General features: G+C 40.0%; 3 protein-coding genes across 3 annotated transcripts; 1 reads left to right on the top strand and 2 right to left on the bottom strand.

Annotated features, from left to right (window-relative positions):
- Positions 1 to 23,426: 23,426 nt before the first annotated feature.
- LOC110946414 (DNA (cytosine-5)-methyltransferase 3C-like) lies at positions 23,427 to 47,181 on the top strand. The gene is made up of 24 exons (XM_051949549.1): positions 23,427 to 23,510; positions 25,291 to 25,430; positions 26,017 to 26,162; positions 28,815 to 28,980; positions 31,589 to 31,648; positions 31,921 to 31,976; positions 32,347 to 32,490; positions 33,205 to 33,270; positions 33,422 to 33,571; positions 33,670 to 33,777; positions 36,420 to 36,549; positions 36,818 to 36,934; positions 37,048 to 37,092; positions 37,187 to 37,266; positions 37,419 to 37,531; positions 39,087 to 39,270; positions 40,658 to 40,742; positions 40,946 to 41,091; positions 41,534 to 41,624; positions 42,007 to 42,155; positions 42,244 to 42,329; positions 42,437 to 42,506; positions 42,682 to 42,800; positions 43,917 to 47,181. Exons 1-24 carry the CDS (start codon positions 23,458 to 23,460, stop codon positions 44,056 to 44,058), a joined length of 2,646 nt encoding a protein of 881 aa, XP_051805509.1. The 5' UTR covers positions 23,427 to 23,457; the 3' UTR covers positions 44,059 to 47,181.
- Positions 47,182 to 48,039: 858 nt separating this feature from the next.
- Positions 48,040 to 49,316, bottom strand: LOC110946437 (uncharacterized). Its single transcript, XM_022187976.2, has 2 exons — positions 49,123 to 49,316; positions 48,040 to 48,436 (listed from the first exon to the last, which is right to left on the bottom strand). The coding sequence occupies exons 1-2, from the start codon at positions 49,251 to 49,253 to the stop codon at positions 48,109 to 48,111; spliced, it is 459 nt and encodes a 152-aa protein (XP_022043668.1). The 5' UTR covers positions 49,254 to 49,316; the 3' UTR covers positions 48,040 to 48,108.
- Positions 49,317 to 52,705: 3,389 nt separating this feature from the next.
- Positions 52,706 to 71,368, bottom strand: LOC110946424 (uncharacterized). Its single transcript, XM_022187966.2, has 9 exons — positions 70,484 to 71,368; positions 65,896 to 66,120; positions 65,082 to 65,240; positions 59,260 to 59,328; positions 57,981 to 59,156; positions 57,766 to 57,876; positions 56,560 to 56,609; positions 55,303 to 56,485; positions 52,706 to 53,136 (listed from the first exon to the last, which is right to left on the bottom strand). The coding sequence occupies exons 1-9, from the start codon at positions 71,117 to 71,119 to the stop codon at positions 52,993 to 52,995; spliced, it is 3,753 nt and encodes a 1,250-aa protein (XP_022043658.1). The 5' UTR covers positions 71,120 to 71,368; the 3' UTR covers positions 52,706 to 52,992.
- Positions 71,369 to 71,770: the final 402 nt, after the last annotated feature.

Here is a 71,770-nt window from a genome sequence, read left to right as displayed (position 1 = left end):
CATTTTTAAATGGGATGTTCATCAATCTGTACAACTAGCAACATGTGTAAATTTGTCTGTACTAAAAGTAAGGTCAATGATACTTATCCAGTATACTTTTTGTAAAATTCCGTCAGTATCTCCTCACAGTCTGTCTGTTTTGTACACTGAAAAAAAAACAAAAATCTGGCGTCCGTGCACAGCCCTGGCTCTGTAAATGGGAAACAAAGTGGCTCAGACTGATTCATACAACACTATTCCAGCCTCGTCCATGTTCATGCTCGTACGCAGGATTGAGAGAAAGGGAGGGGGATGGGAGATGGGAGGAAAAGGGGGAGAGAGAGCAAGGGGGACAGTAAGTCTGGCTCATGTTAACCATCTAAATATCAACAATCATTCTCCAGAACTGCATACTCCATCTTTAAAGTAAAACCTGAGCTGTTAAAGTTAACCAGTGCTGCATCAGTGCTGTAAAGACCCAAACGGTGTTAATTATTAACCCAGTGATTTCACAATGTTGGCTTTGTCTCATCTGAAGGACGTTTAGAGGCCCAAAGGGTTGAAAGTACTCAGTATTTCACACATTTCAGGGCTTCTTTGGGCTGAGGAGGCAAAATATAAACACACACTGGAGATAAACAAGAAATAAACAATTGCAATCGATCTTTTTCTAATGACCTCTCAGATTTATCTTGAGACCATTTGCAGGAACCACTGAGCTGCACATTTCAATTTTGCTCAGACACAAATGCATCTGTAATAATAATAATAAATACTCAGTGGGTCCATTTGAGTACTAATGAGTACCTCTGATGCTTTAAGTACATCTTACTGGCAGTCTTTGTGTGCTTACATGTAAGATTTTGACTGTATATGTGTACCGGTTTGTGACTGATATTAAAAGATGTAAATATGTCTTCCAGCACTGCAGAAATCACACATATTTAACAGGACGCAGGGCTCAGATTGCCCTCACAGCCTCCTCTGAGCAGAGATCATCTCTCAGCGCCACCATCCATGCTCTTCAGCTGTCGGACCTGTGGGCAGGGTCACGCCTCCTCACTCCTAATGAGGCAAAACTGCTGTAATTATGCTCACAATCCCCCACTGAGTGCTTTCCGTTCACCATGAGGTGGACTACTCCTGTCCTGGAGGGCCACAGCAAGGGCTGTCTCGCAATGAGATACCCCACATTGGAAGATAAAGCCCCTCTCTTGAACACACAAGGAGGAAGACAGCATTTCCATTCCCATCAGTTTACTCCCTGAGCTGAACCTCAATAGCAGCTGGATCAACTGGATCGTTTTATCGACCTCCCTGTCCGCACACAGTGTCATCTCTATTAAATTAGTCTAATTGCAAATGCCTCGAGCATGATCTAGTCTGAACCAGTGTTTCAGATCCTTCACTTAAAGGGAAATTCTACTCAGTGTATACATGAATATACAACTCAGCTTGTCAAAATAGTGATATAAATTGGCTCTGGAGGTAGATTTCTGAATAGTTAAGGGAGCTGTGAGGAAGGAGAAGCTGATTTAGGGGGCTCTGCTTCATGAAGTAAAACTGCTGCTTAGTTTTCCTATAAAAAAAAAACACACTCACAATTGAATCGTGGTACTCTCCCAGTTGAATCATCTGGCCAACATATCAACAACTAAATCTTTGACAAAAAGTTAAAGGTGCAAAAAAAAACCCCATCAAACTGTAGCATTAACCACAACTCCCAGGATGCATTTCTACAAGAAACATTCACAAATAAATCTGGGTTGATTTTGAATGACTTGCAATGGCTGCTACATCCTGGATTCTTGAATATGTTGCTAATCTGATTCTCACCTCTGGCAGGCTTCCCCATGGCAACAGAGGCTTATGGGTAATGAAGTATTTAGTGCTGTCCATCATGATGGAATGACAGACAAAAGATGAGCAGAAAGGAAACTGAAACAGTTGGAAGATGTTGGGTCCTGAGCTTCCCACAGTGTTTTGGAGCATAAACCACATTAAACCATTTTGACAGAGGTTTAGTAAGACAGCTTAATTGAAAAAGACATAATTTGCCGTACCCAACTGGTGATGCAACTTCTGACACGGGCTTCTGCATTAAAGTGGTAGTTTGGTGGGTCCTTTGGTTGAGAACTACGACGGTGGTTCACCTCTTATTGGGGCCCAATATCATTGTAACTTCTGCTAAATATCTAATTTGCTCCAGAGCTTAAGATAAGTTCAAGATAAGAGATCAGTGCATTTAAAACATCGCCCACTGATCAATCAATCAGTTCTCTTGGAAAATACTATCCGCCGCTCATGAAGATCTCCCGGAGGTCAATGCTCAGAGAGTCAGAGGTTTTTTTGAGATGAAAGCATAAAAACCATTTCACTGTTCTATATGTCCTTGTAGAGTGAAAATAAACTGATTAGAGCGTTATAGCCTACTTATTGACCTTTCAAGTTTCAGTAAGTCTACTTATTGAGTTGAAAGCCAAATTTGCCAGCTGTAGCTTTTTAACACATATTATATTTGAAGCTCTTAGTTTATTCCTGCTAGAAAAATGCAGTTTTAATCCTGTCCCTGTCTGTGATTGGTCGTCAGGTCTGACCTCTTAGCCTGACTGCAGTCATTAGGTTTAGTAAAGCCAGATACTGAAAAGATAAGCTGAGTATGCTAACTTGCATTGTATTATAGCCTCTGGGGCAAATTATAACACTATTACACTACAAATTTAGATTTAGGATTGTGCAAACATTATAATCTGTGTTTTGATCTTATAGAAATAGGAAATAGTGCTCACTATTTACCAGCACATTTCCTGCACACCTTTTAACTTCAGCTAGGTTCTACATGATACTTTGCAAAGTGTTTCTCATTAATGCATCTCCTAACAGAGCTCACCTGCCTTAAGGAGCAGCTTAGGGTTCAGAGTGTATTTTTTAATGGTACAGTGACGTCGTTGAACATCGCTTTTTGTTGATTTTTCATTAAGTGTTTACATCTAATACATTTTGCTATGGATCTATAAATGGCTGCAGTGTTAGTGGGTTTTTCTATTGGATGATACCAGTGGCCATCTGAAGAGGTCGGAGTTAATGAGAGTTTAATGCATTACAATCAGATACACAGAGGCTGCTGTTGCTGCTCAGCAAAAAAGTTACATATTGTTACTGCAACCCTTTGATGCACAGTGTGGGTCAGGAGATACCCATTTTCTATTGGATGTGGGCCACTTTTGACCAATCTTGCGCATCAAATGGTTAACACTCACCAGCCCAAAAAAAGAGTACAATTTCTGTCTCTGTATTTTTAACAGCATCATTCCATTCTTGGAAAATTATAAAATCTTTGAAAGAACCAAAATGCTAAAAACGGTGTAAAGTATTTAAGATATTAGGACTTTAGCTACAACAGCTCTTTACCTTGTAGTATGAATGTCTCCAGTGTTGGGTCACACTCAAAAAAAATAGGATATTTTTACTTTAGGTTTTTATGAAGTATTTTTCGCACAGTTTTTTTTTTTAACTTTGCATTACCCTACAATATCACCTGAGATGCACTGGCATGTAATTGTAATTTAACAATACACATTATACCTTACATATTCCCACTTATCAGCACAAATCTCTATCCTATAGGAGCACATACATAATATCTGTCTTTTATGCTCTTTAGTGAAGTATTACCACAAAATAAAAACAACTGTAACCGATAAGTAACTGTACGATAAGTGAATTTAGGAACAGAAATGCGTGGCATTACAGTGTTACAGTTAATTCTAATGTGATTGCAGCAGTGTGGCGCTTTACAGTAAGAGCTCAACAAACAGAAAACGTTCATGGTTTTAGTGTTTTTAGTGAAAAAACAGGACGTTGAAACATCATAAACACGTCTTTACAGATGATCAGCTGCAGGTGTTTGCCCAGATGTGACAATGGATGTATAAAAAGGGCAAGAAGTTCCACTGAGGATGTGCATGTAGAGGCCTCAGACTTCTCTGCCATCTAAATACTGATATAAATACTCAAGTTAAGTAGATCAAAGCTGTCCTTCGCTACTATATGTGAGTACATGTACTTCCACCACTGGTTGTATCTCTGAGTGTTACACTCAAGGTTTTCTCCTCAGGGCTGTTTACACTGCTAACAGGAATTTTCACGTAGCGTAAACAAACAAAATCTGTCTTCGATGAGGGTGCAACAACCTAAACAGAGCTTAAGGGAGGACGTACGGGGGGAGGCCTGGCAGTAAACAGAGGCAGGGAGACAGACAGCGGCGCAGAGCTGTGAGTGTTACACTGAATAAGAGGATGAGAGGCAGACGCACTGAGGGGGAGTGATGGTGAATCAGCCTCAGTTAGGGTGACAAGTTTACCCTGCTCAGCCCGGTGTTGATCTGCCAGCCTGATTAAGTCTGAGTGACAATTTGACGACTACTGCCGCCTGATGGAGGAGCTGGAAAGTGCAGCTCCTTTGTGTCACCCATCCTGAAGTGGAAATGTCCTGCCCAAGTCCCCATGATCAATAATAAACAGATTTTACCTGCATCCTGTACTGACACAGCCTCACATGTATGAGTGATTCTATTCAGATTGAATGGTCAGTTCTGCTAACTGTGTACAATGAAAGAGAGTGGGTTTTATTTTGAGTCATTTTTGGTTCTTTTAGGGCTGAAAACGGCATTTTAATGGCGCAACCAAAATATCTTTATCCACAAATCTCATTCATTTTCAATAGGAATCTGTCTATGGGATTATCAGAGTTAAAGAGACGCTATGTTTTAAAAATACTCATGGTTTTCTACTCACATCTAGTTAAATGTGATTTGTATAGCATCTAAATGTAATTCAAAAAGCCTTGTAGATGCGTGACAAACCAATAATAAACCTAAAAAAACAATCTGAGACAAATGCACATGAAAAATGATGAAGCTATAATAACAAAACTAATAAAATTAAAAGGTTTAAGAAAAAATTAACTCATATAATTTGTTACTAGTTGCTATATGGTCCATATTTCTGCCTTGAGACACTGGCCGTTAGTGAGAATGTCCCATGTAAGACATTTCCCAAGTTATCTCTGAGGTTCAGATATACAATAATATAATGACACAAAGCTGATTTTTTCTTTCTGAATATGATCATTTACGGAGGAATTAATCTCTCTAGATTTAGATTTAGGAAGAAAAAAAAAAGCTAATTTCATTGTGACCATTAAACTGTACTAATCATTCAACTGTATCTTTGAGCAGAGTCTCTTATTCTGTGATGGCGATGAGGCATGAATGAGCACATTAAGATTTAAATTAACTGGCCAAATCAAACATAAGCTTCATGCGGAGCAGGGTATTAGCTGTGGAAGAATATTTTCTAAGACTTATTATTATACACAGTGCCCTCTAAGTATTTTTAGCGAAATTTCAATCTACTGTTATATACTTTTTTAAATGTATCTAGGCGGTGTAAATACAGCACCCTCCATAATTATTGGCACCCCTGGTTAAGATGTGTTCATTAGCTTCTAATAGATTCAGTTTTTTTCTAAATAATATAGGACCACAATGAAAAAAAGAGGAAAATCCAACCTTTAATTGAAGTGCATTTATTCAGTAGGGAAAAAAATCACACATTAAGAAATAATTCTTTTACATCAAATCATGTGTGCCACCATTACTAGCACCACTGATGGCCAATACTTTGTAGAACCCCTTTTTGCCAACAAAACAGTACCTAAGCTTCCCCTATAATACATTTTTCTACAATTTTCAATGTGAGAGTATGCTTCTGCAATAAAAATTGAATTTATTTTAAGGCTTTCAACACATCTTAACCAGGGGTGCCAATAATTATGGAGGGTGCTGTATATACCAATCTATTTGTGCAGTTAGCCCATTAATAGTGTGAATTAAAAACATCATGGTGTTTTGCTCTTAGATTTAATGATACCACGCTGTTGAATGGTGATGCATGTTTTGGTGATACATTTTTAGATATTACAGGCCAATAGAGGAAGCTCCTACAACACTCTGTGGCCAGACAAATATGCCAGGGTGTTGGTTTCTTTTTTTGCTCTTTTTTCGGTTTTTGGATCAACTCTTTCTCCTCGTACACTGCTGTGGCGTTTGCTGTGTGATGAGATGAAGCTGTGTGAAGCTGAGAGGGAGCATGCTGGCTGTATATTCAGCGTCTATTATATCAACTACCTCTTTGTCTGTTCAGTCAGCCACCACACGGAGCAGCCAGAAGTTGTGTTACCAGTCCTGCCAACGGAGGGGAGGCTGCGGCGCGACGCGAACACACACTGACAGCACTATGGGACCATGAGGTGGGGAGGCGGGGGAGCTGTGGGTCAGGGCCCGGGGTGGCTGCAGGCCATTGGGACAGCGCAGCCGAGAGGCAGCCAGGAGACGACAGAATGGGCACAGTCGCCATGGAAACGCAAGCGGCCCAGGCAGAGCATGGCAACTGGTAACTAAGTAACAGGAAACGGTGGACCATGGAGGCCGATGAGTCTGGTTCATCATGGGGGGAGGATGAGGGGAACAATGACAGGGGAGATGAGGGTCTGAGGTCTGGCTCACCCCTCGGCCCTCTCCTCCAAACTGTGAGCTCCTGTGTGAGCTGGAGAGGCGGCCTCCCCCCTCCAGTCTCCATAATTTTCTCTGTAAATCCATGAGGGGGTGTGGACGAGCTACAGGGAGAGGAGAAACAAGCTGCAGCCATTAAACTCAGCTTGTGTGTGTGTGTGTGATGATATTAAAGCGGCTATAATCGATATTTTTAGCCGATAATAACAGTGAATTAAATGACAGTGGGAAAGAGGTTGCAAGTCTCAGGTCATTGTTTAACTCTCCGCCCCTCAACTTTACTCCTTTGGTTCACTTTGACCTCTTATAGCATCATTTTCGCGCAGCTGTTTCAAGAACAACAACAAAAAAAGCAGTAAAAGTACATAACCTGCTGTATCTGCAACATACACCGCATTTAACTGTTGGAGTTGGTAGAGACCAAAAACGGAGCTAAAAAAAGAGCTCGATAGGACTTAAATTCTTCAGAATAATGGAAACATGACTGCTCATTGCAAAAAATTTAAAATAAACAATTGCTGTAAAAAGACAAAAGCAAAAAACCTTTTAATTGTATTTTTTAACAGTTTACTTGTATTTCGTAGATTTTCCATGTTTTGTTAAATTGCAGATAGGAACTAATAAAAAAAGCATATTAATTTACAAGAAGACTATTAAAAAAATAATAACAGGCCAAAATCATAAAATACTGTCCACATCATTGTATTTTTTCAAAATAGTATTTTGTTGTTATACAGCATTATATTAAAATCATAGTTCTGACTCTATTAAAGTCAGCACCAGATATAATTATTTTGCAGATATTTAACATTATATGAATTACAAAAAAATTATATTAAAGATTAAAAAATTGTAAATAATTGAAGTGTAATTTTACAAATTTTATCTTTTTGTTAAATTACAGGTAGCAGCAACTAAAATCACAAAGACTTATTAATTTACATGGTAACTGTAAAAAATGTGACCAAATTTCCAAACATAAAAAAATCTTTGTTTCATAAAAAGTATACTGCTTTGACTATTTATTTAGCAAAAAACAGCATTGTTCTGCAGATATTTTCTGATATTTGAAATAAAAAATATGTACATTAAGGACCAAAATATAGCAAATAATTATTAATTTGTGAACTTACAGATTTTTTTAGAGTAGTAACTTCTTCTCTTACATTGAGTGGATGTAAAATATCTGATTTTACTGCCTTTAAATCAGCTTAAAAAAACATTATTTTATGTGTATTTGCCATTATTTTTCCAGCTTTTGAACAATGTATTATTCCACCCTTTTTAATGTTTTTTTTATTTACTTTTTTGGCATCCTTACTACCAGATGTTCACTGTTTATCTAAAGGATTTGTTTATAGTGTAGATACTGCTATACTCCTCTGAAAAGATTTAAAATGGGCATGACGCACGACTCTAAAAATGTGTTGGAAATACAAGGAGACAAATGGCACATTTCTACGTGCCATATGGATGTGCTCTGTGGTTTTACCCTTTTGGAAGGAGGTGCTGGTAAAGTTTGGATAGTGAATAAACCCCTACCAGACTGTCTGGAGACAAACATTTTTTACCACAAAGTGTCACTAAGCACGGCTTAGATTTATATCTACAGGCTTGAATATTGTAGCAGGACTTATTTTCAAAAAAGAAAGAACACAAGGACACCTGAACTGGTGTCGCATTATTTCCAATAATATTAAAACTAAAACAATGGGAGAGGGTCAGGATAAGATGTAGTAGCAGTGGTACAGAGGTAGATGCTTTGGGTGCTCTACTTGACTGTCAGGGTTGCTTTGTTTTTTAAAAATTTGTTTGGGTTGTTCTCTTTTTTGAATTGTTTGGTCTTGTTTTTCGACAAGTGGATTTGTAAGATTAAGACATTCAAGACTCATGTATATACATAGAATGGCAGATTGAAAGCTTTGGTCCTGGCAATCTTGTGGGTGTCACTAATGATATGTATTACTTCAGGGTAAATGCGGACTGAATACCCTCACTCCCCATTACAATGGCACTCCCTGGTGGAAGTGGTTTCCCCAGCAGGACAATGGACCCTGCCACACCTTAAAAACTGCTTAGGAACACCTCAGACAAAGTGACAAAAGAGTTGATCCTGCTTGCAAACTTCAAAGATCCTGATCGTATCGATTTTCAACGAGATGCATCGCAACAAGCCCCATTCACAAAAGTCACAACCTGCAACCCAAAGAACCCAAAATAATCTACTGTCAGCGTTCAACACCACAGGACACCCCAGGAGGTCTAATGTTTAGTCCCCAACAGGTCAGAGGTGCTTTGGGTGGAATTAGGGGAATCTGGACAATATTAGTGGTTTTAACGTTGCTGCTAATCAATAAATACAATTGTTGTGGCTCCTTGATTCAGCCAATTCCCACAAAACACAGCTGGTAAAAACTATTTATATTTCATGCACTGAAAGTAGGCAATATTTTCTACTTATGTACAATCTGTGCAGTCTAGATAATCTGTGAAATAATAGTACTCTATCAGTATTTTTAGTCATAAATAACGTACAACATGTGTAATAATGTTATATTTTTGGTTTATTTTCATTTATTATATTTCCTTCTTTAAATATTTGCACTATCTTTGCTGCTGTAACATTGTCTTTTTTTGCCTTGACAACAGCAAATTGTCTTTGTTGGTCAGATTTCACCCACAAAGCAGCTTTCAGTTAGCCTAGCCACGCTAGACAACCCACGGCAACGAATTTAATTCTCTGCCAGGGTGGGTCTAGTTACCGTCCATAAGGCTCGAGGCTGAATTCTCCTAAAACTGGCCGGACGAATCACCATGAAGTGTAGAGTCAGAAGGTGGGCATAACTAAGTGACGACAGAGGCGCGACGATTCTGACAGAAACAACCGGCGCACAATAAACAGTTATCTTTCGACTCGGCTTTGGCCACAGCCCTTGAAGATTTGAAGCTAAAATTCAACTTGAAAGATAAACAAAGGACAGCACTGAAGTGTTTCATTGAGAAGAAAGACGTATTTGGACTCATGCCGACGGGATATGGCAAATCCTTAATATACCAGTTGGCTCCGCTGGTTGGGAAGCTCATATGGGGAAGCTAATGGGACTTAGCCACAATCCGCCGGCGGTCTAGGAACTACGTCAGCCTATTCGTTGCGCTGATTGGTTGTATACCTACCCAACTGCTGCAGAGTGATTTGAAAGACAACCTTTTAGCCCGCCTCCCTCCCAGTCGAGCGTTCCTAGACCCTTGTGTCTTAAGAGCTGGGTCTAGCGCGGCTAGGCTAGCTTTCAGTAGGACCTTTTCTTTACTAGGAAATACTTAAGTAAGGTCAACTACCAACAGTGAGCATCCTTACAAATACAATTATAGCATAAAAAAAAGCAAACTTGTGTTTGGAAGGGTAGTTCAGTAGCTGAAGAAGTGCACTGATCAAACAGACATACTCTGTGACAAACTAAAAGTCCAGCATTTCAAATGTATTTTCAATATAGCCATCAATGTATTGTTAAAATGCTAACGGTAAAACAATTTATCATGTCAAGTAGCACACTTCAGAATTATATATTCATGCATTTGTGTAATTTTATCGTTGCAGTTAAACAGAGTGATGCTAATTTTAATAACAATGCTGGGAATCTTGTAAATTTTCTTTTGTGGTAGTCAATATTTGTTGTGTACTTATTTGAATTCCCATTTTGCGACAGCAGTTTCTGGTCTGACTGATCCACAACCTCAATCAAAAAAGCAAATATAAGCACATATTAAAATGTTACTGTTGTCATTTTAGACACAATAAACCGAGAAATACTGAAAAAGTTTAGAAAAAAATGGAAAAGAATCTTTTTGGTAGGGCTGCACAGTGGAGTAGTGGTTAGCACTTTCGCCTTGCAGCATCCCGGTTTGAATCCCGGGGTAGGCCTGGGATCTTTCTGCATGGAGTTTGCATGTTCTCCCTGTGCCCGCGACCCTAGTGAGGATAAAGCGGTGTATAGAGAATGGATGGACTGATGGATCCTTTTGGTAATGGGAATCATTAAACTGTAATACATCACAAAAATCTCATTGATAATATTTTTAATTATTAACTTGAAGCTGCAAAGCAACTACCTAAAATTGTCAAATAACGAAATAGTACACATTTGTCTCTAGATTGTGGTGAAGTACAGACTAGCAGAAAAAGTAAATACTCAAGTAGAATACCACTAAATTGTGTTTAACAACAGTGCTTATTTTCCATTCTGTAATGTTGTGATGTGTCCGCTGCTCTAAAGATGAGGCCTGTCCTCACCTCGTCACAAAGACAAAGCTACAGTCTACATCCAGGATGTAGAGCTTCCTGTAGTGTAATAAACCCTCTGCTCCTTAGAGAAATGCCTCAAATGATAAACTCATGCAATCTGGAAGCATAATTTGCAAATGTTACCAGCTGCCAGTGGTGGAAGATGCACTAACAGAGTGTAAAAACTGTCTTAAAATCCCTGCATGTAAAATTAAAAGTGTTAGGCCTCAAGTATCAAAAGGAAAAATAATCTTCTGCAGAAAAAGTTCCCTGTGAATGAAATATTATCCATCCATCCATTATCTATATACCACTTAACCCTCATTACGGTCCCAGGACGGCTGGAGCCTATCCCAGCTGACTGAGGGTGAAGGCAAGGGACACCCTGGACAGGTCACCAGTCTATCACAGAGACAAACAATCAAATTCAAATTCACACCTACGGACTATTTAGAATTACCAGTTAAACTCAGCATGCTTTTGCACTGTGGGAGGAAATCAGAGAACCTGGAGAAAACCCATGCTTAGGGGATGAGTTGAGGGGGAAGAAGAAAAGAGGAAAAAACACAACACTTTTGACCAACAACTGGTTATTGACATCACACAAATTAAACTGTCTGAAATTGTGAGGGAAGAAAATGTTTCTTTGATACTGAAATGTGACTAAAGAGGCAGCAGAAAGAGGTTTTTTTAGGGATTTCAAGCCAATAAAGGCTGGGAGCCACTGTTTTAATCTCAAAAATATGTTGTGTGTAAGCTTGTCACGTTTTAAAATGTAAAATCTTAACGTGGAAAGTAGCAAGTCATTAAATCTATCAAAACACAAAGTAGAGTTCAAAGTAAAAAGGAAGATGAAACGAAAATAATCAAATAAATTACCTTAAATCTTGTTTTCCACCTCAGTGTGCCGAACTACTAAGAGGTCTTACAGTTGACTCCCTCTCTGCACAGAACATCCTTTAAAACCACATCAAGCTACTTTCTCACCTTGATTTAGTCATTAAATAAATGAGATTGAACATGTTAACTAGTGACCTTTGTATTTGCTGGTTAACTGATTTAGGTACATATTGAACAGACCCAAAATAAGTGGAAAAATGCCAAATTATTCCTTTCAGTCTCTGAAAATGTGTGTTATCCTGACAAATATTATATAAAGATGCATTTTTTTACTATTCAGAATCTTTTTTATTTAGCTATGAGAGTTGCAACCTGGAGTAACACGTATGAGCAAAATAGAGCTTTAGTTATTTCTATTATTTGGGCAATCCAATTTTTTAATTACATCTTATATTGTTTCCAGCTGGTCTTGTTTTAGTTAACGAACTGGTCTTAAGTCTTAATTTCTTTTTTATAGCTTTATTAATTCTCATTCATCCAAGTGTGCAGGTTCTTTTGATTCAGTTGTGATATAATAACTACTATTTTGTAGTCATGTGTCGGTGTAGTACATCTGACATGAGCTTGTTCTAACCAGCTTAAAGATGTAATTAACTGTAACTGTGGCCCATGCTTTGATTTGTTGTAATAACTACCCTGAAGAGGTTTATATCCAGCTTTATTTTTGAATGATTTTTAATTTTAATGCATTTTTATACAAAATGGTAGAGCAAAGCACTTTGCTCTATGTGCCACAGTCAGGTTTTAAGTATAAGTGCTCCTCTTGCTCAATCACACGTCGGTCATTTGGAAAATCGTGGCTACAACAGCAAAATATGGTATCGACCATCAAACGACCTGTCCTTAGGCTTCTTTCACTGCAGTCATAGTGTCATTTTCTGTTACGGTAAGGAACGGCTTTCAGCTAGAAATCTCTGAAATACACTGCTCTCAGCATCTGAGAGGCAGACACAAAAAAAAACTCATCTGCATTTCTACCAAATCTGATGCAACAGAACGGAAGCACATCCAGGAGGCCTGCAGTGGTGGAAAGTAACCACGTTTACTTGGAAACATTGTGCTTTCTACTAGATTACATTTATTTTTAAGCTTAAGCTACTTTCAAGATGAAGATTTTACATAATGGATAATAAAGGTGGTGGAGGACCTTCAAGCCTCACAGCTGGAAGGTTCTGGGTTCCATACCCAGCCTTGGGGTCTTTCTGTGTGGAGTTTGTATGTTCCCCCTGTGCCTGTGTTGGTTTTCACCTGGTGCTCTGGCTTCCCCCCACAGTCCAAAGACATGCGTATGTTGATTGGTGATTATAAATTCCGTATGGGTCGGGTTCACATTTCAGATGTCTGTGAGTTGTTAACAGCTCCACCAAATAGGGATTTTTCCCTCTAAACTTCTCTCATGCTCTCAGAAAAACAATGGCACTAAATGGTTCTGCAGAAAGCTCTCTGGTTCTTCAACACGTTAAGAAGCTTTTCATTACTCCATCAAGGAATGCAGCTTTGTTATGTGACGATCTGCTTACATTTGTCTGTTTGTCATTCAAACAATATATTGGTATATCATCTTTAACATCTGAACTACATTTTGCTGCGAAGACTCATTTACTTTACCTCAAATAGGATTTTTCAAGCTGGGCTTCTACTTCCTTTGACTATTTTTCATTGCTGTGTTAATACTTCAAAATTGAGTAAAGGATCTGAATATGTTTTTTTTCTCTATCAGCCTTTTCATTGGACTTGTCATGATTTGCAGGCTTCAAAGATTGTCTGTTTTATTAAATAAAGCCTGTTACAGTGAAAAGGTTTAATGGGAAAAGGGTTAATGGGATTTTCGGATGTTAAGCAAAAAACACCTGCCCTGTTTTTTTTAATTGTACACTGACAGATAGTTAAACAGTTGGATTTAAATGACAAAAACAACGCAGATGAAGGAATTTCAGCAGTCATACTGTGAAGATTTGCTAAGACTCCTGCTGTTTTGTGACTAAAACAACAATACTGACAGAGAGAATGAACTATTTCATGCTATCAACGGTTACTGCAATAACAACAACTTGATATCAACACATTTGAGTTTGAGGATAGAAATATCTTAACTTAATCAATGGTAGAAAGAGTTGAGCTGAAATGTAGGAGGAATCAGTGGTCAGAAAACAAGAAGAAAAGTCTGAAGAGGGGAAGAAAACAGAGACAAAGGTCAGTGGGAGCATTTAGGGGATGAAGCTTAGAGGACAGAACCTGACAGATCCAATCAGATGTGTCACACGGTCGCGGCAAAGTGGATTTGCGGATGTAGGGGGCCACTATAAGCATGTCACAGCCGATCAGGAGGGTCCAATAAGAGCTGTGGAGTGTTTGGGCAGCAGGCAGTGTTTGTATCCCTTCACAAAGATAACATCACAACTGTTGAGGCTGAGCAGTATTGGCACGATGGAGTCCACAAACACAGACTGACACATGTGGGAGCGACCAACACTAGTAGCTATGTAGAGACTTGTGAATGTTCAGATCAGGTAGGAGTTACGCTTCGGTTGGCTTTCTGACAACTTGCACTTGTTTATGACTCAGCTCGCAGACTCTGAAGCCACTTAAATCGTTAGCGCCTGTCGGGTTTAGTAAGCAGATGTTGTGTCAAAGATAAAGCTTTAGTTATGAGCAGTGGTTAAGGTCACCGGGGTCGCACACGCAATCTGCCTTTGTGTGGCGTCGCAGGTTTCCTCTGGGCCCCTCACAGCCTCTAAGCCTGCACACAAGTGTTTGAGTCGTTTCAGGGAAGAGACTGGGCTAGAAAAAAACACCTTTCACTTCCATGTAACTGCCTCATGTAAACACACAGTAACTGATTTTTCAGCCACTTGAGGTCAGCAGAAACAAGTTGCAGACAGAATATTGACTTTAAGTTTTGAAGCTGATGATGAGTTAGAACACTGTCAGCAAACTGTTGTTTATTTTCATATTCAGCACATAAATCCTTCTGTTGGAGTCACAATTCTGTCCAGCTGGCAAATGCAACGCCAATATTCACTCTCATTTTCATCACTTTTGGTTTCTACCAACTCCTGAGAAAAATATCAAGCTGTGTAGCTGCAAGACGCTCCACTATGTTCACCAGTACAGGTTCAATAACATCAGTGCCACAGACACATTGTAAAAAAGGCTGTACATACAATCTCTAAGCTATAGTTTTGATTGGGTGGAAGCAAAAATGCCAAATCTCACTCTGGCCTGGAGATGAGGACAACAAGAAGGGTTTGCATTGGAGCCTAACTGAAGCCTAGAGAATGGCTTCATGTTGGATGTCATCTTTTCCAGTTGGAGCCAGAACCTTCCCAAAAGTTATTTCTGGTTATCACCAGAGGTGTCACCCAAAGCAGCAATAAATCTGGTCTTGATTGAGCAACTCAGGGAAGAATAAATTCAGTGAAGCACTTGATCCTTTTCTGTGATTGGATGACATTAAAATCTGTTAATACCATCAGCCTTCTGTTTACATGTAGTATAATCGGACATACGCCATGTTATCTATTACATGCGGTCAATCAAAATATATGCGAGAACTATATAAAAGACTACAGTTAAAAGTTAAAACACACTGACAATCATTAAAACTGCTGCTGACCACAGGTTGTATATACAGCACCTATGGCTTCATCTGAAAGGCCACCTCAACGTCTCTAACAGCCAAACTTCTTCATTTGATTTTCAGTCCTAAGGCTCAGAGCTTTATGTGTTTTGTTTCCTGATTGTCTTCCTGATTCTCAGACCACATGCTATTCTTCCTTCTCTGCAGACATCATGAGATTCACAAAGATCTGTCTTCACACTTTGATCTCACATCAAGTCAAGTCACAATTACTTATTTAACACAAGACACATCGCCCAGTGTTTTTGTAAGATTAACATTACAATTTTATCCAATTTAAATAAAAGGGTTAAAACTTGACAATATTTTACATAATACATGATTATGTGATTAACTGTGTTGTAATTTTCATCCATTTTTCACCAGGTGCAGCAGCAATATCTCTCACACTGAGGGCCAAAATAACTACAATCATCAATCTAAACTATGACTGAGCAATCTAATCATTGAATCCCAACAACCCGAGGTCTTACAGTATTATTCAGATGAGCTACAATTGCTGATGATGAAATTATACACAGAAAATATATTTGTTTAAACCAATTAGCCCAAATATACGCTCTGGTCATTCATCGCATGTGAACAAGGGGTTTCTAGACTTTGTTAGGAGTCATTTGGGCTTTCAACCAGAACAATTTATACTGCTTTTCTCTCCTTTTGTGAGCACAACTATTATAGAGACTCCTGCATTCCTTTGCCTGACCTATTAACCCAACACATGATGACACTACAAAGAAATCTCTACATGATCAATGTTTTAACTCTTACATGAACACATACATACAGTATACTCACACATTGTCAACTAGCAAAACATCATGGAGACATTAGTGAACATCTAATGCATTCTTTCTCTTCACTGTGACGACCCTTGCCTTTGGGAGGATGGGCTGCTGAAAAGGGGACTGGACAAACAAAGTCTGCCCTGACCTCTGTGACCCCACTGTGAGCCACCACTCACTGTGGATGGCGTCACAAAGGCCTGAAGGCGTCTCCATAAGAAGACCTTCAGGGACAATTTGTAGTATTCGGAATTAAAACAGTATTTCACATTGTAAGAGCATTTTCACATGAAGTGCTGAACTCAGTATCAGTCCATAAATACTGTGCCCCAAGGAGTGAGTGCCATCAGCGTTCAGCGTCTGTCTCTAACCTTTCATGTACATTTATTCCAACATAAATTCATGCACACACATTAACCCCTAGACCTACTCTCAGTACAATTACATTTGAGAAATGCACTAAATCATTTCAGTCCAAACCACAGAAATGCTACTCCGACCACTGCTAGTGATATAACACTATATTTTACCAAAGCTATTAAGCTCTTCTGTATTATTTAAAATTTCTACCTGAAAAAAAAACATCCTCAAATTCAATCAGTGGCAACTCCATAATTATAAGGCCAAAGAGAACAACTTTGGACTCTCTGAATAAGAGACACTTTGGAGAATTTTGAACCACAGTAAGTCTTCGTATCATGTCTCCAGGTCAGAGTGAGATTTGAAACAGCCAAAATGGACATTTTTACCTCTTCCTAATCAAATCTGTAAATTAGAGCGTAAATAACAGCCTTACAACAATGAGTCAGTGACACTGATGTTACTGAATTTGTTCCAAAAATTCTCAACTGCAGCTCTACCACATTTGACGAAACTGAAATGAAGCACATCATCCATTTTAATCATAGTGGCACTGAGTGGCTGCTTCACTGAATGTGCAGCGGGTCAACAACCTTTGAAAAACGATGGCGAGTTGCAGTGCTTTAACCCTCTAAGGTGGAAAAGGTTAATTATACTGTATGTTGTCACTCATTTAAAAGGGAACATCTCACTTCACCAGACAGAAAAAGGCTTCACCTACTTTTTCATGACAGCAGCTCATCTCACTGTTTATGCTGTAAACACTAAAAGCCATGAGAATATTCTTATAACATGCCATTTCCAAATTGAATCAGAATGGCAAAAAACATGACTGAGCCGATGACACACTTCAGATAAATGCAACTTCAGCTTGGGGTCTTACAGAACCCTGCTGTGGTTAAATATAACTCTGTGCTTTATTGTTAATTGAGCATTTGTTTGTTCATTTATGTCAAATAAAAGTTATGAATAGTTTGTACATAAGAGGGAGCTAATGGACCTTGAACATGGATCATGCCGTGGGTAACACTGTAAATTTATATTTCTGTACCTGTAAGTGACGTTTCGGGAAACAAAAACATACAACTGTTCATTTAATTTCTGTGCAACTGAAGGCATGCAAAGTTTCCTTAATTGGTGAAACAAGCACAATGCTTCGTGGTAATTTCCACATTTTGTCAATTTCGTCAAATGCTCAGATATCCATTTCATAGCTAAGGAATGAATTTCCACTTTCATACTTTTGTAAATAAAGGTGTTTAAATAGGGTGAGAAGCAATGGAAAAATATCTGTATTTTTGTTTATTTTGTATTAACTGTAAGGATTTTACAAATAGAGCACAGGGCTTAATAGGAAATTACTCAAAAAAATATTAAAACTGTTCTAAATTTCCTTTACTATGAAAATGAATTAGAACTCTAACAATCCACATTCACTAATGTATAGATTAATTGTCCATTTGACTACATTACACAACAATCATTGCAGTAAACACAAATCTAACAATAAAGCATGAAAAATAGCAAAATACACAACAGTTAGGTTGTGTGTTAACAGTCAAGTTGAAATGTTGGCTTCTGCTTTTTGATAAGGCACCATTTAGAAGTATCTATATGCTAAAATCAACTAACTTTTCAATGGTTTATGCATAAGTTACTAATACAATACGGCTCATTTAAAAGTATTGCAGTAGAACAACTTTTTGATTGCCAGATTATGAAAAATCCTTCTTCCGCACAACGCTCTGCTGTTAAGCAATCTCTTTGAACAGATCTGCAGTTCTGATGGACTGGAGAACCCACGATTCATTAATATGCTCATCAGTATGCACAAGACCCTTTACTAATGTCATTGAACATTTAACTGCAAACCTGACAACTGAAGACAGAGAGAGAGGGATTACTTAATAATGCTTTGCCATGATGTATTATCACTGAACTGAAGCCATAATTACTCCGCCAAAGAGGCGGAGCCTCGGCAGAGTTACGCGACGATTGGGGTTGGTTTGTCAGTTTGTCTGTCTGTCTGTCTGTTAGAAACATTATTCAAAAACACACAGATTTAAATGACATTTTCAGGGAAGGTCAGAAACGGCACAAGGACCAAGTGATTAGATTTCGGCAGTGATGTGGCTTATAGTCTGGATCCACAGATTTGTTAAAGATTTCTGTATCACTGCAAGACAGCGGTAGGGTGTCACTGTAACTATGACTAACAGTGAGCACTACGTCAGCTGCCTGCTGACGATCATATGATTGCGATCCTACTAAAAATCCACCGTTCCGGACTTATCCCTCCGAAATGATATAAGGAACAATTGATTAAATTGTGGGGGTGTTTCTGAGTCCCATCAATTCCCGTTGCCCGCTACATATTTAGGTCATGTGATTCGGTATACGTACATAACGTACACATGCATAACACCCACCTGTGCTCAGCCCAAGGTCATGTTGTTTGTGGTACCTCTATATTTAATGGCCAAATCCTATAGTGCTGTGATTCCACAAATTTTTTCAAGATTTAAGCCGTCGGAAATGATACAACAACTGAGCAGCCTTGGTGGAGTACTGCGCTCCCTGAGTGCTTTTCTTCTTTTATATAGACTCTGCACAATAATGCACAGAATGACAACTTCTAAGTTGACATTACAAAATATACAAACTACTGTTGTAATATATTAGGCTTGTATACTGTATATTAACAGATATGTCTGAAAAAAATAGTAGCATGCTTGCAGTTGTAAATATTAATATAACATAATGGCAGAGAAGAAGAAGTGGCAATATGTCAGTTAGCAACTGATGTCCAACTCTTTCATTTTTTAAAGATTGTAGTTTTGTACTGATGGAGTTTGTAGTGTTTTAAAATAAAATCAAGCAATAGTCACTCTGTCCTTTTAATATAAGAAATCTCCACATCATAGCCAGTCTAATCAATACATAGAGAGGCTTTTTATGGATGAGTGGCTTAAGGTTTGCATTAAAGGAAAAACAAACAAGACAGTCCAGCCTATTCACCCACATGTAAAGGTATCATTTCATGCTAATAGCTAGAAATTATTTCAATGCAATTTTTCTGTTCCACCAACATATATACTATTCTTTTGATTCTTTTGATACTAGTAGAATAATCTGGTATGTGTTGGACATATTTTCCTGGTTTTAGAAACCTGGATAAGGTACTTTATCCTGGTTATGGTACAGGAAACACATTGCCTAGTGTCTGTTAGCACATAAATTAACAAGATGTAGAAAAAAAACAGGAACAACCAAGTTTGTATACAGCTGGTCATATCACGACATCTACGATGTCTATGACAGTTAACTTACTATCTTTGGGTTGTGAACAAAAAAATATATGTCCACAGTGGGAGCATCATATTGTCATATATCAATATGATGCTCAAGCTGAGATTTTGTTGAAATTGTTTTGCTTGTTGATTATGCTATTTTTTATATAAATCTGTGGTTTGTCTCTTCTTGTGTGAATGATTCACTTGTATTCTCACTATCCCATAAATGAGCACAGTGGAGTTTTTCATGGCAGACATTTTGGCCTGACGTTTAAAAGGGACCACCAACATTTCATAGAAATTAGCCCCTTACGCCTTGCCTATGCTTTTGTTCCTTTAGAAGCCAAAATCCATGCTAGAAATCAGCTTTATATGAGTCATACTGACTGATACTTACATCAGCTGTTTTTTCTTTGGGCAGCTACACGGTGTGGTGAGTCTCGGTCATGGGAAGCTCCGCCATGATGTCGCCTCCTGGGCCGTTGCCTTCGTCGTCCTTCCACCTGCTGAAGCGCTATTAAACAATACAACACAGGCCATAAGAAGCAGAGCTGATAAGCCAAGTATTACATATGTTTGATGCAACACAGTAGCTATTACTACTTAAGAAAACTGCGGCGAAACGGGGCTAGCCACTTACTGACCTTTGCTTCAGATAGATTAACAGCTAGCTAGTATAGCAGGAACAGACAGGTGTTCTACCTTTGCGAAAACGCCTTTATCAAAATGACGTAAAATTTTGGCTTTTCGAGAAAGTTTTTATGTCACCCTTTATCACTTCATATACCTAAATTACATATTGTTCTAGCAACGGCTGTTCGTTCTACGAAGGGAAGTGTCAAATAAGCTAGGCTAGTATAGCTAATGCTAACTACGCTCGCAGCTATAATTGTCGGCCAACAGAAAACCGTTTAACGCCGATGATGCTAACACTAAACCAGCCATATTTCGGCAAAATTTTAATGGGGATATTTGTTAGCTGTGTTAGTCAACAGAGTGGTTCGTTGTGGTACGTTCGTTTTTTAAAAGACCTACGGCTAGAATTTAATTGGCTAACTTAGCAAAGACATGTTTGTTAGCCAGCGAGAAATTAGCGAGGTTCGTTCTGTTTGCGATGCGGGATAACATTAACTCTATACCGTATAAATTCTTGCTTAGCCTGGACTCATTATTTGGAGGGTGGGGGCCACTTTCTTAGCTAACAGTGCTGCTACGGGACAGCCAATGGATCGTTCCGGGGTAACTCTAACGTCACAGGGCCGGGCTGCTTATCGGACGGAGCATTAGGACGGAGCTGAGAGCAAAGAGGGACGTCTATAGTAATAGCGGAGCCACAGAGGTAAGTCAGCCATGATATAACTAGTATATATCTGCAAAACAAGCCGCTTCTATTCTCTTCAGACCTCCTCAAATAAATCCAGTTTACGGGTGGTGCACACGGGGTCGTGTTGTTACAGTTTTATTGTCCTGGTTTGTTGCAAATCCAGCCGTCTGCAGGCTGAACAACACAAAGACCGGCTCCTGCAAACCCACAGCGATAATAGCAGACCAGAGCCGTGGAGGTTTTGACTTCCTAGTGGCAGCAATTGACTTTTGTTTGTTTCTTAATGCTCGTTGCTGAAATAACATGCATATGCGCTGATAGTCAGCTGTAATTACCTTTTCCTAAACAATTGTCGGATTGTAACATATCACTTGTAGCCTCTTGCTACAACATTAAAACACACAGATCGCTTCCCTCGTGTGAAATTAGGCTGTAGTAGGCGCTGAGCCATTCATACACTCTGAAAGGTTGAAGACAGAGCCACACTACAGAAACCACCGTGCCGCTTTTGGTGCACCGTATTTGTTTTGTTTGCCCGCAAGTAAAGTGACAGGACCTCCTGCTAAAGCTTAACTTTCCTTGTCAGTAAAAGTTTGGTGCAGTGGGGGAATTCGCGGCAAAAATGAATAACGCGAGATTTCAGAGTTTTCTATACATTGAGGAAAAGGAGAGGGGAGAGAGCAGCGTGGCTGAAGTGTCCCACTGCACGAAGCTACGGTATAGCTCGGTATCTGAATGTACACACGACAAGATAATCAAAGGACGGAAATATGAAGATTTTCAAATGACAGAGAAACCTCACTTTTTTAATCGTTGACAGTCTCAGACAATAGGGGATTAGTGAACCCACCCACAGGCCTAGTCTCATCCACCAACCCCCCCTAGAATTCAGCCATGGGATGGAGGTAAACACTGACAGCTGTTTTTTTTTTTAAACAGTAGCAATTTGAAACTTTCAGTAATGTATGTCAGTAATGCATATGTCATGGAGCTTTTACACAAATATAAAGCAATGAATTAAAAACTCAAAGAAGGCTGTCACTTTGTTCTGGAGTGGCTTGGATGGTAACGGGACTGACAGGCCTGGAAGATGAACTTCTTATAACTGGGTGTTTAGCAGTGGCAGAAATGCAGGGAGTGTAAAGCAAAACCTAACATGGAGATTTGTGAATTACAGATGGTATTGCATTTGCATAACAGAAATTGCTATTGAGGAATGCTACTATAAAATTTTCTCTGAGGAAATGAATTGCTTTGATAACCAAAATTTTTCAAAGGGCGTGACAGCACACTACATCGCAAGGTGCTCTTACTGTCAGCTATTAGCAACTGTGTGATGCACATTAATGGTTCACTGTCTTGTAATAAGTGACTTCAACAGATATAAAAACAAAGAGCCAGGGACTGAATAACCAGCACCGTGATTAGTTTACAATCTGCTCCACCTCCATAGCAACAAGCAGCCAACAGTTGAAATGCACAAAATTATGTGGTTTAATTTTTGATTCAAAGGGATTTGCAATGCTGGCTTCATCACTCTGTTAAAGTACTGGCTTTCTTTCATTAGGACATCGATCACTCTAACATTAATGTTCCTCACAACTTCAGTCATCCACCACAGTAAGGGTCATGGTACTCATATAATATTTGTCATACACACGAGATAGGACAGTGAATCAAGTGATGTATAATGCGTAATACAATTGTCCTAAACAAAAGACAAAATTCAGTGTGGGACCTTCGTCAAAATCCTTGGTCGTCCGTACAGCAAATTACGGACGACCAACTCCTGCCAAATCCAAATTTTTGGTAGTCCGTACAAATTTCTGGTCGTCCGTAATTTGCGGCGTTTTTTTTCAGTTGAAGCAAAAAATAAAATTGATTAAAAAGTCACTTTTTTAAAAATCTTTAATTATATCTTGTGTAACTTTAATCTACACTCCAGTAAGACTTAGATCATCATCCTGAGATAATTATGATCACTTTTAATATGGCAACTCTACATAAATAACACTGACAATTTAAATGTAGCATCAAGTCCTCCAGTAGCACTGAGATCATCATCCTGAGATCATCATCCTGAGATAATTTTTAACATAGCAACTATGTACATTATAATAAGAAAAATCGGAAATGAAACTCTTCATTATCCATTATAGCCCCCTCTGTACTGTCATTCAATGATCGAAGCGAGACCCCTAAGGAAAGTTGGGAACCGAAGCAATAAATATAAATAAATGGTTAGAGTCGGAATCGACATCGCTCAACATCACGAACCCCAACCGGAAACTGAAACCTGCGCGAAAGCGATGCGCAATGACACAAGATGGCGGCCTCCTGCAGGTTGAGAACCGAGAAGTTATTCGTTGTTTTAAATTGGTAAGATGTAATCACCGGGGTTTGTTTGTCTGTCTGTCCGTCTGTGTGTGTGTCTGTTTGTCTGTTAACAGCATAACTCAAAAAGTCATGGATGGATTTTCACCATTTTTTTACAGGATGTCCGGAAGAGCAAAAGTAACAATCGATTAGATTTTGGAGGTGATCCGGATCACCGTCTGGATCCAGGATTTTTTTGAAGGTTGAAGGACAATTGCGAGGGATGGCCGCCAGGCCATCTCTCAATTGTACAGACAGAGGTCGCCGGATCGATCCCAGGCGACGGCCGAATTCCGCGCGGCCAGTTCGGCCTGCCCGAGCGAGTCGGGACCGACGGAACGAAGCGGCGGCGACGCGTACGGTACCGTCACGTGCGCGCGGAACTTTACCGTTATGTGCGTGCGTCAAAACACTGTGCTGTTACACTGTACATGCATGTTATGCTTTGTGCACAAACTGTTAAAACTAAATTAAATCCGTCCATTACGTTTTGGGTTATGCCGTTAACAGACACACAGACAAACAAACTGATGGCCTGGCGGAGGTCTGCACTCTCCGAGTGCTTTTCTAGTTTAATATGTCTTTCTGAGCGGTCCGGGCGGACGAGCAAGAATGTAGATATCGTAATGACGAGTCGTCCGGCCGAGTTTCAAGTCGCTGCGGACGAGCGCGAAGGTCCCACATTGAAATTTTTACTAACAACAAGTTTATCAAACTATGCAGTTAACTGAAGCTCCTCATTAAATTCTGCAAGTATTTAAAGGCATTATGGAGGATGTTTTTTTGTTTAATTTGTCTGATTCACATAAAATGAATATACTGACCTTTAGTGGACTTGTATGTATGGTCTCTAAAAGAATTAAAAAAAAAAAAAAACTGTGGACATGGCAGGACCTGAAAAACATCAGCCAATCAATGCGCTCAGACCAAGGCGTTTGGTTTGCTCCCTTTCCTGTCAATCAAAAATCTTTCGGCTCAGGCCTAGTTACGTAGATTATGTACGCCTTGGACTTACGTGTTTTCTGTATGTGTTGCTTTGGTATAGCTTCGTAGTTAGCTGGCGACTTGTTTTGCTCATCTTTTTTTTACACAATGGCAGAGGAAATGTGAATATTTACTTTGCAAGTCGATGTTGGTGTGCGCCCTTAAATTTTCTGCTTGCGCTCCTAAAATTTTAAGTTAGGGGCCACTGTGCTCCTCGTAAAAAAAAAGTTAGTCTGGAGCCCTGAGATAGCATCACAGCATCACAGTAACTATGACAACAAGTGAATGCTATGTCAGCTGCCTGCTGACGATCACATGATTGCGATCCCACTACAAATCCACCGCTGTAGACTTCTCGAGACGTATCTGTTGGTAATCATACAAGTACTGAGAAGCCTTGATGGAGTACTGTGCTCTCTGAGTGCTTTTCTTTATTTGATTTTGGTACACAAACTTTGTCTTTTGCTGTCTGTGATGTTTTTGCACTATCACGGATAAGGCCTTTCCCAAATCACCTCACACAACTCAAAGTACATTGTATGGCCATTAATGCGACATGCAGTTCAGACTTGTTACATGTTGAAAGTGAGACAGAAATATTACTAGGTCCAACTCACTAAGATGGCTGTCTCGAAAAGTTATGAGGACGGTCATTCAAACATAAAGCTGACATGCGTCTTAAAGGAGTTTAGGAAAATAGACATGGACACGGGGTGATAATGATAAGGGTTTCTGTAATCTAATCATTTATTCTTAATATCCTCATATTGAATTTATACTAATCCAATTGTGGTTTTAGTCCTCAGACCTTCAAGATGGCAAATACAGAGATCGTGACTCCAGACCCCTCCAATGATAAATCCAGCCGTTTTTTTTTGGTGTCCTGGACCAACAGCCTCCTAAAGACAAAGTTCAGAAATGTACGGCAGATGGGTTCAGGTATGTACGAGCAGCCCTCATGTGGTTTTTCCTTAAACTTGGTTGAGCTTACTTGAATCACTTAGCGATGCAACAAGATGTAAACACATTTAACTGTGGCTATGTATAATCATGCCAACTTGAGCTATTGTAGCCTTGCAGTTACTTGTGACAATCTCTCCTCCTAAAACTAAAACTTAAAAACCTAAAACATGTGTTACACTAGCTGGCTAAATATATCTGTATTTTCAGGTAACAGTTTCACCTCACTGTTATTTCATTGGTATATAATCACATCACTGCAATATTTGTTCTGTGTTGAGTTCTGTTCTGTTCATGTTCCTGTCCACATTAAAATGTTCTCCACAGCTAAACCCTCATGAGCCGTAACTGTGAAACATTTTTAGGGAAAAAAGCATATGTGCTACTGTGATAGCAGAACTGACATGTATGGCAGTTCCTCAAATAAAGTTGGTCTACACAACATTCAGATAGTCATTTTTGCATAGTATGCTACTTTGCATCCTGTTTCCCTACTAAACGATAGTTCTTTTCATTTGCATGGGCAGTGCTTTCTGAATGTCTGTATGTGTGTTTAATCTGACAGGTGCATGTCACTGTCAGATCATGGACTGTGTTGTTCCTGGATCTGTTGACATGACCAAGGTAAAGTTTGATGCACAAAGTGAGGACGACTATAGGCACAACTTCAGTCTCCTCCATGATGCCTTCAGCAGTAATGGTATTACAAAGGTATGTAAAATCTCTCCAAAGACAGTGACATCATGGTTTTTTTTTTAAATTTCTGTTGCAAAAAAATATTTACCATGATCAAATCAATCCTCTGCATCCCCATATTCAATCAGCAACAACAGCAGCACTTTAACACCAAAATGAACAACAGATGAGAGACACATAAGACAATTTTGAAATCTCTTTGTCCCCATATCCCCATTAACAGGCCAGAGGGAGATGTGAAAAACTCCAACAAAACTTACCATTTTCATTTGTGTCTAATCAAAACAGCCTTACAACAGTCAGTCAGTAACACTGATATAACAAGAAAAGCAGTCAAAGAGCACAGTACTCCGCCAAGGCTGTTAATTTCTCAAATTTGTATATTCAGAAATCATGGCAACACAGAATCTGGCCATATAATATTGATCTACCTGCAAACTAAAAAATTAAATAAATTCACACACGTTGGGATGTGGCGTATGTTGGGGTGTAATTGAAGGTGTGGAGATGTATCACAAAGTTTCTGTAAACGATACATGTGAACATAGACTATTTTTCAGAGGTATAATGTGCTTCATAAGGAGGCAAAATAACAGACAAGTCTTAGACAAATACTAAAGCTCAAACTGGTATTTTAAAGAGAACAAAATATATGGAAGGCAGTGTAAAGAGGCTGAAACATACTGGGAGCCAATATAAATAAACTAAAACATACTGGGAGCCAGTGTTACAAGACTTAATCATAATGGGAGTCAGTTTAAATAGGCAGAAAAATACTGCTAGCCAATAGAAAGAGGATAAAACACACCAGGAACCAGTTTGTCGGTGTTGAGACACACTAGGAGCCAATATAAAGACGCAGAAATAACTGGAAGCCAGTGTAAAGAGGATGAAAGAATAATGGACAAGAATAGGGGCAATCAGCTAACAATAGTACATCAGAGTGCAAAACAAACTAACAAGGGAGACAGCTGTTCATGTTTCATGGCGAAGTATAAAACAAACAAGCAAACAAAGGAGACAGCAGTTCAAGTTTCATGGTGAAGCAGAAAGCAAACAAGGGAGACAGCAATTCATGTTCCATGGCAAAGCATCAAAATTGTGAATGCTGCCATGGCCACACCCTGTGACTGATGCAGATGATATTGAGAAGTTGCCATCATTATGGCCTGTTTTATATACTGTCAAGTTTGAGGTCTATTGGAGTTATCCCCTGTGAGTAGTTAACCACGGAAAATAGTCAAAATTGATAAAAATTTCACAATTAATTCAAGATGATGGACTTCCTGTTGGGTTTAGGTTTTGGGCCCCACAAACTTTGTGTTCTTCCGCACGTGTTACACGTGCCTACTAAATATCGTGGATGTAAGTGACTATTTGTTAAAAATGCCACAGGGGGCACTATAATACAGGCGGTGCCGAGAGATACATACAGTGACCTTCCTTTAGCCAAATGTGATGTGTGTGGTAACTTTGGTGAATTTCCAAGCATTCCGAATATGTCAAGAAGTATTTACTGTTTTAAAGTTAAGGATCAAATTCCCAGGGGCCACCATGGCCACGCCCTCAGACTTTTGTGGAACATCTTTTCATCACTACGTCCTGTTGTAAACACTGGCCAAATCTGAGGTCTCTTGGAGTTATCCTGTTTGAGTTTATGGCTCTTCAAAATGTCAAAAATCACCAAAAATCCCACACTTAACTCAAAATGGCGGACTTCCTATTGGGTTTAGGGGATGGCTCCAAGAGGCTTTTTTGTGTGTCCTGGTGTGCTCTGTATGCCTCCCAAATTTTGTAGATGTAGGTGAAATGTACTGCGGGGGCTATTTGTTAAAAATGCTGCAGAGGGCACTATGGCACATGCTGTGCCGAGATGCAGACAGTGTCCTTTCTTGAGCCGACTGTGATGTGTGTATTAATTTTGAGCATTGCTGCTACCTCACAAGGGTACAGAAATCTTTAACAAATGTGTGGATCCAGGCTATAAGCCGCATCACTGCCAACATCTAATGAGCTGGTCCCTGTGTCATTTCTGGCCTTCCCTGAAAATTTCATCTAAATCCCTGAGTCCATTTTTGAGTGATGTTGCTCACAGACAAATGTACGTCGATTGTCACATAACTCTGCCCCGTTCCTAGGCAGAGTAATAAACCTGTTCTAAAAAGTCTATACTACAACTCTACCAGAAATGAAGCAAAGCAGTGCTGCATCCATTTTAGTCATGGTAATACCAGGCGGCCTCTTCAGTGAATGAACTGCACTCAACAACGGTCTTAAAATGAGATAGGGTTGCATTTTAGTACCGATACGACTTTGTCCCAGTACGGATCGCTCTGGGGTGGAAAGCTTTGATTTGTTAGCTTTAGAGGTGCTGGAAGGCAAATTTTTGTTCCTTAGAAAACAGTTATGTTATCCTCCTGTTTGTAGCCCTCATGCTAAGCTAAGTGACAGCTGTCTACCTTTAGCTTTGTATTTAGTGTTCAAACATGAGTTGCATAAATCCTCTAATATCACTCTAACATACATCAAAGTAAATCAGACATGTGCTTTGCTATGACTGAACAAGAAAGTGCATTTAGCTGTTGTGTCGATATTCATTTCTGGAACAAAATATTATTTTATTGTACAGTATAGAATTGATAAATGTCATATCTTCTTTCACTGCAGACCTTACCAGTTGAGGAGCTTATAAAAGGGGATTTCAGAAGCAGCTTTGAGGTCCTGAAGTGGTTCAAGTGTTTCTACACAGAAAATGTGAAAAGTACTGAATATGACCCAGTGAAAGCGCGGAACAGCCATGATATTACCCCCATTCTGAAACCTCCTCAGTCAGGTGAGTGTAATTTAACATTTCCTTTCTTTGATTAGTGTGATGTGTTTTGCTCATCACATTTACAGCACTTGTGCAGAAATATTTTTTTGTCTACTTTGTCACAAGGTCTAAATTGGTATCTGACACAAATGAAAGCATGATAACAGTGTTTAAGATAAGTCTACGATCTGGATAGCTGCTGTAAACTCAAGAAAAAAGACTCGACTGTCCAAGAATGTTTCCCTGCAAAGCCAAGTTGCTGAGGCTCTGACTTGTACCGAGGCAGCTGCAATGGCGGAGACCTTGAAAAAATTGAGCAGATCTGTTGGCAGCTCAGGAAGCTCATTCATCACGGATGTATGTTTTCATGCTCAGGTTCAGGAGCTCTCCAGTCAGGCTCAAGAGTTCATGGTAGACCTCCATGCACAGGTACTCCTCCTGTATGAAAGTCAGCCTCAAAGCATTTTTTTTTTTGACTCGGGTATCAGGATAGCATATAATTTTACCTCAAGATCAAATGCCTTAGAGCAGGGGTCACCAACTATATTTGCCAGAGGGCCAGAATTTTACCGGACAGTCACTTTGGGGGTCGGACCCTCAAATAAAAATTAAATAAAAATCGAATTTTAGCATAACATTATTATTTGATGTTTATTTTTTATATTTTTTCCATTTCATTACAAAACTGAAGGCATTTTTAGCCTTTATGAGTCAGTGCTCCTATCACCTGTACCACAGTCAACCACTAGGAGTGATAGAGATATTTTTGCCTCATCTCAAGTCAACTTTATTCACAGAGCACTTGAAAAAGAAACACCGCAGAAGTGACAGGAAAGGGCCTCTTAACACGGGTAAAATGGCACTCTCTAAGGCCACGAAATGAAAAGTTGATGTGGAAAACAGATCCTTTAATAATGACTGGACTGACTGCTTTAATAGTGTGGACCACATGATATTTTCTCTTTGATCCTCACAATTTTGGAATCCAGTCGCGGGCCGGATTGGACGGTTCAGCAGGCCGTATTCGGCCCGCGGGCCGCCAGTTGATGATCACTGCCTTAGAGTTTGCCTGTTCACAAAAATCTTGGAATTCATGGGCAGAACTTCTATTACACTTTAGCTCTTTGTAGTTTTCAGTGATACAGACAGACAGCTTTTCAAGTTGATATGCTGCTTGTCCTTGAAGAAGCCAATAGCCTGCTCTGCACCTACACCTTATCCTTAAGAAGAAGAATCTCCACCTATCAACCTATCAAGTGTTTGCCTCGGTTTCAGTAGGAGTGTTGTGGAAGACTTCTTGAAAATGTACCTGCAGAGGCACTGCCACTGTAAAGGAAGAGCTGTTGTCATTCAACATTGCACTCTGGTTGCATTGCGGAGGAGCTTCTTTTAAATGACTGGGTGCTAAAGAGAAACACTCAGCTGCTGAACCCTCAGAACAGGCTGAAAGTGACAGGGAAAGCAGGAGGGGAGCCTGGAACCAAGCTGGGGGTCTGTATCTTGCCCCGAGGACGTCAAAACAGCTCACAAGTGAATTCTTTGTAAGGAGGAGGAGAGTGATGAGGACTATACAGAGGGAACCACGAACATGCACAGAACCTGCTGGAATAATTTTGTGTGGAACAGCCAGAGCCAGAGAGGATGGTGAACGAACACTGGATCTTTGTGGTGCTCACAGAACAGACAGCTAGTGGACTGCAATGATACAGTCACTGAATCTGGTACAAAGTCTATCAAGTAGAACCGCTGACTTCACCTTTGTATCCAACCTCTCACTGTGGCTGAAGAAGGTGGTGCAGCTGTGGAAGACTCACTGCATTGTTCCAGTGCATAAGAAAGGGTGTCCCAGTAGTCTCAACAACTACAGACCATCGATAGTAACATCTCATGAAGACCTTCAAGATACTGGTTCTGCAGCATCTTAACACTGGATGAGTAACTTCCTGGATCCTCTGTAGTTCGTGTATAAACAACATCATCATTCACCTCCTGCACAGCGTTTGCTTACACATGGAGAGACTAGGAAGTGCAGTGAGAGCCACCTTTGATTTCTCCAGTGCGGTCAACACCAACCAGCCCGTCTTGCTTATGAAGAAGCTGTCACCATGCAGGTAAACTACAACATGTTAGCCTGGATTACAGACCCCACAGATATTCATGCAGCTGTGATGGTGGACAATACCAGGCCCACCCTACATCACCGACTTCAGCTTCAACTCCATAATACCTTCAGAAGTTCAGTGATAATCCACCATTGTAGGGTGCATTAATGAGTATGAGGAGCAGTGCCTGAGACTCTTTCTTTACCTGACTTTGAAACATAAACATATATTTATTATATTTACATGCATACCCCTGACATTTAAATCAGTTTAAGTTTGGTAATTTGTTTAGCTGCTCTGTATTATGCCATTTGCTCTTCATGTACAGTTGTTGCTTGTTGCCCCTTTTCTTATTCCAGTGTGTATGTATGTGTTTAAATTCATTTAATCATGTAAATTATACAAGTATGGTAATTTTGCATCTGATTTGATGTAATAACCTGGTAAATAAGACATATCAAAGCGGTTAAGCAGAAGTGATTGCAATCAATCTCCTGTTTTATTAGCCTTTTTCTCTTATTTTCTAGATCAGAATGGCCGCAGTTTGACAGTGAAACAGTGTGAAGTTCGTCTTAAAAAGATAAATCGTAAGAGAAACGTTTTCACAACTGATGAGCACAATGTACACTATTTAAAGAATATATTAGACATGTTATTGTTGAATAAAGCATTTATTTTGTAAGATAAAGTAACTCTTAGTGTTCTTTTCAAACAAAAATTAGCCTTTTTGATATGCTTTGTAATTAGCAATATTTTCAGGACACGATCATCCTCCACCTAGTTTGAACACATCAAAATGCAGTTATAATGTCTCTGACCCCAGGACTAAAGAATTACTGTGTACTTTCTGTTTCCAAAGAACCAACAAATGGAGATGACGGTACTCCTGGAGAGAATGGGGCTATTTGGAAAGAGGTAACAGATTTTGTGTCTCTTCATCTTCTTTTTTTAATCCATTATATCTACATTGAAAAGAAATTAAATTTTAAGTGACATAGAATGGGATTATGTTAACTGTTAAAGTCTGCTTTGCTACATATGACAGCTGAAACCTGATCAACACAGAAAAAAAATGTTTTTTTTACATTGGTGTCATGAGTCTTTCATTCTTCAGCACTTCTAATATACTAACAGCTTGTTGCCTTTCCTGACTCTTTTCATCTTTGGGGTCATCATGTTCAGTGGTGTGATGAGATGCAGTTTCACTGTATGAATCTGTGTGCGTTCTGATTTACACTCGTGTGCATGATATTTGAGTGTGTAATGAGAGTGTGCTGTCTCTCAGGGGACCGTTAGGGGAGGTTATGGATGGGAGAACAGCTTGCGCCAGAAGCCACAGGCCCGTACAGTGTTTCAGGCTGGCGATAGCAACCGGTGCAAACCCGTAGATAAGGACCGCATAAATGGTCGGGAGTCCCAAGATGAGGTGGTAGGTATACTCAAGTATACTACCAGAATAACAGTGGTTCATAAATGCAACTACAGCAAACAACCCTGCACCATCTGAGATTCTTAGTAAATGTTTTTTTTACTGACTAAATATCAAGTAGTACAAATAACTCACCCAGAAATCTAACCCTTTTTTCTTTTAACTTTTTAAAAGCTTTACTGGACAAAGTGAACTCAGAAAGCTTCATTGTCAGTGGGTTGCAGTTGAAACATGCCTGTGGTGACATTAGAAACTTCACAGTAAAATGGTGGCGGTCATTATGTACACCATCGGTATGTTCACATCATATCAGTAGTGTGTGATTTCAGTAGATGCATGTGTAGAGTGCCCTTCAGTAAGTGGCACAGACTACAAAAGCAATCAAATCAGCCTAATATTTTTAAATTTAATTTCCAGTTTAGTCATATCACAGTAAATTATTCTGTGTCGCAAAACTAATGCATGAATGTCAACACTGTGGGAAACTCCCCTGCTTTTTGTTGATGTCAAATTCTCTACTATGTCAGCTGAAATTTAATATCAAGAACAGTGATTAACCGTGAGCGGTTAATTTAGAAACACATTTTCCCAAATGCACCACAAACTATAATTATACTAATGTATATTCTATAAGAAATAAAACACATTTTTCATTAATTGATCGATATCTTTTCACTTCTTCAAATATTTGTTGTACTTGTCGTTGATTTTTAGTTGGATGAAACGTCGCCATCGAGTAAACCCACACCGACCAGAGGACGACGGAAGCCTGCCTACCAGGTCATTAGCTCTTGCTGCTGGACATAGTCCACAGTAGAATTGCTCTCAGAGTCTGCAAAGCAAACATTGTCTCATATAAAAATCATTTTCAGATTTTTCTATGTCTGACACGAAAATGTGAAAAATCTGCTTTTTTTCTCGTTTTTTGCAGGATGGTAAAGGATTTCTGGCCGGAGAGCTGATATGGGGGAAAGTGCAGGGGTTTTCCTGGTGGCCTGGGTTGGTGATGCCTTGGAAAACCAAGTGTGCTCCTCCGGGTATACGGAGGGTGGAATGGTTTGGAGATGGGATGTTCTCAGAGGTTAGAAGCACAGCGCTTTGCAATCAGTTTGGATGTTTATTAGTTTGGGATAAAGAGACATTCATTCATTTTTACATGATTATTGATGTCTATTGCAGGTCTATACTGAAGGTCTTCTGCCATTTAGTGCCTTCACTAAGTGCTTCTGCAAAAACTCCTTTGCCAGCTTGCCTACCTACAAGGAAGCCATCTACCAAATCATTGAGGTAATTAGAACATTTTGTACCACACCCTTGTTTTGTGCATCGACAGCCAACATGTAAAGTAGTAGATTTACATCCTGATCTCCACTTTGCATAAACTCTCATGTTCCCTTTGTTGCTGTATATAAATCAACTAAACAGACCCATCCGTCTCATATTTAATAAATACATTGAAGATGTTAAGAAAGCAGTCAAATACATTAGAAGGAATCTCTGATCTGTCACATTTAGACTGTCAAGGCTGAAAAATCTCTATGCGTTATTTTAAGAATCCTCTCATCACACTAAACAGACGTTTTGGTGTTGTACAATATTCAAGAATTAAATCACTTGAGCAGTAATATATTATATGCGGTCTATGGTTTGTAATTGTAAATGTAGTCAAACATCTCCATCAACCACATTTACTCTTTTAAAAGAATGACGCCTCAAAACAAAGAAAATTAAAATCTCTGCAGTTCAACTAAAATGAAAATTTTTCTATCAGCTGTTAAATCAAGTGAGAGCACAGTGATTTCCATCATGCCGTGAGGCTGCACAGGAGGAGGATGCTTTGGAGAATGCAAGTGTGATATTTTCAAGTTAGTTATCTGTGAGCTACCAGTTCAACCATGTTTTTTAGCCTGCATTTGTTCACATTTTGGCACAATTTTAGTAAACAAAATTAGATGATAACAGTTTTGTTTGCAGTTTGCTGGTTAATATGAAGACAGCTGTCACTGGATTATCATGATTCCTAAAATTTCTGATTTTAAGGAGCATTTTAATATCATTTCTATTTTACGATGGGAATAAAGGCAGAAATTAAGCCACTATGAATCACAATGAATCCAGAAATATGTGTAGAATTTCAGTGTATTTTTAGGTGTGAGTTGAGAGTCTCAGACCATGTCAATCATTGCCATTACATCATTTTAGAACCTTTTGTACCACACCCTGGTGGTGTGTGTTGACAGCAAACATGTAAAGTAACAGATTTACATCCTGATTTCCATATCTGCTATGGTTGATCTGCAATTTCCCTTAAAGCTCGTGTCCGGAGTTTCTGTTTGTTTTCAATTTATGTATCATTGTTTAACAAAGCTTAAATGTGTTAGTCTAGTTCGATACTATAATACAATGTTAGTATGAAGCGATATGAAAATTTATTCATGAGCTCCGCCTTCCTCTCATAGACCCCCATGTTATTCCAAAAAGCGCCGGTCGCTGCCGACCAATCAAGTTCGAGCTTCAGCTTTGTCATGCTGTCAATCAACGGTTACGCGCACAGCAAGCAAGCCCATGCAGAGGTCCGCGAGCTACGCACTACGCAACCGCGCGCACATTTGTTTTGCTTGTGGAGGAGAGAGCATCAGGGCTCAGCAACTTCCGGAAAAGTTACCAATCCCACGGCTTGTCAGGCCAAGAGACTGCAGGACGTTTTTTGGCTCGGGGTGCTCGCGTCGCTCCCGGACCACGGCTTCCATAGCCCGCCTGACGGCTTCGTTTAGATGCCCGACCTCTGGAGGAAGATGTTGGGGCGTCTGGGACATACTCTTCGTCAGAGAAGTCATGCAATTCTGAACTCTAGATAGAAATAAATAAACAATGTAACACATATACGCGCGTAAATGCACTAAGTTTGATAAACGACGTCATCGAGAGGGATACACGAGTGTAATCACATATTGAAACTTTACTCGTTAGTCCTAGCAGATTCATGTTATTTTGGTATTAGGACAAGTTAGACTCAATACAGAATTCTAACGTAATTCCTTTATTATTTACTAAATGTACTAAATGTAGAAGAGTGGAAAACAGCAAAACAGGCGAGATGCTGCAGCACTGCGGGCACTCCTGTCAGGTACTGCGCGCGTGCACAAATAAAGGGGCGAAATCAGAGGGAGGGTGGGACCAACAGTGTTTTGGGAGACGCTGCGATTCAAACTCCGGACACAAGCTTTAATCTTCCTCTTAGCAACATTTTCTTTGACCACCAGTGTAACACCATTATGCTTCAGTGTAGTCCCACATTTCTAAATGTAGTATTTAAAAACTACAAGTAAATGAACTTCATGCCATTTGTTCTGTACCGTGTCACTGTCAGCAAACAGTTAAGGTCCTGTAGCAAATCTATTTCATTACTAATATTTAACACTTGTCTTTGTTGTTTATTCAGGCTAAAAATCTGAAGTTTTGCTAAGTGGGATAAAACTGTGAATAAGCTTGTTTTATGAAAAATCCATCAACCCATTAACATTCACCCTTTTCCCTTTTTACAAATAAAGATTAAGAGCATGGAAGTACGTTGTTTGTTGGACTTTTACAGTGTAAACAGTGATTCACCAAGTTTGAGCCCTCATAGATGGCAGATAAAGTAAACCATAATTTTGCATCCATTATCATTGATGTATCAATGATGTATAGATGGTTAAATGTGATTGGGATGTCAATAAAAATACCACTGCAGAATTTTTATTTTGGTCGGTGAGTGTTACAGGGTTAATGGTAAAAGTAAAAATTATAATATTTCTGCTCATCTGTCAGCAAAAGGCTATTAGTCCAAGAGGTTTTGTATCACTCAGAGCCACGCAGCGAATTTGTGCCAGAATGTTTCCCACACATGTACCATGGCTTTAGATTCTGATCACTTCTGTAATCTGCAGTTGGCAGGTGAGCGGTGTGGAAAGCCTTTTGTCGAGGCAAAAGGTGATAAAGAAAAAGAGCTGAAGCTGATGCTGGACTGGGCTGTTGAGGGATTTCTGCCTACAGGGCCTGAGGGATTTTTACCTGCTGGTATGTACACGTTTATAAATCCTTCAAAAATAGTTTCACTTTTCCAAAATCTCTTTTTACTGTGTTCCTTCATCGGGGAGGGCAGGTTTCTAAACACATACAGAACATTATGACAGATTTGTTCATGGTTTGGCTTGTAGAGAGCCTCAGAGAGTAGACTGGTGCAGACAGTTCTGCTGAATGTATTGAGGTTTTAGAAATAAAATGTTTCTTGTCATGTTTTGTCTTAAAAAATCTTCACAATTTCTATATTTTCCTGCTCTTCAAGATTCTTCTGCGCAAGTTGATTCATCTGACTCGGCCCTGTCCGACTACCAGCCCCCAGCAAAACGAAAGTCTCTTATTAAACATAAATCAAATGCACCCGGCATCATCGATATCAGAGGTATGTTTTATTTATTTCATGGAATCCAGACTTGTAAATACAAACATCGGACAGACTCCCTGGTGTGGGCATAGACTTGACAATTTTCTTCCTTTTTGTGATTTTCTTTGCAGAATCAATAATAGAAAAGCTCAAAGTGAAAGGCAACACAATTGAAGGTAAGTTAATTGTGAGTATATGGAATACATTTGTGACTTAAAATATCTGATAAAAACACAGACTTCTTCATTTTAAGGTGATGTTTTATTTCAGATTTTTGTTTGTCTTGTGGATCGTCTGAGATTGCAGTGCAGCACCCGTTATTTGAAGGTGGTCTCTGTCTAAAATGCAAGGTAACCTAATGCAACATTGACCTATCTCTGTCCGCTTTGTGTGGTCTGCTTTCCTCCATCCCAGTCAAGTGTCTAAATGTTTAACCTCCATCTGAAACACAGCTGCCATTAACATCCAAAATGCTGCAAAACGACCCTGTCACTGTTTGCAGGCGAACTTCTCAGAGACACTGTATCGCTACGATGATGACGGCTACCAGTCGTATTGCACTGTGTGCTGTGCAGGGTTGGAGGTCGTCCTGTGTGGCAACGCCAGCTGCTGCAGGTAAACTCTACTTAGGTGTTTCCTTTTATTTTTATTTCACAGTTCAGGCTCATCTCAAGTAGGAGTAACTGCACCCCCATTTTACTTTGGAGGATGCAAATATAGTTTAAGTGTGATATTTTGAAGTTAGTTATCTGTGAACTACAACTTCAACCATGTTATTTAGCTTGTATTTGTTCACATTTTGGCAAAGTGGCACAATTAACTCATTGGCTGCCAGCTGTTTTCAGAGCAAATACCCCCCTACTGCCAGAGTTTTTAAGAATTTTGACAGAATTTTCAAGATCTACAGAATATCAAGTTTTAAGACTACATAAACATTGAAACTATCGAAAGAAAGTGTAGATTCTCTTCTTTCATCAGGAAAAAAAGTTTGTTTCTAGCATTTTCAGTTCTAAAGTTATCGGCAGCAGAACATAGGGTCGTTTCAGCAAAAACACCTGTTTTTGACCAAAAAACAGAGATAACGAGCTTTTTGTACAGAGAGGCACATCAATCACTTTGATGCCAACATTTTTTGGTTTAGTGACATCCCACACAACTGAACAGTTGTTTACTTATATGAAACAACAAAAACAACTCGGAAAAAGCATTTTGAGGTCAAATTTTTAACCTTTTGTTAGCTAAATCATTTATTTACAAACAAACAACACAAGTCAACATTTTGGTTCAGAACAATACATCTTACAAAATATAAACAATCTATTTTTAGGCATGTGTGTGTGTGTCTGTGTGCTCGCTCTAAACTCATCTGACTCGGCTTCGTCAGATGAGCTCAAGAGAGCGGTGGTGGCGAAACCGAAACCGAAAACTAGCGCGGCTTTGATCGCCAGCGGCTGTTGGCAACGGCACTTTTTGCTGTCGCCCCACCATGGTCAATGTCTTTGTCATTCTTTTGGCCCACCGCAACACTCTCACGTTCCAAAACTCCAGGATTTTCACCGACAAGCTCCGACAGACTATCCTGCAGCCCCCCCAGTCAAAAAACATGATTGACGTCTATAGACGTCATTGGCAGCGAATGAGTTAAGTACACCGAATTAGCTGTTAGCTGTTTTCATCTGCAGTGTGCTGGTTAAGTTACAGACAGCTGTCAGTGAATTCTCAGGATTCTTAAATTGTCAGATTTTAAGAAGCATTGTAGTATGATTTTTGTTTTATGATGGCGATAAATGTAGGAAGTAAGGCACTATATACCACACTGAATTTGAATATGTATAGAATTGCTGTTTTTTTTTATTTCTGAGTTAAGAGTTACAGTACATTCACGGCAGTCATTGCTGTTGCACCAATTATTGACTCTAACCATCTCAAATGAACATTCTTCAGCACCCCGGTAGCTCAGCTGGTTGGGCAGGTGACCCATAAACAGAGGCTATAGTCCCTGATGCAGCGGTCATGGGTTTGAATCTAGCCCATGGTCATTTGCTGCAGTTCAGTTTGAGCATTTTTGTCTGCATTCTAACTTTCTAAATGACAAAATAAGGAGAAATCTTAAACAGCAGGGATGGTCGATGGTAACTAATCACGCATGTTTGTTCTGTATCTGTCCTAGATGTTTCTGTAAGGACTGTCTGGACATCCTGGTTGGGCCGGGAACCTTTGACAAGCTTAAAGTTATTGATCCGTGGAGCTGCTACATGTGCAAACCGTCACAGTGTGATGGAAACTTCAAACTAAGACCAGACTGGAGCGTTAGAGTTCAAGATTTCTTTGCCAACAACAGCGCCATGGAGTTTGTATGTACCACACTTACTTCAAACTGTATAACATTGATTTGTTCTGGTGATGAGAGAAGAGCTGTCCATTGACGTAAACATCCTGTTTTGCCTTGTTATATACTCATGGTTTTAGTTGTAGCATGTAGGTGAATGAAGATACAAAGTAATTCCCATCTTTGTTTTAAATTAAATGTATGTTTGTAAGTGATGCAATATTCAATCAATGAATTTAATCCTGTCTGGTTATGACAGATGTTAGAAGATTTAAATGAAAGTCCCTCAGGATTGACAGGCTTGCTTCCTTACATTTGTTATGTATTAAAACCTAGAAGTCTGAATCTGTGTTTCTGAATCTGTCACCAGCACACTGCTCAAGATGGAAATGCTCAGCCATGCCGTTAACTAACTCATTCATGATGTTTCGTCTGCATATAGACGAGGTTGAAAACTTGATTTTCAGTAGAGATGACCTTTAAGATTCTGCCCGATTAGGCAAGGGAAATTTTTTAGTGCTGCAGCTAAAAATTACTTTATTCATTAATGATTGATAAATCCTAAAAAATATCAATCACAGTTCCCTTGACTTCAAAGTAACTAAATGATGTGCATATACAGTATATATGCTTTATATTTAGTTACTTAAGCTTGAGATAAAACCTGACTGATCTGGCTGAAGGACATTATTATTCACTTGGATGCCACACAGTTCAGATTTGACCAGTGATTGCGGGACTTTTAGGTTGGATTAGAATTTTCACCTCCTTGGGGGATTTTGCTTGAAGTTAAAAGTTAAATTTTAAATTTCTACAAGTGATTTGAGAATAACTGGTTAGGATCCAGGGGTCAAAATTATCCTCGCCTAGAGACTTCCTTATATGCTTACCTCTGAGTATATGACAGGTCTGAGTGAAAATGTGCTGTTCCTGTGTGTATGATGTGAGGGCTGGAAGAGGAGCAGTTTTTTGATGTTGGAAAGTTGCCTTCGGCTGTGTTTACCAGTAGGTTATCAAACATGTCAGAAATGAAATGAGGTGATTAATAAAAGCTTCAGCTGTGTAATTTTTTTTATTAATAATGAGTGTACTTTCACCTTTAATTACTGATGGGAGCAGTTTGGAGGACTTGTGCTTTAAGGGTTTCAAATAATCTGAAGAATGCAGCTCCATTACCATTGAATTACAGAGTCATGATACTCAGGTTTTAATAAGAGAAGTTTTCTTATGAAGGTGATGACCTGGATCATCTGCTGTCTGAGGCTGAAACCACTCAGAGTTTGTGCCAGAAGCTCTTGAAAGGGACCAATGTTTATTTTTACAGCAATTTAAGGGGAAAAAAAAACCCACATATTTTATGTATTTCTTACTGTATTTACATGGATTTTATTTTGATTTTTTTTTAATCACAGGAGCCTCACAGAGTTTACCCCTCCATCCCTGCTGATCTACGCAAACCGATCAAGGTGCTGTCACTTTTCGATGGCATTGCAACAGGTGGGTTTAACACATTGTCTGACAACCAAGCAAACTCTAATATGGTTTTTAATACGAAGTCAGCTGGCGTCTGTGATATTCTGTTTCTACAAAAACACTAATAAAGCGCTTTGGAAGGTGGAGTTGGGGAGTTACCTGAATCAAAAATACAGATGTAGTGGGAGACAGTAATGCAGCTAACATTAAACTTTTATTATTAACAGGATACTTGGTGCTCAAAGACCTGGGCTTCAAGATCGAGCGATACATTGCTGCAGAGATCTGTGACGATTCGATCGCTGTGGGGATGGTCAAACACGAGGGCAAGATTGAGTATGTCAACGATGTTCGCACCATTACAAGAAAACATGTGAGTACACTGGAGACGCATTACTCTGACCGTCTGAAAATACATCTGTGTTTAGGGCAATTTTATTACACTGAAAGGCCTAAAAACAATATTAAACAGCCCTTATTATACTCGTGGGGGTCTTCCCTTCACTGTGTTGTATAGCAAAGGAAGTTAATATTTCCCACAGAAATGACTGCACCTTATCTACCTGAAATGGCTCATCAGACTATGCTTTTCAGGAGGGGAACCTTAAAGAGACAGACGTTAAAACAGAACGCTTCAGACAGTGGAAGACGAGGTGTATAGTAATGAAATGTACAGTGTTGCAAAGTAGTATGTTTTCTTTGAACATTAAAGCATGTAAACATATTCTAGCAGACCCCCAAAAATATAATGTTGAACCTGTAATGGTAACTCTGCAAAACATGAACTAAACTGGAGCTCTGTTTGTGTGTTGAAGCTGGCTGAATGGGGTCCATTTGATCTTCTGATTGGAGGCAGTCCATGTAACGACCTGTCCATGGTCAACCCTCTTCGAAAAGGATTATTTGGTATGAAGCTTCTAGAGGCATTTTTTTAATCTTTAGATACTGAATAATAGCACTATACATTTCAGTGTCCTTCACCTACTAAGACTTGAGTGTCAGTTGGGCTTGCATTTTAGATTTCTTCTAGTTATTTGGGATAAAGAGTAACCAAAAATATTATAATAATAATCAGATAATATGTATTATCTGATTATTATATTTTCCTGCTTCTTCTTCTTCTCATTATCATCATCATTATTATTATTATTGTTATTATTATTATGAACAATGCAGTCTTTTTGAAAAAAAAAAAAATGGTGTCCACATATGGTTTTGGGAGGTCAACACACCAACTCTTGTTTACAGAACCTTTATTTCTGTTTGTCTTTCTGTGTTTGTCCTGCAGAGGGCACTGGGAGGCTCTTTTTTGAGTTTTACCGCATACTGACCTTGCTGAAGCCGAAGGAAGATGACAACCGTCCGTTTTTCTGGTTGTTTGAGAACGTGGTTTTCATGAGCGCCCATGACAAGTCAGATATTTGCAGATTCCTTGAGGTAATCATATTTGATCATTGCTGAAAGAATGTTGTCAAAGAAAAAAAGGTATTAAGTGTAACTACTTGCTTTCTGACATTTTTTCCAGTGTAATCCAATTCTTATTGACGCAGTGAAAGTCAGTCCTGCTCACAGAGCACGTTACTTTTGGGGAAACCTACCTGGCATGAACAGGTGCATACTAATACATTCATATTCCTTCCCTAATGCATGTTAGCATACTAAAAGAAAATTATTTTATCTTTGGAAAGCTGACTTCATCTTACTGTGTTTCCTTTTAGAGCTCTCGCTGCATCTCAAGATGACAAAGTGTGTCTTCAGGATTGTTTGGAAAATGGTCGTCAGGCAAAGGTAGAAGCATTATTTTAGTATATTTTGTTCATGTTTTCATAAAATATTTAGTTTGCAACATAATGGTGATCTAAAATTTCAGAGCTGATTAATGCTGGTTTTCTGAGAAGCAACTGTGTAATCAGGAGACTTTAAATAACTCTGTTGTGTTTAAATTTGTCGACTCTTCATGCAGTTTGACAAAGTCCGCACTATCACCACAAAGTCCAACTCCATAAGGCAGGGGAAAACCGGGTCACTACCTGTCACCATGAATGGCGAGGAGGACTACCTGTGGTGCACTGAATTGGAACAGTAAGTACAGCATATACCGGTCAGACATAACATTATGGCCACCTTGCTTATTATTATGTTGGTCCTCTTTATGCTGCTGAAACTCCTCTGACCCAGTGGGGCATGAACACAGGACCTCTGAGGATGTCCTGTGGCATTGGGATGATGGCAGTGAATTCTGGGGGTTCTGTGGGTTGCAGGGTGGGGCCTGCCTCGATCAGGATTATCTTGGCACATCCCACAGATGCTCAATAAGATTTGGATGTGGGGATTGAGGAACCCAAGTGAACAGCTTAGCTCTATCATGTTCCCCAGGTCACTCCTGAGCAGTTTTTGTTTTGTGTTGAGGTGCATTGTCCTGCTGAGGGTGGCAACTGGCATCAAGGACTGCTGTCGCCATGGGGGGTTGTTTGATCTGCAATGTTTAAGTGGGTGCTACATGTCAGACATCCACATCAACGCCAAGACTAAAGGTCTCCCAGCAGAACGTTGCATTATACCAAGATAATCAGTCTTATTTGCTTCACCTGTCAGTGGTCATAATGTTGTGGCAGATCGGTGTATAGTTTAGTTAATTATTTCAGAGGGATTTTATTGAGTTTTTATAGTGACCTGCTGCTGCTACAGACAATATTATTATATAAATTTTCTTTGGGATTGAGAGAAGAACACCCAGAACAAAAATCGCACAGGCACATGAAGAGCATGTCTCCTGGTTTGTACCCAAAGTCTTCTTGCTGTGAAGCAACATTGCTGACAGCTGCAGAGTGTAACTTCTCATCACTGATGCATTATGGAAGCTGTGGTTAAAATGTAAAAAAAATCCCCCAAAAATACACACCTTCACCAAATGTAATACCAAATGACACAAATGCTCTCATGGCTGCATGAGGGTTTGATGAATCGATTGACTGTGGAATGGACATTTATGTAATCCACTTATAGAAAACTCTACTCGCAAAGAAACAGTCCATGTAGATAAATTATTTCGTCTTCAAATTAGGTAAGTCCAACACTATGACGCCTTATTTCACAAACAGTTTGACCCAGTGTGTGAGTGATATTTCATAACAGACGCATGTTCAGTTAGGTAGTTTTTTGGAAACTTCAACTTTCCTCATGTGGTCGTCTTTTTAGGATCTTCGGCTTCCCCAAACATTACACAGATGTGAACAACATGGGCCGGATGCAAAGACAGAAGGTCCTGGGTCGCTCCTGGAGTGTCCCTGTAATCCGTCACCTCTTCGCCCCACTGAAGGATTACTTTGAATGTCAATAACAACGGTGAATCTTCACATCAGAGCAGCAGCGGTAAACCCAATGCCTTATCCTGCCCTGTGTTACCAGGTTGCTCAAACTCTCCAGTCTTTATCTGAAAGGCCTAATTTAGTTTTCACTATTTTAACATTTAGAAATGATTTGCTCATGAGCCTCTTTTAATCCTGTGAATTATCAGTCATCCATGATCTTGTATCACCAGCAGGCACATACACTGTTCACTTTGGTTTATTTACAGGTTTACTTTGAAACGATGGTGCTCAAACAGTAAAGTTACTCAGTCTACAGGCCTGTGTCACAAAGCGAGATGAAACGGTTACTCACATTTTTCTGTATCACAAAGCTGGCTCACCTTCAACGTAGTAGATCACCATGGTAACGGGAGTAGGTTCACTTAAGAGGATCGGATCATACACAGCCAACAACTCCATCACCTAGGTATAGTGGGAAAGAGAGTTTACAGTGAAGTGCAACAGAGATACTTTTATGGATCAGTCACTCTGTATACTATGATGATAACACTGGGGCGATAGGAGACACTTTTGCACACTTTTGTGTCTAGTCTAAGATTTAAACAGAGCCTTTACCACACTGCCAGGTAGACCTTAACATGGTTGCAATTAATAATGTTTTTACTCTTTACTTTTGTTTTGATTTTAGTTTACTGTTCTGATTGAGTGTTAACATCTCACATCAGCACTTTTGGTAGCAGCAGCTGACGACAGCAGTGAGTTCATGCATTTAGTGAAGCATTTAGAAGCCACTTCTCAGGACCAGGAGGCCAGCAGCACAGATTAGGGAGTGACTACTGGTCTCAAAGTCATCCGGTGGCTAGAACTCTGATTGATGCTGATGTTGCTCCATCACAGCTGCATGTGTAAGTAGCTCCCATAAATATGTCAGTCTTGTGTTTACAGCTATTTATTCTTCAGTTTAACTTCAACTGTATTTATATGTATCTTCTCACGCCATAAGAAAAAATGCTCCAAAATGTTCCTGTTTTGTTCAGTGCCAGGTAACCCAAAGAGCCAGTGAGCTCGCTTCGTGATACAGGCCCCAGCTCTCTACCTCAACACCGATTTCTTTGTTTATAATCTACAGTTACACTTTTTTCATCTTTGTTAATTTATGACTTTGAAACTTGGGAACTTTTCTTTCTTTCTACATGTCCTGTATTTTATATCGTCCTACTGTACATTGTGACCAGGGACTTTTAAGTCTGATCTGATCATTCTCTTCCTGATTAGATCATCAAATGTGATTAATTTTATTTCTTTTACTGCCTGATAACTGATTCAACTGACTGGTTATTTTTTAATCTGTATTTTATTACATTTTTAACCAAATTCTATTCATCCCACTGAAGTGCGCCAGTGATTTTTTTCCAAAATCCCTTCACTGGTTTTGTGTCGGTGCTCACATTTTATGTGTTTTAAGGACTGTTATTTATACAAAACCAAAAATATTTTGAATCTACTCTCTGAGGACTGTTAAAACTGTGGCTGTTAATATTTCACTAGGGTGCTCTTAACACTGCTGAGGTCTCACTTTAAAAACATTATATGTAGCATCTTCTAAAGTGGGAGTCATGTACCTTAGAGCACTGTGACAGTAGTTTTGCAAGTGCATGCTTTAAAACAAAAAAGTCAACTATATTTCTGTACTGAATAAGGTTTTGTCAAAGCACAGAAGCTGAAAAGCCTTTAATGTCATCGATCCCTTTTACAAAAAACGAGAGCAGCATGTAGCTTCCTCAGGGGCAAACAACAACACGCAGGTAAAGACAGTAAGAACAAGAGACTGAAGCATGTTTGTACCCTACTATGGCTTTGTTTTGTTTTTGAAGCACTGAAGTCAAATAAAAAGGTGAACAACTATAGAAACTAATGATAGCGTTAGGCCAAATATCGAATACAACCATGAAATTTAAAAAAGAAAACACTTAAAGCCCCTTACATTTTATGAAATTCTTCTAACAAGTAAGTGTTTCCTGCTATTTTTATTATTGTATTTTCTCCAAACTCCACATAATTACAGTTACTTTTTTATACAGAACTATCAGATATAAATGTTGCCTGAACAGTCAGACAAAAGCGAAACAGCTGCTTGTTTTGACTGACATGAAAATATTGAGATGAAAAGTCCCAACAACACCTAATTCTGACCTGAAACTCGCTCTGTGTTGGATTACTTTTTTCTGGTTTGTTGGTTTTCATACAACTTAGCCTGGCTGGAAGCTATAGCTGAATAATCAGAGTAGGTGACGTATTCTTAGTTTAAAGCTTCTGAAATGACAGGATTCATTGCTTATGTTCTCTGAATATCAGAATATTTACATTTGTTATTTTTCTCTGTAATTTTTTGGCTAGAATTATAAATATCGCAATTCCTTTTGAAATATGTAGTATTTTTAGATCTTGATTGACTGTTGGTGAGACAAAACAAGACATTTGTGCTCCAGGAAGTTGTGTTTTGATTCATTTTACTGGCCAGATAAACGTCAATTATGAAAAAATATGCAGATTGTTTAGATTTACTGTTTGTACTGATATAACCACTGATACAGTCCTTTAAAGCTCAATGAGACTAAAAATGGTGCGAAATTTTTTGGTTTTTAAAAGGAAAACTTTTGTAACTCTAACATCAGCAGTACTGTTCAGGTGTCCCTAGGTTGTGATTTTATGTACACTTGTGTTATTGTTATTCAGGTTAATCATGTTAACTTTACTGAAAGTTAAGATATCAGAGCTGCCTTAGCTTCGAGTGTCCTTTGGTTGATCATGCATAAACATTTCGCTGTTTGTTATCAACAGGCCTACAGCGAAATGTTCTAATGTGACACTTTTACCTCACTGTTGCTTTGATGGTGCTGCCGTACCGGTGCTAACTTTGCATGTAGTTTTTTTTAGTCTTTTTACATTACATGTTACCTGTGATTATAACTGGAACCAGCTGAAAGTGAACTTCCCTTGTAGGTTTTTGTTTTGCAGTGTGTTGATTGTTCAACTGTGTGTTTTTATCAGATGAAAAAGTAATGTAGAGAAATGTTAGTGTGACAGTCAAGTATCTTGGTGAGAACAACACATGTTGGGACACAATGAATTAAAGTGAGATGCATGCTCTGGCTCTTGTAAGTGCTAATTATTTCATTTCTGTGTGTTGCTTTTTAATATCTATTAGTTCTGGATTAAATTTCCGAAAATTAACTGGAAAAAACGTCATTTCATCTACATTACTGCTTACACGTGACTAATTAAGGACATTCATTCAATCCTTGAATCACTGGAATTCAAATATTCGGATCTCAAAGTAAATGTTCGGATACCACCGTCACGACCAGATATTGTCCAGCCCTACAAAGTATGTAGCCTGACTTGAATCCAGTAAAACAACCTCAGAGTTTGTTTGTTGGGTTTTTTTTGCCTTTTTTGTATGAGTACAGTGTAGACAGACAGGAAAGAAGGGAGAAGAGTTGGGAAAAGATATGCAGTAAAGGTCCATGAGCGGGAATCAAACCTAGGCCGCTTCGTCGAATCTTAGTAATGACAGATGTACTGAGTTTTGTTGCATTGAGTTTCTAATGTGGGGACTGTATTTTAATATAGTAAATTTGAATTTTTAGTTTTTACTTTTGAAAAGGGACAAATTCCCGACTGGTCATCTTAGAAGTAATACAATTACAGTAAGGTGATATGGCAGGGTGTGTACTCACCTCTGTTGCATACCGTATGTCACAGCAAAACAAAGCTTGTTGCTTGAGTTTGATTCTTCTGTCCAGTTGACACATATTCTCCTAAGGTTCAAATGAAATGCTTCAAACAGAAAATACAAATATACTGCAGGTAGAACAGAGAGATGGTGCTGAGTAACTATTTCTAAGTTGAATGCTAAATAGTTTCTGGCTTTCCATCATCATGACACATCACCATTTCAACAAAGCTGGCATGTCCATCTAGATAAAGAGAAACAACCTAAAGCGACATTTGGTTAAACTTCATCATGTTCTTTATTTACACACTTCTATATGCACGGTGCTGTAAAGAGTGAAAAGTCATTTGGAAGACGATGCTGTTTCCCAGGGTTTCAGTATCCGCACCATCTGAGAAGGAGTAGGACTCTGGTTGCTTGGCTGTATGTCCAGTTTTTTCACTCCAGGTACTTCCTTTCCCTCCTGAATGAGTCGCATCACCTCCGCAAAGGAAAGCTGCTGTGTCTCTGTGTGTACAGATGCATCCGTTTGGTTTTTACTGACATCAAAGTCTGAATGTGGATGCGTCTTCTGGTCCAGCTGCTCAACAGCGAGGCCTGAGGATGAGGAGACACGAGGAGATGAAGAGCTCCACTGTTTGTAGCTGCTTCGGTCTATGGGCTCAACGAACCTGGAGGTGACAGACAGGAGACAAAAATAAAAAATTTGAACAGCAAACAAGAGCTAGTTTCCTATTATTTAATCATTTAAATACAGCTTGCAAAGTACAGAAGTTCAGATTTGACCAGTCTGTACACAGCAGCATTAGATCTGACTGGGGTCAAATGTGGATGAGAACAAAGCAGCAAAATCTCCCTTTTCTCATTTTACATAGAGAATGAAAAGGTCATAGACCACAGTCTGTGTTCTTTTACCTCTCTGGGACAACTTAGTGCAGTTTATATACAGTGTTTTTGTTACTGTTTTGGACCTGGTTGAATGTGGTCTTCAGGCCAAAGCAGTGAAATCTCCCTTCTCACAGACCTGAAGTTTTGCAGATCAAGACTTTCAATAATCTAGACCAGATTTGACCTCTCTGTAAATAGTAGTGTTCGATCTGACAGTTTGTTATGAATTGCAGTGAAGCAGAAAATGGAAGCACTGGAGTGAATCCCAAAAGCTTGTTTTTAATATTACATACAGATTTTCACATTAGTTTTAAGTAACAAAACATAAAATGAAATAGAAGAAATACACAACAGAATTGGAATAAAGAGGGAACGTTTAGCAGCATACAAATATGTGTCACAGTTCATTCACATTTAGATCCGGATAGATTTGTTAAGTTGCATGTATGTAAATAATGTAAGTCTCTACCTGTTGTAGAAGAACAGTTTGAGGTCCTGCAGGTCGGTTTCTTCGGACTTGTTTAAAGATTTCAGACCGTCCACAAACCGCTGATCAGCCTCGAAGTTATAAGAGTCAAACCGCGAAAAGACAGGCTCCATATCAACTCAAATGTTTCATCCTCAGCTGCTCTAAAACAGCAGCACTTCCGGTTTTGTTTGTGTTTGGCATCAACAAATTTTAACAGAGAAGGTCCTCAGCGGAGAGAAACAGCAAAGGCTCTGCTTCAACGCCCCCGCAGGTCACATACAGGACTGCAGCTACACGCAGACGGAGAAATTCACCTTTTACTCTAATAAAACCAAGGTATGAAAACAGTTAGACTCTCTGCTTGGTTATATATTGATTTCAAATCTTTAAGGGTAAGTCCCTCAACATTCATTGTCTCATTTAAACTGAGGACTTTGTTTGTTTTAGTGTTTAATTTGGACAGAGCCAGGCTAACCGTTTTACCCGCGCATACCTTATACACACGTGGACAAAATTGCTGGTACCCCTCAGTTAAAGAAGGAAAAACCCACAATTTTCACTGAAATCACTTGAAACTCACAAAAGTAACAATAAATAAAAATTTATTGAAAATTAAATAATCAAAATCAGCCATCACTTTTGAATTGTTGATTAACATAATTATTTAAAAAAACAAACTAATGAAATAGGGCTGGACAAAAATGATGGTACCCATAACTTAATATTTTGTTGCACAACCTTTTGAGGCAATCACTGCAATTAAACGACTTCTGTATTTGTCAATGAGCGTTCTGCAGCTGTCAACAGGTATTTTGGCCCACTCCTCATGAGCAAACAGCTCCAGTTGTCTCAGGTTTGATGGGTGTCTTCTCCAAATGGCATGTTTCAGCTCCTTCCACATATGTTCAATGGGATTCAGATCTGGGCTCATAGAAGGCCACTTTAGAACAGTCCAACGCTTTTCTCTCAGCCATTCTTGGGTGTTTTTGGCTGTGTGTTTTGGATCGTTGTCCTGTTGGAAGACCCATGACCTGCGACTGAGACCAAGCTTTCTGACACTAGGCAGCACATTTCTCTCCAGAATGCCTTGATAGTCTTCAGATTTCATCGTACCTTGCACACTTTCAAGACACCCTGTGCCAGATGCAGCAAAGCAGCCCCAAAACATTACTGAGCCTCCTCCATGTTTCACCGTAGGGACAGTGTTCTTTTCTTCGTATGCTTGGTTTTTGAGTCTATGAACATAGAGTTGATGTGCCTTACCAAAAAGCTCCAGTTTGGTCTCATCTGTCCAAAGGACATTCTCCCAGAAGCTTTGTGGCTTGTCAACATGCATTTTTGCAAATTCCAGTCTGGCTTTTTTATGAGTTTTTTTCAGCAGTGGTGTCCTCCTTGGTTGTCTCCCATGAAGTCCACTTTGGCTCAAACAACGACGAATGGTGCGATCTGACACTGATGTACCTTGGCCTTGGAGTTCACCTTTAATTTCTTTGGAGGTTGCTCTGGGCTCTTTGGATACAATTCCAACGATCCGTCTCTTCAATTTGTCATCAATTTTCCTCTTGTGGCCACGTCCAGGGAGGTTGGCTACTGTCCCGTGGGTCTTGAACTTCTGAATAATATGAGCCACTGTTGTCACAGGAACTTCAAGCTGTTTAGAGATGGTCTTATAGCCTTTACCTTTAAGATGTTTGTCTATCATTTTTTTTCGGATGTCCTGGGACAATTCTCTCCTTCGCTTTCTGTTGTCCATGTTCAGTGTGGTACATACCTTTTCACCAAACAGCAGGGTGACTACTTGTCTCCCTTTAAATAGGCAGACTGACTGATTATGAGTTTGGAAACACCTGTGATGTCAATTAAATGACACACCTGAGTTAATCATGTCACTCTGGTCAAATAGTTTTCAATCTTTTATAGAGGTACCATCATTTTTGTCCAGGCCTGTTTCATTAGTTTGTTTTTTTAAATAATTATGTTAATCAACAATTCAAAAGTAATGGCTGTTTTTGATTATTTAATTTTCAATAAATTTTTATTTATTGTTACTTTTGTGAGTTTCAAGTGATTTCAGTGAGAATTGTGGGTTTTTCCTTCTTTAACTGAGGGGTACCAACAATTTTGTCCACGTGTGTAAGTTGGTGGAGCCAGAATCTAGTTAGCTTAGCTTAGCATAAAGACAGTCCGCCTCCGCTGCGAGCCTCCGGTAACTGTTCTGGGACAGCAACTTCATCAAGTGATATTTTTACTTTCAGTTTTTATCAGGACTTAATAAAAAAAAGTAGAAATTGTTTTTTGACAGTTGGTAGATTTTGCTTGCCATTTTGGATATTTCCTCCTGTTTGCATACTTTATGCTAAGCTAAGCTAACCTTCTCTTAGTATGTTGATATGAGCAAAGAACTATTCTTTTGACTCTTTCTTGCTTTAAAAGACAACTGTAGAACATTCTTACTCTCATTGTTGACCTCGTTATTTAATATTGATTGATTTAGCGAGGGGCTGCACAGTGGGCTAGTGGTTAGCACTTTCACCTTGCAGCTAGAAGATCACCGGTTCGAATCCGGGGGAGGGTCTGGATCTTTCTGCATGGAGTTTGCATGTTCTCCCTGAGCATGCGTGGGTTTTCTCCGGGCACTCCGGCTTCCTCTCATAGTACAAAAATATGCTGAGGTTAATTGATAACTCTAAATTGCCCGTAGGTGTGAATGTGTGTGAGGTTGTTCGTGTAGCCCTGCGACAGGTTCTGTCCAGGTGCCTTCGCCCGAGTCAGCTGAGATAGGCTCCAGCACCCCCCGCAACCCTAGTGAGGATAATGCGGTGTATAGAGAATGGATGGATGGATGATTTAGCGAGGCTGAATCTCAGAAAACCACTAAGGCAAAGCTGTGTTGTTTGCACTTTTAAGTATCTGTGATGAAAGTGACACACACAATTCTAATTGTCTCCTTTATTATAGACATTTTTTTTATTTTCGTGGTGTCTGTAACATACGTATTTCTAAAAGTTGTTTTCTACACCTGCCAGTTTTGTATCTTAACTTTGTCTACCCCCATCTGACTGGTCTCATGTAACTGGATTACATTGAACTGCAGGTAATCAGTTGCGGAGTAACTAATCCACATTGTTGTGTGTAACAGTAGAGGATGAACACGTGTGACAAGCAGAAACGTGACCCCGTGTGATTGTGTCTCCTTCACGAGTTGTCCTTGACCACAACCAGCCAGAAAGACCAAGTGTTTCAGTCAAATTTAAGAAAATGTATGCCAAATCAAAATTTTTAAATCAATTTTTACGTCAATTTCAGAGGTACACATGGTGAACTGGTTGCAGTTTTTACATCACAGTGGACGCCAAGAGTCAAACACCTAAATGAGGGGTAAGGGAGATGGATCATCCCCCAACCAGGTGAGGAAATCTCATTAACTACTTAGCTGTTACTTTTTCTTTTTTGAGCTTGTGACGTAACAGTGACCTGAAGCAGTTGATTACTGCAGGGTGAACAAGTTTCTGAAGCTTTAATAAAACCAGGTTGTGTGGATGTGAAGCAAAGAAATATCGTATATAAACATATCACAAAAAAGTGCAGACATGTTAGATGTTTATTGAATAAAACATGAGGTTATCGTCTACAAAATACAGTACAGATAGTATAAAATTAATAATAAGAGATTGAAATAAGGATTAAGCCCATCTGTAAAAGGAGATGAGTGTTTTTAATTGCACCAAAAGAAACCTATTCATCAGTTTACTCACAGCTCTCCTAAACATCCCATGTAAAGCTGACTTTACATTTATACGCATCACAAGTTAGATTCGCCTCCGACTGTGGTACCAAAGCAAAAGCTGCCGTTTGTCCTCCTGTTCAGCTTCAGTTGGAGTCGATGCTCACTGGAGGAGAGAATCGGTGCCGGTGGAGTTTGTTCGAGTTTGACGTTTGTCTCTGGGTGGTGCGAGATGGACGAGCGAAGCAGAAAGCCAACGTGCTGCTGGAGCTGCAGTCGTAGTTCCCATCCTGGTGAGTGAGAGAGAAGAGACTAATTTACAAAAAGGTGGATGGTGAATATATTTATTTATTCAGCTCACAGATTTGCCTCAAGCAGTTTTACAGTCCCTACTGACCCACACTGTACATGGCACTGTCATTATTACCCTGTTAGCACCTGAGAAACAGCCAGCTGGCTAAAGCTGGAATCATTAATGATTAAAAAAACTGCAGCAGATTCTCTAAGTATATGTATTAATATCTGCCAGTTTTCCCAGTTTTCTATTACAAAAAAACTCATCATTTTGGGGTTTTTCACTGCTGGTCAGATAGCCACGGCAATTAGCATGTGTTAAAGAGATTAATCACTTTTTAAATTATTTTTTGACTTTTTAGTTAATTAATTACTAAACATAATAACTATCAGGCATATTGATTATTGCAATATGGTGCTGGACAAAAACTGGAATAATCTATTTATTCACTGCAATATGATGCCAGTATCTGTGTCATTATTATTTCTTTTCAAGAATGCGTCAATCATCCTGCTGTTTGCATTTCCCCCTGTGAGTTTTTTCTTCTTAATTGCAGGTTAATTTCCGAACACTTTACCCTCATTCACCACCACTAGTAATGACTCTGATTGGTCAAACTGATTGTGGGAATCTGCTCAGACTCTGAATGATTTAATATAAATAAATATGTTTAGCATGTATCCTAATAGAAAGTAGCACAATATGCATCTTAGAAAATAATTATCAGACCACCATGACCACAGTTTTCTGCTACATCATATTTTGAAGGATAATTTATTGCATGAATTGAATCATTATTTGATGTTTCATCATGTGTTTCAGAAGACACTGCAATTATTTAACCACTATAATAAAACTTAAACAAAATGATCAGTATTGAAGTTGTGGTTTCAGTTGTTTGGTAGTTATTTCCAAAGCTGTAATGCTAAATTGATATTTTACTATCCTCTTTTTATTAGAAATAAAAGTTATTGTTGGTTACAACCTTATACCTCTCTTGTGTCCTACAGATGATTCAAAGTTTTTCTGTGTGTCGGTTGACTGAGATAATTAATTTGACTAAAACAGTTTTTTTTAATCATTATAACAGCATTTTGTTACAATTCTCCTACTCTTTTAATGGTCAAGCAATCTAGCAATTATTTTGTAAGCAAGCAGGTAGTCTATAAAATATCAGAAAATAATCAATAAATCAGTCATTTTCATGGAGTCCAAACCCCAAACAAAAACAAGCAGCTAGTTCTTACATTTCAGAGTCATAACCAGCAAATGGTAGGCATTGTTCTAACTTCTGTTCTCTTGGTTTACTAATTAATGAATTTACAAGTCAGCTATTTGCTGCAGCACTACAGCTCGCGTTCAGTTTCAAATCTCACTTCCATGTACTTAGTGCACACATATAGCCTCCTCTGTAGCAAATCACAACTCCAAATTACACATTTTAAACATATTACATAAAAGTAAAAGAAGAGAAATGCAGAACGGCAGCACAAGAAGTAGTTGTGACTTCAGTCAATTAAAGCTCGCATCCAGCCTGATGACTTAGTCTTTACAGCTGCCGTTGGGATTTAAAGCAGACTCTCCAAAAAAGCAAAAGTAATGTAGATAGTTAATATTGTTGATTATAGTTGGTATACTTTAGCCAAACCCTGTTGTTGCTGTTTTAGGTGAAATCTAATAAATGCCATAAGAAACCCAGGGTGCTTTTGTCCAGAATAAAATCTACCTCCTCACTTTGTTTTGAGAAATGTCTTAAAGACACGAGTTTCTGTATTTAAAGGACATTACGTGCTCTGTATCGAACTCAAACTGTACATTTGTCGAAGTTTGGGTTCCTTTTATGGATTTTTTAAAAACTAAAACAAAGGAGTTACTGTGGATTTATGTGGTCCTTATTGTATTTTAATGTGCAATTCATTTAAACTACCTTTACAAATTTTGCATCCTGAAACTGTGACAATGTAGCATAGCAACTGTTGACCTGGAGATGCTCTACATTTGTGCATGCATGGAGAATTATCTGCTATTGCAAGTCTTTTGTACATCTGTGGGCCGGATACCTGACTGTATGCCTTTTTTATGTTTTTGTGCATACATGTTTGAATGAAATAATCACACATATCAGTCAGTCATGTGATGCAGTGGGATGATGTTCACTCACCTCTGCTGTGGCTGGACTCTGGTTCTGTCTGACGTTCTGGTTCAGGCTGCTCCGCTTCTCTTCTCTCGGGGTCCGATTGGCCTCCTCTCTCTGCTTCATGAACCTCTGGTTGACGATCCTGGTCACGCTGTCGGTCCTGTGGAGCGGAGCAGCTGGAGGCCTCGTCGGAACACGTTCCAGGTTCTTCAGGCCACTCTTCGTCTTCTGGCCGGACCCCAGTGCCGGTTTGTCTGCTCGCCCGCTCACCCTCCGCAGGAACTCTGTCACCAAGCCATACCGGTTGGCGCCGGCAGACTTGCTAGGAGGCTTGGCGCCGCTCAGGGTGCCGGGATTCTGTCCTGCTCCTGCTCTGGGACTGTTCTGTCGGGTCCAGGCGAGGCCAGAGGGGCTTTGGTGTGACAGGTTCCACAGCGCTCGATCTCTGGAGGTGGATGCAGAGGAGGAGGAGCTCATGTTGGCAGATGAGGCCAGAGAGGATGGACTAGATGCAGAGTGTCTCCGGTAGAGTTTAGGCGAAGAGGTGGAGGGTCTGTTCCTCTCGATTCGACCTGCTACACCCTCCAGTGAGGCGGAGATGTGGTGAGAACGAGCAGAGACTAGGGAGGAGTTCAGGACTCTGGAAGGACTGTTTCTCACAGTGATGGACCCCTGAGTCCCATCTGTCTGCTGACCAACACTCACCATCTGTGGCTTCATGTGGGTCTGAGTACCTGAACAGGCCACGTCCACCCAGCGGCCCTCTAATCTCCCTCTCTTCTCCTGAACCGTCTGCCTCCAACCTGCCGTCATTTCCTTCATGTCGTCGCTCAGGTTAGATGATGAGCCCAGACAGAGTGGAGAGAAGGAGGTTGGTGGTGTGCACCAAGGGGAGGTGGTGTCCAGAGATTCTCTGGCTACGACCGGACTTTGCTTCAGCTGAGCCAGCTGGACTCTGCGGGCCGACGGGGGGCTGTAGTAGATGCGAAAGGTCGACTTCTCCGGGGCAGTGTGGCTCCTCTCCATGGACATCTGCTCAAAGTCAAGACCAGGGAAGCTACGCGGCATGATTAGATGGTCCCACGTCTTAACGGGGTCTTCTCGATCCAGCTGGGCAGCCTCCTGGCTCACGTAGCACCAGTTCTTCTTCTTAGAGTTGTGTGGAGAAAACTGCCACCTGAATCTTTTTCCATTTGAGCTGCAGATTCTGTGAAAACGTCAGGGGACAAATGAGCTTCGAAGTCAGTGAGCAAAATGTGAATATTTATAGAAAACACTAACCTGTTGGCTTCACAGTGTCGTCCATCAAGAAAAACATCGCTGATGGAACGCTGAGCCAAGAAAGAAAAAACGTATAAAGAACTGAACGTCAATTTACGCTACTTCAGACTGAAATACCTCAGCATCTACTGAATTTTTTGAAATTAAGTCCTGTATATATATTTATCATCTCCAGAAGATGAATCCTTTTGTATTATGAGATCCATTGACTTTGTCTCTAGTGCCACCATGTTCAGTGCTTTATTACTGATCAAAATGGGTGCTAAAGAGTTCTACTTCAGCCTCAGGTGTAGTAGAGGTTTTCTATTAGTTGGGATATTTTTGCAAGCTAACCTTTTAGTTCAGATCTGTGTATCAGAGTTGCATATTTAGAGTTCTTTTCTATGAAAATAATGGCTTATATGTAACTCTACACTTTTGCTCAGACACTGTAAAACTACTCTGCATTATGGCTAGTTGTAATATTGGACTAATTTAGCTATACGTGTTAAAGCTAGAAATCGATTCTGAATGAGAATAATGATACAGAAAGCCTAGCCCTGGTTTATTATGTATAAAACCCTAGAAATTTGCTTATTTTTTTGGCATTTTTGTGTTAAGTGCCATCATTCAGGCTTTCAGAATGGAACGTCAGAAATTCTTAATAGTAAGAACCCTGAAATAACATGACTGCAACACTCGCATGTTATGATAAAGCTGAAGTTCCATCTCAAGTACAGCCTCATAAAGCTGTTGGCACTCTTCTTTATCATGGCAAAATAAATGTTCCTCTGAGGAAAAGAGGGATTACAATCTAGTCAGTAGAGTAAGATGCAGAAACATCCAGTAAATAAATAAATCCAGCCTTTCGAAGCAGATCGTGAGTCATGCTGTGCATTGAAATCCGTCTTTCTATTTGCATTTGATCAACCAGGGGGAAACAACAATTTCGAAGGAGTAATTGTGAAGAACTAGGCCTGGACAATGCAGTGAATCAGTGAAGTGTTTTCATGCTGTAGATCTGAACGTGTTTGTCCTGTTTGGCTGCAGCCTCTACAAGAGATTAGCCTCAATACTCTGGCATGAGTCTTTTCATGATGCCTGTTGAACTGAGTGTTGGGAGGACACGAGGCCAAGGAAACGGATCATCAGCAGGGCTTCCCGCTGTATCGCACAGCCTCCCACACAGCGGGGAACACATGCCTGAAGGGTAAACACCATCCTTACCTCAGCTGCTGTGCTTTCGGCTTCACTGTCGAATTCTATTTGCTTATCCCGAAGCTCTGCACCGAGGTCTTGCAACAAATCTTGCAGCACAGTTAAGGTTTTGTCTTTACCCTGAATTAAAAGAAATACAAATATGTTTATATATTCCAGATATGCACTGAGATTCTACGGCAATCTGCAGACGCTACAGCTTATTCACAACTACTTATCAGTACCTCTTTTCCCTCCTGGTCGAGTCCTTTAACTTGACACCACTGATGGAGGATCCACAGAATCTGCATTGAAAGTCGCATCTTTGGGTCCCTGCAGCTGTCGACAAAGTCCCGTTGAAGGGAAGGTGCTTGTCTGTCTTGTTTTCCTCTTTCCCTCACCTCTTTGGTGCGGAGGTCTTCTGCACACTCCTGATTGTTCTGTGACTCCTTCATATTGTGACCGTCCACGTCAAGATTGGCACAGAGAAAAGAGCAAGTGTCCCGAACACGTCCTTTGTTTTTTCCAACATCTTCAGCTGTTAGAAGCGTCTCCACCCGCCTGATGAAAGCCAGCAGCATGGCCTGCAGAAGCTCCAAAGCCTCACATAAAGATCCTGGTGTGAACATCTTCGGTGCTTTACCATTCAAGTCCACGTCTGTCGGAAAGGTGAAAGCACACGATGGAGATGATTTGTGGCCATTTTTGGGTGGCATCATCAAGAGCTGCATGGCTGAAATCAAAATGCACGAATGATCTTTGAGAGCAAGAAGAGTTTCAAAGTCTTTCACATTCAACCCTTTAAGTACCCTCTCGTGTTTTGTGTTGTCATCAATATCATGACTGTCTGAAGGGTCCCACTCGCCGCCTACTGGACCTTCTCGAGTAATGTGACAAGCAGTCTGTGGCTGGTTGCCAAGCAAAGATGTCTCATTGTCACCTTCTCCTTTTTCTGATTCCTCGTCCTGACCCTGTTCACACATCATAGGTCCTGTTTTCAAACTTTTCTCCATCCCTTCTTTGTCTTTCACCAACGAAGTAGCTGAAAGACTTTCCTCCAAAACATCCCGATTCTCTTCATCTTCCTCTTCCCCTCCTCCGAATTTCTCTCTGATGTTGCTCATTTCTGCTCTCAGTCCACGGTTCTCCACTTCCAGTTCGACGATGCGCCGGCTCAGAAGCGTGGCCTCCTCCTCCACCAGTTTCAGATGGACTTTCACCTCTGCCTCTCTGGCACGGGCAGAGTTTTGTTTGCCTTCTGGCGACTGGGTGGCGTCTACGTCGCCGTAAGCCGAGCGGTACTTTGCCAGCTCCTCACGCATCGCCTCACTCTCTGATACCAACTTGGTGAGCTTCTTGCACATTAGAGCTAATTCCTCTTTGGCAAAGTGAAGCTGGCACTTGAGATCAGCGCTGTCATCCTTTTGGAAAACAAACAACAATGACCATTGTCACAATCACCTGAAATAACTCACGGTTGCTGTCACATTTAGAAATCAGAAATGAATTACAAATATATCAAACCTCAATCTGTTGAGAGAGCCTCTTCTCAGCCTTACTGCCTGATCGGATGCTTTTCCTCTTTGAAGAGCTCTGAGGAATAGAAACAAGAATTTTATAAAGCTTGTGTTGCATACAGTGCTGAGTCACTGAAAAGCATTATGTTAAACGCTCTGCAACTTTCAGCTGTCTTGGTTTTTGTTATTGTTCAGTAAAATTTAAGTTAGTCTGACTAACTGTACATAGACTGCGGGTACAAACCTGCTTTCTCCTTGCCTTTACCACAGGAATCAACAGCAATAACCTGTTGGCAGCAGCCTACCACACTGAAAGTTTGAAGTTTTGCTGAAGTTGGATCTTGTAATGAGTGTTTAAATCGCTGCATGTGAATAATCCACAAGAAAATACCTGACCACTATTTCGAGGGGACACCGTCACTCCATCCTGGGCTTATCAACACTCAAGATAACTGTGATTGGTTTAACCCTCCTACTGTCCTCATTTATGGGCACCAACAAATATTGTTTCCTTGTCTGGAAAAAAATTCAGCAAAAAAAATCCCCAAATTTCTGAAAATTTGCAAAACCTTCAGGAAGAAGATTCCAATAATTCCTTAAAAGTTTCCCTTAAAAGTTTTATTATTAAAAAATCCCCCAAATTTGGCAAGAAAATTCCTGCAAATATTTTTTAAAAATGAGTAAAAATCTTCCAAAAAAATCTAAAACTATCCATTGATTACATATACACTCAACAAAAATATAAATGCAACACTTTTGTTTTTGCTCCCATTTTTTATGAGATGAACTCAAAGATCTAAAACTTTTTCCACATGCACAATATCACCATTTCTCTCAAATATTGTTCACAAATCTGTCTAAATCTGTGATAGTGAGCACTTCTCCTTTGCTGAGCTAATCCATCCCACCTTACAGGTGTGTCATATCAAGATGCTGATTAGACACCATGATTAGTGCACAGGTGTGCCTTAGACTGCCCACAATAAAAGGCCACTCTGAAATGTACAGTTCTATCACACAGCACAATGCCACAGATGTAGCAAGATTTGAGGGAGCGTGCAATTGGCATGCTGACAGCAGGAATGTCAACCAGAGCTGCTGCTCATGTATTGAATGTTCATTTCTCTACCATAAGCCGTCTCCAAAGGAGTTTCAGAGAATTTGGCAGTACATCCAACCAGCCTCACAACCGCACACCACGTGTAACCACACCAGCCCAGGACCTCCACATCCAGCATGTTCACCTCCAAGATGGTCTGAGACCAGCCACTCGGACAGCTGCTGAAACAATCAGTTTGCATAACCAAAGAATTTCTGCACAAACTGTCAGAAACCGTCTCAGGGAAGCTCATCTGCATGCTCGTCATCCTCATCGGGGTCTCCACCTGACTCCAGTTCGTCGTTGTAAATGACTTGAGTGGGCAAATGCTCACATTCGATGGTGTCTGGTACATTGGAGAGGTGTTCTCTTTATGGATGAATCCCGGTTTACACTGTTCAGGGCAGATGGCAGACAGCGTGTGTGGCATCGTGTGGGTGAGCGGTTTTCTGATGTCAATGTTGTGGATGGAGTGGCCCATGGTGGCGGTGGGGTTATGGTATGGGCAGGCGTCTGTTCTGGACGAAGAACACAGGTGCATTTTATTGATGGCATTTTGAATGCACAGAGACACCGTGACCAGATCCTGAGGCTCATTGTTGTGCCATACATCCAAGAACATCACCTCATGTTGCAGCAGGATAATGCACGGCCCCATGTTGCAAGGATCTGTACACAATTCTTGGAAGCTGAAAACATCCCAGTTCTTGCATGGCCAGCATACTCACCAGACATGTTACCCATGGAGCATGTTTTGGGATGCTCTGGATTGGCGTATACGACAGCGTGTACCAGTTCCCGCCAATATGCCCGCCATTGAAGAGGAGTGGTCTGTCCCCCCCCAATAAAACAAAACTGCACCTTTCAGACTGGCCTTTTATTGTGGGCAGTCTAAGGGACACCTGTGCACTAATCATGGTGTCTAATCAGCATCTTGATATGGCACACCTGTGAGGTGGGATGGATTATCTCAGCAAAGGAGAAGTGCTCACTATCACAGATTTGTGAACAATATTTGAGAGAAATGGTGATATTATGTATGTGGGAAAAGTTTTAGATCTTTGACTTCATCTCATAAAAAATGGGAGCAAAAACAAAAGTGGTGCATTTATATTTTTGTTGAGTGTATATCAGTAAAACTTGTAATATTTTCTTTGAGAACATTCACAAAAAATTCAATAATTTTTTGTGAATGTGTGTATCGGCACTAGAGAGAGATTTCATACAAGACAACCTGTAGCCCTCAGGACATTTTTCATTGAATCTCACTGAAATCTTGTGCAAAAATCAGTGCAATATTTCAATATAGAAATAGAAATAAAGGAGAAGGTTGCTTAAATTATTAGATTTACACCACATTTCCATTATCTCAGTAAAACGCGAGAGCCATCTCTGTACTTAGAAATCCATATACTGTAAATGTAAAACCTCAGTTTGTGATTTTATGAGGTTTTTGCTGGACTCATGAGACTTCCTGGAGTCTTGTTGTCCAATCTTGTTGGATTTTGTGTGGATTAAACAAATGAGAGATAACATGCTAATTAATAAGCTTTAAAGGTGCTTTTAGACAGAATCAGTTTATCTGTTTACCCAGTTTTCAGCCTTGATGAAAAGAATCAGCTGCTGGTTGTAGCTTCACACGTAACAGACAGGCATGAAAACAGTGCTGATGTTCTCATCTAAATCTATGCAAGAAAGCTAAAAACAGTGTTTCCCCAAATGTCTAACTAATGCTGCTTTTGAGAAATACCATAAAAAGTGCTGTTTGTCACATTTTCTTCCCTTCTCTGCCTGACTAACTTTGTTTGTGAGTCTGAGAATGAGAGGAATGTAAGCAGTGTCTGGCAGCATTGTTTCGCTCTTAAACACTAGACAGAATGTTAGTGTATTAATAATAGTCTTCTTATAGTCAGGCTGGAAGGCGCAAACATAAGGAGGGTGACAGTGCAGTATAATTCAAGGTCAGTGGGCCTGGAGGCTCTATAGAAATTCTATACTGTGACCTGAAATGCGATATTACTGATAAGTAAAGATGGAAACTATTTCTTCTACTGAATGAGTGCGATCATTTGTGTTGCCGCTTTTGTTTATTTCGTCACAAGTCTGTAGCTCTGCTCTGACCCGACGTATTGAGTTACCATTTAACTCTGCAGATGGTCCAGTTTAGTCTGTGAAATGTTCATCTTCCTTCACATCTAGTTGTGCTGTGTTTTTTGTGCTCCTAGATTAGGTAATCTAAGTGGATTTCCTTGTTGGGATCAAAGGGACTAGCAGCTGCCTCAGATGAGTGGACCAGACTGAGCTCCTGCCAAAGCACCGAATCCAGGATTAACAGAACACGTGTCACCAGAGTGCACGACAGCTATCATAGGAGGCTGTGAGAGTAAAAGGTGGACCAGTACTCCAGTCGGTGTCAGGGAGCGGTGGCCTCCGTTTGATAAAGGCGCGTTCAGTGATGGTTGTAGGTCAGTGTGTCGGCGCAGCAGCACCAGCCTTTTTGAATGCCATAATACACGCTGATCCAGATTTAGCCTAGCTTAGCAGAAAGAGACAAACCGAGGGAGAGTCTATTTTTGTAATCTCTCGCACCCTTTTTTCTGTCCTCCATCAGCTGTGCCTGGAGTTCATGCTTCAGCATACCAGGCTGCTTCGCCCAGCAAAGGCTCCAGGCAGCTGCCGGCCGAGCCCAACTCTCATATCATTGATCTGCACCGGGGTCATGTGTCACCTGACATCAGGGCGACTGAGGGATGAGGGGGACAGCTGCTGGTTGGATGGGTGCAGCTGTGGAGGGTAAAGGAGAGGAGGAGGCCTGACCAGAGGGATGGAGGTTTATGTTTCTGTCGAGGTTTAGACTGCGAGTCGAGACACTGATTTATTAAAGATCGCCTCCAAACAGGTTTAAGATGTGAAGAACACCCTGCTTTTAGTTCTGCAGAAGTCTTAAAAAGCACCGAACTCAGTTTCCTCTTTAACTCATACTGGGTACTTGAACATTACAGCAAAAAATTACACAAAATGTAATAAATTTGTCATTTTTAATTGGGGGCTGCACAGTGGTCTAGTGGTTAGCACTTTTGCCGTGCAGCTAGAAGATCCCGGTTCAAATCCCGGGGTGGGCCTGGGATCTTTCTGCATGGAGTTTGCATGTTCTCCCTGTGCATGCGTGGGTTTTCTGCGGGTACTCCGGCTTCCTCCCACAGTCCAAAAATATGCTGAGGTTAATTGATAACTCTAAATTGCCCATAGGTATGAATGTGAGTGTGATTGTTTGTCTGTATATGTAGCCCTGTGACAGACTGGCGACCTGTCCAGGGTGTCCCTGCCTTCGCCCGAGTCAGCTGGGATAGGCTCCAGCACCCCCCGTGACCCTAGTGAGGATAATGCGGTGTATAGAGAATGGATGGATGGATGGATTTTTAACTGGCTGATCCATCCATTCATTTTATCCTGATTATTCAGCTCCAGGTCACTTTAATTTAGGTAATTATATCATTAAATAATGATGAATAGTTATACACCTGGAAAACAGCCCGTGGAGAGGCTGATAGTGCAACACTGTGAACATTTACACCTGAGGAACCAAATATATCCAACAATTACAATATGCAATGAAGCAAACAAACTTTGTTCAACTGTTTCTGGGAGAACAGAAACTGATGTTCTGCAAAGATGTTCAGATCACAACCTGGACAATCTTTTCCAAAGTAATTTCACTGAATTCTAAACTTTTTCTCTCTGGTTCAAAATTATATAAATATAGTCACAGACTTTATCAAAGAAATAGGCCAATGAGAAAAGGACGTCAGCAACTTTCTAAAATTATCTTCAAAAGAAAACTAATTTGAGGTTACTATACTTTGGCTAGTACTTTGCAATTTAATGGCATTAAAAGTAAAATTCTTACAGTAATTTGAGGAACTTTAACCCTCTGAACCCCAAAACCGTCCAGTAAGTTTGAAAAGCATGTTTTTTTTTAGATTACCAAAGCTACACTCTGTTAGAGGCATAACCTTAAAAAACAGAAAGAACTATCGATTTACACTTTATCCATTAGTCTTTTAACTAATCATGTTTTCACACTTCTCAGTGCAACCACGAGGCAAGGAATGACTCAGCTGCAACCAATAATCAAGTGGTAAAAAAAAAATCAGCACTGGGCTGGTATGTAGAGCCACTGTTACTGTCTGTATTGGTAACACCTGTGGGCATTAGGGGAAATGATATAGCAGTTTGATAAATACTTAAAAAAAATATCAGCATTTCTTTTTTCCTTCTTTATAATGTATAGCATTATAACTTGCCTGCATGAAAGATTTTGTAAAGCTCTCTTTGGAGAACTCACTTCTTTCTATTGCAGTGAAAAATGAGCCCACGGTGAATAAAAATGTGACAGGAGAGAAAAATGCTCAGAAACTCCTGGAGTTCAGAGGATAAACACCCCCACTGAAAGATCCCTAATCCATGGTACGTGAATATTTTAACCAAGTTGATCAAAAGATGTCTTGTATTTAAATGGCAGGTCAAGTTTTTCAAAGTTTCCACATTTTCTTTGTATTGTTGGTACATTTTGAACCACGACTGTCTCTGAACCAGCTGTGACAAAATCCTCCCGTGTTGATTGATGTTCTTTCTAACATCAAACTCTGCGATGTGAAGCTAAAACCTGAATGTGATGAAACAATCTTTAAATGTTCAACTGACGAGGGGCTTCAATTTAAAATGTTCACCTCTCTGGTTTTCTCCACCTCAGTCTGTAAAACCTGCTTGGCCACTTCCAGCTCCTGTGTTTTCTCACGCAGAACCTCGTTTTCCCACTCCAACTGGGAATTCTTCTTCTGCACCGCCTCCAGCTCGTTGAACAGACGGAGGGACACACTCTTTGCGACCTGTGAGCAGAGCAAAAAGCAGTCAGGAGAAAGTGCTGTGAATAAAATCGTTTGGCCGCTTTCTCCTCTCGAGTGGAACGTTTTCTCTGCGGCAGTTGGTTTGGATAAAGCCAAGAGACTTTACAAGGAAATTCTTGTGACAGGAATTCACCATATGAGCGGCTGGAGGGGGCAAGGGTGAGGCTGTCAGGAATCCTACACCACACAGAAACACACCCCGGCCTGGTTCACAGCAACACAGTGTGGCTGCCACCATTCAGCAACACCGGCTGACCTGCCATGATTCTGATAAAGATCACTCTACTTTCACAAGGAACAGCTCACCACATAATTACACTGCAGTTTGACAAAAATATAAACAGGATGCACGATGAAGACATTTCAGCCTAATGAAAATGTTGCGGCAAAGACAAACAGCAGGGAGCACTTTACAGGGCAGCAAACAGCCGTGACTCAGGGTGCAGTCAACTGATTACAGTCCTCCTCACTGTATGAATAAGACCATCAGTATTTAATGCACAGGAATGGCAGCAGCTTTGTGGGATTCCAGCAAATGTTGACTTTGATGTGGAACAGAAATGACTCAGTATAAACTTTTCAGAGAAGCAGCTTTTGCTGGTTGTTCGAGCTTTAACGAGACCACCCCATGTCTGACCTTGATGTCGTGCTCCATGCTCCGGACCAGCTCCCCGTCCACCTGTCCGGTCTGAGCCACTCGGATGCTGCGACGCTCGGCCTTTCGGAGGCGATACTGCAGGATGCGACACGTCTTGTTGGCCTGTTCCAGCTGCAGCCGCAGCTCCTGCAGCTGGTAAACCTCCTCCTCCTGGAACATGTCACGCATCTCCAGTATCTCACAACGAAGTTCCTCCACCTCGTCCTGGGAGAGACAATATGGAAATGTAGATATAAAAACCAATAATGATGCTTCATTGAAAACTGATACACAACAAACATTATTTTATATGCACAAAGGGCAAATAAAATATAATTTGCTTGAAAGTTAAAAATTAGAGGGCAAAAAAACCTTAGTACTAACAATATATATTGTAGGGATTTACTTTCATTCTGTCTTTCTTTTTCAGAGTTGAGTAACTGGATGTCAGTGTGGAACAGTACAAATCAATATCCTAGAAAAGTATTTTTCCTGAGGACAGAGGGGGACTGGAGGACAGACTAATGTTTCACTAGTGTGTCATCACTCTATTTTCTGTACTCAGTCTCCTTTTGTCCTCTGAAAATGTGCTGTGCTTGAACTGAGAAGCACCTGATTCAGCTCCATTTCACTGGACTCCTATTTTTCCTTGTTTCCCAAATCAGTGTATATGAGAGTTGTCAGAATGTCTGTGTAGATTCTTAGTCGTCCAGCTCACAGTAATACTAGGAGCTTCTGTAAAAAGCAATTCAAATCTTGAGCCTACTAGGAGTTATCAAAGTAATAGAATTCTTGCTATATAGGACATTTAAATAAATAAAATAAGAGATCCGAGGTATCTCAAGTAAAGGATGTAGATGAGCCCCACATTTAAAAAAAAAAAGATAAAATTACTTTTCAATGGAGAAGCTTCTTTTTTTAATCCCAGGGGATTGAGAGTGCTGTGGCATTTCTCCATTTAAGTCGCTTTGAGCTAAGAGATGAAGCTCAAAGCGACATTGTCAGATTTTGGACACAATCATTTTTGTAAAGAGAAATACTAAAAACAGGAGTTACACTCTGATAGTCAGTGGGGCAGTGAAAGACTATAGATATGGTTAGGAGGACAGATGTCCAGCATTTAACCAAGAAACGAATAAAGGAGTGATACTGCTGTCAAGGACAGGATCCACCTCAGAGTTACATCCAGCTGGTTTAGTTTTTTGTCTGGTAAAAGTGTGTTACTTTGAACTGTGTCAGTGTGTGGTGCACATAAGAGGAAAACATCTTGTTGAGAGCCAAGTCCCAAATGTCATCTGGAAAATTTCAATCTAAGTCCTGTTTCCACTGACTAATAAAAGCCATCTTCAGTAGATGTTATGGAAGTCCTGGTGTATCTCAAACACAACATACTGTGTTTATTAAAGGTTACTCTTTTATTGGTTTTTGACGTTGAATCATGGTCAAATTAATTTGACTTATTTGACAAGAATTTACAAAAAAGACTCTTTGATGTCAAAGTGAAAACACATTTCTACAAAGTAACATCACTTAAAAACCATGATGCTGCCACCACCGTGCTTCATGGTGGGACTGGTCTGTTTGTGATGCTGTGCAGCTTTGGGTTTTTGGTGGGCACTGTACAGATGTTACATTGTACATTTTAGTTTAAAAACTATTTTAAAGCATTTGAAAGGAACTAAAACTCCCCATTTGATAGAAAGACCATGTAAATGTCAAGATGTTTAAATGTACAAATTCATTTCACTATCATCCCATCATACCATCTGTCTCTTATTTGGCTGAATATTTGGGCTTGGTGTCAAGCTGTATAGTGAATCAGTCACAACCTGTTGTGTTTGTAACAGGTTTTCTTTTATTTAATTACATTTTTACCGCTTCTCTCACAATTTTATTCACATAATAAGTTGTTCTTCATTTTTGACACCATGTTATTATAAAATTTATACTTGCAGTGCCCAAATGTCCCTTTGCTGCCATGACGCATTATTTTCTCTCTGCATTTCTATCATATTGACATTAATAGGCTACTTGTAAACAGCGTTCTTATCATCTTCCAAGTCAGGATTGCGACAAAACGTTTCCAATTTTCTGACTTGATACTCACTAACCAAGCAAATGTGGATGTGTCATGACAACCGAGATGATCATTCGACATAAATTACCATTTAAAAGTTTGGACACAGCTTCTCATTCACCGTTTTTTCTTTATTTTACTACTTTCTACACTGTAGCTACATACTGAAGACACCAAAACTATGAAGCAAGATATATGGAATTATGTAGCAAACAACCAATTGTGAAATAACTCTAAATATATTTTATATACTAGATTCCTCAAAGTAGCCACCCTTTGCTTTGATTACTGCTTTGCAAACCCTCGGCCTTCTCTCAGTGAGTTTCATGAAGTTGGAACCTGAAATAGTTTTCACTTCACAGGTGTGGCTTATCAAGGTTAATTTGTGGAATTTCTTGCCTTCATAAGATTGGGACCATCAGTTGTGTTGTGCAGAAGTCAGGTTGATGCACAGTTGACAGCCTTATTTGACAACTGTTAGAATCCATATAATGGCAAGAACCAATCAGCTAAGTAAAGAGAACTGACAGTCCATCATTACTTTAAGAACTGATGGTCGGTTAGTCCAGGAAATTGCAAAAACTTTAAATGTATCCCCAAGTGCAGCCATAAAAACCATCAAGTGCTACAATGAAACTGGCTCACATGAGGACCGCCCCAGGAAAGGAAGACCAAGAGTCACCTCTGCTGCTGAGGATAAGTTCATCCGAGTCACCAGCCTCAGAAATCGCAAGTTAATAATGCCTCAGAGTAGAGCCACATCTCTACATCAGCTGTTCAGATGAGACTGCACCAATCAGGCTTTTGTGGTCAAACAGCTGCTAAGAAACCACTACTAAGGAAAAGCAACACACAGAAGAGATTTGTTTGGGCCAAAAAACACAAGGAATGGAGATTAGACCAGTAGAAATGTGTGCTTTGGTGTGATGAGTCCAAATTTGAGATCTTTGGTTCTGACCCCCAGTGTCTCTATATGACCCGATGGTCTCTGCATGGTTGTAGCATGGAGGAGGAGGTGTGATGGTGTGGGGTGCTTTGCTGGTGACAATGTTGAGGATTTATTCCAAACTGAAGACACACTGAACCAGCATGACTACTACAACATCCTGCAGCAACATGCCACCCCATCCAGTTTGTGTTTAGTTGGACCATCATTTATTTTTCAACAGGACAATGAACCTAAACACAACTCCAGGGTGTGCAAGGACTATTTTGACCAAGAAGGAGAGTGATGGAGTGCTGCGTCAGATGACCTGACCTCCACAGTCACCTGACCTAAACCCAATCCAGATGGTTTGGAATGAGTCGGATCGCACAGTGAAGGCTAAAGGGCCAACAAGTGTTCAGCATCTCTGGAAACTCCTTCAAGACTGTTGGAAAACCATTTCAGGTGACTACCTCATGAAGCTAATGGAGAGAATGAGAGGAATGTGCAAAGCAGTAATCAAAGTTACAGGTGGCTATTTTGAAGAATCTAAAATATAAAACATTTTGACTTATTTCACACTTTTTTATTATATAATTCCATTAAATGAGAAGGTGTGTCCAAACTTTTGACTCATAGTGTAAATAGAGCAAAATGTATTTGTTATGGTGTCGTTATGTCAATGTAGTGTTTAGACTCTGTATTCAAACATCCATGCAGTCGTCCCATATGATGTCATCAGCACATACTGACGTGCAGTTGCATTTTGGGAAATGTAATGCACTGAGGTTTTCTTTTTAGCTTGACCCATATTCAGGACTAAAAATCAGGATGCCTCTACTCTTTTGATTTTGACCCTACTTTTAAAAACTGCATCTGTATGCCATGAAACTGCAACGCCGAATCACTAAATTATCTATTTAAATGCCAAAAACCAAAGTAAACTGTTTCACTGGCTCTTCACATGGGTATTAGTTTGGACTTTTAAAACTCCCCATTCTCTCTTCTTACTGCAGAATCAATACACTAAATGGCACAGACAAGCTCCACACATATTCCTGTAAACATAAATGTGTAAGTCACTGCTTTCAGTAATTTCCTAATTTTGAAGTGTGCCAGTGAAAAGGCCAGTGTGTTCAGTTACTAGTCATCTAATCATACATGAAACAATCATGAGTTACTCAGTATCAGTAAAGTCTGAGTAGAAAGCTGATTTGTTCCATAAGCTTCCATCTTTTTAACCTCCTCTGATGAATCCTGGTATTATGGGTACTGCTTCTGATGATGACTCAGATAAATGAAGTCGTGATTTCTGATTCTTCCATGAGAGCTTCTCCTCACTTGCCCTGCTGCCACTAATGAAGACTGACATGACCTGCAGCATTTACAGAAAATCGGCTCTGGTATTGAGAGTCTGAAGCTTCCTACAGGGACTGTCAGCTCTTAAAGATCCGAGAAATAAACAAAACCACCACAGAAATGTGTGAAAACTGATCAGCAGCGATCCGAATATCATTCGAACTAGAATTAAATTGCAAATTACATTAAATTAGCTGAGTTAAGTGAGTAAAGTATATTAAACTTACTTTCAGATACTCATTCTCTGATCTCAAGTCGTCCACTTCCCTGACGAGGTCTTCGGTTGTCTCCCCCATCATGAGATCCATAAACGACCCTGATGACTTGAACAAGCTGAGGCCTCCTCCAGCAGCATCGGGCTGGAGGACGCAGGTGTCTCTGGCTGTCTTTACGCACGGTTTGCCGTCGCCTGTCGCCGGGCTCACATAAGCTCTGCCGTCTATCCAGCTTAATTCGTTGTCGCTGACGGGAGAGTCCTGCTTGTTGCCCTCCGAGGGGCAGTCAGATATTTCTGAGCTGCTGTCCGAGGAGGAAAGTTTCCCTGACGGGCAGCCGGAGTCTTTGCTCAGGTCCTCCGAGGCGTTGCTGGCGTCGGACAGTTTCCTTTGCGCTGCGGGGTTCCTCTGGCTCTCCACGGTCACACTCGACGACACTTTCCCGGCTCGCTTTCCCTGCAAACCCGCTGTTTTCACCTCCTTCACAGAGTCGCACTGACCAGATGGTGTCTCCTGTGAAGACGAACCACTTTGAGCATCCTTAAAAGATTCTTTCTTCTTCTTCTGGACCAAAATCTGCTGCTGCGTCCTGGGTTGCTTCTGGCTACGGAGCGCAGTCTTTGCGCTCTTATCTCCGTCTCTATTCATGCCCACTTGTTTTAAAACTCCTACTTTCTCTTTAGATTGTTAACAGAAACGCAGCTTTTAAAATTCCAGATGATCATAATATTTGCACAGATATAGTAAAATATCTAGAGCTCACTGAGTGAAGAGCTCCTCGTAGCTACTCTCCATCCTGCAGACTGAAACTTTGGCACAGCGGATCAGAGGCACGAATCAGGAGGAGTGTCACTGAACGCAGCGTAATACTGACATCCTGTCCCTGTGTCCACAATAAAACCCTGTCAGTGACCTCAGACACAAATACACACGTGGACAAAATTGTTGGTACCCCTCAGTTAAAGAAGGAAAAACCCACAATTCTCACTGAAATCACTTGAAACGCACAAAAGTAACAATAAATAAAAATTTATTGAAAATTAAATAATCAAAATCAGCCATTACTTTTGAATTGTTGATTAACATAATTATTTAAAAAAACAAACTAATGAAATAGGGCTGGACAAAAATGATGGTACCCATAACTTAATATTTTGTTGCACAACCTTTTGAGGCAATCACTGCAATTAAACGATTTCTGTATTTGTCAATGAGCGTTCTGCAGCTGTCAACAGGTATTTTGGCCCGCTCCTCATGAGCAAACAGCTCCAGTTGTCTCAGGTTTGATGGGTGTCTTCT

This window comes from Acanthochromis polyacanthus, chromosome 6 (genome assembly GCF_021347895.1).
Source record: "Acanthochromis polyacanthus isolate Apoly-LR-REF ecotype Palm Island chromosome 6, KAUST_Apoly_ChrSc, whole genome shotgun sequence".
NCBI classification, from domain to species: domain Eukaryota; kingdom Metazoa; phylum Chordata; class Actinopteri; family Pomacentridae; genus Acanthochromis; species Acanthochromis polyacanthus.
Note: the sequence above shows the minus strand (reverse complement) of the source record. Positions and strands in the feature narration are given on the sequence as shown.

What these genes read in the sequence shown, in the direction of transcription:
- LOC110946414 (XM_051949549.1), top strand. Translation starts at nt 23,458, where the DNA reads ATGGCGGCCTCCTGCAGGTTGAGAACCGAGAAGTTATTCGTTGTTTTA. An exon ending in GAGATGGGATGTTCTCAGAG is followed by an intron (nt 33,572 to 33,669) that starts GTTAGAAGCACA and finishes TGTCTATTGCAG; the next exon opens with GTCTATACTGAAGGTCTTCT. An exon ending in TCTTCGAAAAGGATTATTTG is followed by an intron (nt 41,625 to 42,006) that starts GTATGAAGCTTC and finishes TTTGTCCTGCAG; the next exon opens with AGGGCACTGGGAGGCTCTTT.
- LOC110946424 (XM_022187966.2), bottom strand. Translation starts at nt 71,119, where the DNA reads ATGAATAGAGACGGAGATAAGAGCGCAAAGACTGCGCTCCGTAGCCAG. An exon ending in GGCTCTCTCAACAGATTGAG is followed by an intron (nt 59,157 to 59,259) that starts GTTTGATATATT and finishes GTTTTCCAAAAG; the next exon opens with GATGACAGCGCTGATCTCAA. An exon ending in TCGACCAGGAGGGAAAAGAG is followed by an intron (nt 57,877 to 57,980) that starts GTACTGATAAGT and finishes CTTTTAATTCAG; the next exon opens with GGTAAAGACAAAACCTTAAC.
- LOC110946437 (XM_022187976.2), bottom strand. Translation starts at nt 49,253, where the DNA reads ATGGAGCCTGTCTTTTCGCGGTTTGACTCTTATAACTTCGAGGCTGAT. An exon ending in AAACTGTTCTTCTACAACAG is followed by an intron (nt 48,437 to 49,122) that starts GTAGAGACTTAC and finishes TGTCACCTCCAG; the next exon opens with GTTCGTTGAGCCCATAGACC.